Source organism: Chionomys nivalis, chromosome 22 (assembly GCF_950005125.1).
Source record: "Chionomys nivalis chromosome 22, mChiNiv1.1, whole genome shotgun sequence".
NCBI classification, from domain to species: Eukaryota; Metazoa; Chordata; class Mammalia; order Rodentia; family Cricetidae; genus Chionomys; species Chionomys nivalis.
In genome coordinates this window covers 2,106,654-2,178,742 of record NC_080107.1, presented here as the reverse complement: position 1 = coordinate 2,178,742, position 72,089 = coordinate 2,106,654, and positions in this window count along the sequence as shown.

Here is a 72,089-nt window from a genome sequence, read left to right as displayed (position 1 = left end):
GTAGAAAATAGGACTGGGCAATCTTAATGAGCCAGAAAAAAAGAGAGGGGGGCTTAAGGAATATTGAGGACATGCAAAAAAAGATCAGGAATCCATTTAGTGAAACATAAGACAACTTAGGCATCAAAATATATAAATTTACTAGCCTGAACAACTAATTGAAATATCAAATATTAGTGAAGAATGAGATCGTGACACCAGGTAAAGGCATCTCCCCACAAGATTCCGACTCCTCACAAAGGTAACGTATGTCACGGGCAGAGATGACGTCACACACACAATCCAACTGACAAACAGAAATCAAAATAAACCAAAGTCTTATGATTCCTCACGGGGACATAGACTCACTTTTGCAAGTGAGCATGACCAAAGCCATTAATGGGAAACACTGGAAAAACTCAAATGAAGAGAAAGCCTATCTATCTTCAAAAACTTCAGTATGAACTTCAGGAAAGTGGCATTTCATAACGACCCCGAAAAGAAAATAAACACTTTATTTTGTAATATGTAACGGACCATAAAATAATCCCTAAAATGAAAACATTTAAGTAGAATTTTAGTGACTTGCAATGTCTTCCATCTCACATTTTCAAGTAAGAATTTTTCTTGGCAGCCTTTAGCTGACATGTTTTATCATCCAAAATTAATATGATTATAGTATAACAATCATCAAAACTAAAGTAAAAAGCTAAGAGGCACAAATTGTTTTATGATTATATATCATAAATAAATAAAACAATTATTATATCTGCTTTTACTATTGTTGAAATAATTCAGAAAAATAAAATATTTCATTCAAATCATATTTAAATTTCAGCTATATGGTTAGGTTTTAATCTTCATTTACAGATGATTTTAATTTTTAGCAGAGTATTTTCATCCAGTGTTGGTTTATTTGTTCTTATTCATCCTTTAAAGCATGAACTTTTAAGACAAAAACATAAGACGGCAGTTGCTAGCAGCAGTGATTTAGATATATACACCACTAAGCACGTGAAGTATCTCTGTGCAGCTCAATGACAGCTAAGAATGTTGAGCCTTTGCTGCCATGGTAGCCATTATCAAGGAGCATGATTTAATTGGGAACTGTTTGCAGACTGATCGCGGACATGAGACACATGATCAATTATTTGTCATCATGGGAGATATCTGCTCAGAACCAACATCTTCACTTGTACTCTGCTGGACCAGATATAACCTCTTTAGAATGTCTTATAGAGCTCCTAAAAGCATGTTGTCCCACTGGCTCAGAGAACCTGTACGTGAAGTAAAAATAAATAAATAAATAAATAAATAAATAAATCAAACAGCCGTGCTCTGGTTTGTGCTTCCCCAGAGGAAGGAAACTGTGATGCACTTTGTCAAAAGCTGGAACGGTACTTTAACGGACAATTTGCTTTGAATGGCTGCAGTTATTGCTGAATGAAGTCCCAAAGCCTGAAATAAAGAAGTTCTCCCAATTCGTTTTACTAAGATAGACTTAATTTCCTAAGATTAACTAAGGATGCCTAATCTTTTATTCTCTCTCTGTCTCTTTCCGAAGGTAACAGTAAAATAAACATTTCTCAAATTTATCTTTAGTGTGTTAACTGTAATGAATGTGTTAAATGTAATTAATTACCGAAATTTGGCAATACATTAAAACATTTGTATTTGCCACCAGTCTTTCTATGACTTTAAAAATTAACCTAAAAGTAAGGTCCTTATTTTTTGCTCTTGGTTTCTCGGTTGCAATCCAGGGCTAGTTTATCCAGTTGCTTTAGGATGTGGTAAGACAGCAAGCATATCAGAGTTGGAGTGTGTAGCAGGTCAGAGCCGGGTAACCATGGAGCAAAAGAGAGTAAGGAGAGGTGGAACATACCACAGTCCTCAAGGACTTTCCTCCAGTTCCCATCTCTGAAAGGTTCTGCTACCTCCTCACAGAATCTATCTGCAAACCAAGCTTCCAATCAATGAACATTTGTATATTATTCAAGATTCAATCTACAGCAGCATCTGAAGTAGGAGGCAAAAACAAAATAAAACAAAGAAAAATCAGTGCCTGTAACTAATGTAACTGACTCTCAAAGTCACAGCATGCTTCAACTTTTCAAGCATCAAATGACCTTTAAAATGCATCAATGCATTAAAATGCACATTTATGCTTATGCAGGCACACATCTTGGCTTCACTATGCAACTGTCAGACCACAGATACACTTTGACATCTAGAAATTTAAGAAAATTCTTTTCTCCTTTTAACAAGCATATGTACATGTCACAACGTATTTCATTTCATGGCTTTGTTTCTGCAAATGTTTACTAAGTTCATAGTTCCTTGTTACTGTTTGTGGAAGAGTTCTTGAGTTAAACAGAACTAGTGGGGTATACACAAAATTATAAAAGGAGATTTATTAGATTAAGTTTACAGAATTGGAGGCTACATAGTCCCAGGATGGATGTTTGCTCAAGGCAGGAGCCAAAGAGATCATTAGCTGCTCAGTCTAAGAAGCTAGAAGCCTTAGCTGAAGAGGGGCAAATCAAAAAAGCCTGGAAGGTGCTCTGGGGAGTGCTGGCGGGAGACCTTGTTGAGTAGTGAAGAAGGTGGTAGCTAGAATGCATAGATCAAGAAGGAGCAGTAGATGTAACTTTCACAATCTGGCTCTTTCTCTTTCTGTTTGTCATGCGTTGAAGTCCTCAGTCTATTGGATGAAGCCATATACATTCAGGATAGATCTCCTTGTAGCTGGATGTTCTACATGCCAGTCATTTCTGAAAACACCCTCAAAAGAAGACACAACCAAAAATGTGCATAAGGAATCAAGGTGTCTCCAAATCCAACCAAGATTAAGCAACATGTTTTTAACACCATGTTAATGTTACTACTGTTTATTTCACTGAGTTGGATCATGATAATATATTTATATATATTATGGTTATAGATATTATTTATTGTGATATTATATCATATGATATATTATATGATTATCTTCTTACTCTAGATATACTAACTGCTTCAAAATTTGACCCTAAATGTCACAGGGTAAAAAGCAACAAGTATAAATTTTTATTTTTTTTATTTATTTTTTTTTTTTGGTTTTTCGAGACAAGGTTTCTCTGTAGCTTTGAGCCTGTCCTGGCACTAGCTGTTGTAGACCAGGTTGTCCTCAAACTCATAGAGATCCACCTGCCTCTGCCTCCCAGGTGCTAGGATTAAAGGCGTGCACCACCACCACCCAGCTAAGTATAGACTTCTTGTTTGCCTACAGCTGATCAGAATCACACATGCTGTTTCTGTAATATGGCTCATACTAAAAAACCTATCCATTGCCCAGAAAGAAACAGGGTTAAAAACAATTAAAGATGTTCAAAACTAGAGCCACATCTTATAGGTAAAAATAATTCAAATCTTCTGTGTTTTTTCATCCATGTCTCTATACATGATGTAAAATTCACCTCTTGTGAATTGTCCAAAAAGGAAATTCCATTTGAAACAAGTGGTCAGTACTAACATTTGCAGTCAAACTCCTGCTAATTGACCACTCTTAGAAGCAGCAGCTGAGACGAGAGCATCAAACAGTTATGTTCGGTTGATATTATTTCATACAAACACTTACGTTTTAATTGTTTTATGGTAAGTTGTATACACACTTTTCTAGCTCTGTCTAAAACCATACTAAAGTTATCTCCGAAATGGGCTAGAGAGAAGGCTTAAGTTTTTAAGAGCACTTTTGTTGCCACGAAGGACTGTTGTTGTTCAAGTCCCAACATCCACATGGCACCTCACAACTCTAGTTCCAAGAAATCTGATATCCTTTTTCTGACCTCTGTGAACCCCTACTTACAAGTGGTGGACATACACATATCCTGGCATACATTCACACATATAAAGTGAGAAAATAATCTAAATGTTAGCTAATAAACCCTAAAAGGGCAGCAATTGTATATATTGTCAACATCTGTACCCAATGTAAGAAATATGAACTTATATGTCTTGATTTTATTATTTTTTAGAGATTCTTCAGGGACAGGAATTCCTGGAAAACTTTCACTTCAAAAACAAAATCTTTATGCTCATTGAATGGAATTCCGATCTGAACAAACCACTAATGTCTCATAATACAGAAGAATCGGTAGTAATTTCACTGATGGCGAAAAAAGGTACAGAGATTGTATAATTCTATTTATATAAAATGCTACTTTGGCAAACGCATGAGACAGGAAAGCCAGGAAAAGGCATGCAATGGATTACAATGGAACACCAGAGTCTTGGGACGGCATGCTTCCTTTCTAAACAGTGTTGTGTCTACAGGTGATTCCTAAGTAATGCTGCTGCCTTTATTAGTCCATCAGATTGCCTCAGAGGCAAATAGGAATTTATTCTTTATTTTTTATTCTATTTTGGTGTTACCATTGAATCCAGGGCCTTGTACGTATTAATCAGACCTCGTCCACCAAGCTGTACACTCGGGTCCCCACCTAATAGTAAATACAATTAATTAAATCAAAGTGCATAAGCTAACAGTTTATTAAATAAATTCTTATATTTTATTTGAATTTTATTTACACAATATTCACAATGCACATGAATGTATTTGTTAAAATCTTTGCATATAAAATATTAAAAATTCTGTCAGACCTTTAAAGCACAGATTTAACCAGTGTACTGAGGTGTTCATGTTTGCCTTTGAGAACCAAGAGTCTTACTTATATAGAGTTTGAAATTCTGTTCTATTTTCCTAAAGTCTGATGTTACATAGTTTTTCCTTTAATATCAGCCCTTCAGGCATAATAAAAAAAAAAAAACCCAAAAGTTCCTATTGTAATCTTTTTTAATGTCCCCTGAAACATACTTTTCTCTTGTGTGAAAATAGGCAAAAATGACCACAAAATTGCACTACAGATCATTTTTTTTATTTTAAAAATCTCGAATATGTGTTGGTACTAAAAATACATATGTTTGCTAGAATAACAAACTAGATACTTGTTAGTTTCCCTATAAACCTCTTTCTTTGTCTTAAGTGTATTCCTTGAGAACCAAAGCTCATTTTTATGTTAAAATGGCTGTCATGGGAGGATAAATTATATGAAAAAAGATCTCCTGCTGGCCCAGTTCTGAGCATTGCACTATTCTTCTGAGCAGCTCTACTCTGTGAAAATAGGGCTGGCAATACACTTGCATGGTGGATTTTCTGGTAGATCTCTACTGAAAATTGTTTTCAAATTGTATTTTCTTCCTGATGTATTTTGAAATAACTTCTTTAGTCAAGTTCTGGTTCCCTAGTTTCAAAGGAATTTTATTAAATTTTAATTCCCTTTATATTCTTGATTACTTATTTATTTATATTGACTTTAGTTTCTTATTAACTTTTGTTTAACAATTCAAATCTCAAGTATAAGTTGATATTATCAAAGCAAGTCATTCTGTCAGTAGCATTTAATTGATGAATTTCCAGGAATTCTTCTTATATAAGCTGCATAGCAAGGAGACAAAGCACAGGAGAACGGTATTGTGCAGAAGTGAGCGTGTGCTCCCCTTTCTTGGTGATGGGAAGCAGTAGTAAAGGTATTTCATTAGAAAGCTCTATACTTTTTCTTTCAAAGCTCACCATATAACCCATCATTTGCTTATTAACCCAAGTGAGCAATAAAGTTTTGCCCACCTAGACACCTACAAACAATGTTTAACTTGCATTTATTATTTGTTTGCTTGATGTGTTTGCGTGTGTGCATGCTCACAAGTGCACAAGTGTTACAGCTTTTATGGAGGTCAAAGGACAACTTCCAGAACTTTTTTTTTCTACCATTATGTGCATGTTTCCCAGTGGTTGTTAGGACTGCTGACGAATGTCTTCATCCACCAAACCATCTCCTGGCCCTATAAATGAGTCTTTATGCACCAATATTCAGCAGACCCTCCTGTGGAGTGTTGCAATTCTGAACTCCCCATTTCTTCAGCCATGGAATTCTCTGCTGAGTAACCTGGAGTTCATTAACACAGCAGCACTGAATCACTGAGAAGTAATCATTAGGTTTAGTGACTGTGTGTGGGGGGATCAGAGATGTGAAAAAGAAGACATTGCTGATTAGTCTTTATGTCAACTTGACACAAGCTAGGGTCACCTTGGATGAAGGATTTTTATCAAGAAAATGCATCCATTAGTAGCCTGTAAGCTAGTCTGTAGGGCATTTTTGTGTGTGTGATTGATTTAGTATCAATCATCTCCATAGATTCTTGTCCTAGGCAGTATATACATATACGCATACACACACACACACACACACACACACATATATTAAAGTGGGCTGAGTGAGCCATGGAGAGCAAGCCAGTAAGCAGTGTTCCTCTATTGGCCCCTACTCAGTTTTTGCCTCCAGGTTCCTGTCTTCATTTCCTACCCTGACTTCCTTTGATGATGGACCATGACCTGATATTTGTAAGCTGGATAACCCTTTTCTCTCCAAGTTGCCTTTTATGAAGTGTGTTATTGCAACAATAGTAGCTAAGACAGAAATTCTTACCAGCTATGGGATATTGCTGTGACAAACCACCTGTTTTTGAAAGTATCCTGATGGCATTTGAATTTTGTGCTAGAAACGGGACTTACTGCTCATAACTCAACGGACAGTTCTATGAGAGCCTAGATGATATGAGTATTGAGAGAAATGTAGACAATGGTGACCAAGTTTGTGAGGTTTCATAGAGAAGTTTGAGAATTTCTCAAAGATTCTATCAGGGATACTCCTGAAGTGTTTTGAGTTCAGAACCACTGGAGTGAAAACTTTGCTTTGCTGGGACAGTTGATGCCAGCCAGCTGGGGCTAGAGAATCGGCTGTGATTAAGAAGAGACCAGTACCACTGAGGCAAAGTCTGGAAAGTGTTTCTGTGGGACAGCACACAGAACTGTGGTCCAGAAGGGACAAGACTGCTTTTCATACTGGCAACCAAATTTGTTGACTGTGTAAGAGTCATACAATGGTACCAGTTTTGAAGGTATGAAGGGGTCATGGAGAGAAATTTGGAAATTGAGGCTTGATGCCATGAGGCAGGGGCAGAGTCCCTAAAGAGAGCCTCTGAAGAGACGGTTGGTTAAGACATAGCTCAGTTAGAGACCCCAACACTTGGGAGATGCCAGTACCATGGGATGATCACCAAGAACAGCAGCATCCATAGGGGTAGAGCTGTCCTAAGTCTAGGAGACAGGCTGCATGTGTTGCAGAGGGTGGGGCTGAAGAAGAGAACCAAGACTTTTGGAAGAGCCAGAAAATCGTGAGTGAAACCCAGATATTGAACACGATGTTATCTGATGTGGGAGCTTGGTATTGCTTTGCTCAGATTGTGATTGTTCCCTGGTCCTTTCTTCTTTGAGTAAGAAAGTATTTAACTTATTTTTTTTTTAGATGAGTCTGCAGTTGAGCAACTTCGAACTTTTAGAGAGACTTTGGACTTTTACAATGATTTTGGAGTTTTAGGGAGATTATGAGGGTTTTAGAATGTTGAAATTTCTAAAAAGCTGTGGGATTTTTAAAGGTTGAGATGTTTTAGATTGTCATATTACTATAATATCTCGAGGACAACAAGAAACCAAAGGTTATTGACTGATAAATGATGTGTGTGTGTATCAAGTTGACAAGGGGTCAATAGTGCTGGCTAGGTTTTATGCCAACTTGACACAAGCTTGGCCATTTGGAAGAAGATGTTTTAATCAAGAAAAATGCCTCATAGGATTGGTAGGTAGAGTTGCAGGTAATGCCGCATAGGATTGGTAGACAGAGCTGCAGGTAATGCCGCATAGAATTGGTAGACAGAGCTGCAGGTAATGCTGCAGAACATTTGCCCACTCACTATAGGCAGTGCTGCCCCTGGGCTGCCATTCTTGGATGTTGTAAGAAAACAAGCTGAGTGAACTGTAAGGAGGAAGCCAGTAAGCAGTCTACTTCATGGCCTCAGTATTGGTTCTTGTCTCCAGTTTTGTGCCCTGACTTCCCTCAGCAATGGACTGTTTTCTGGAAGTGTAAGATGAAATAAACCTTTTTCTTCCAAGGCAGCGTTTTGGTTGGGATGCTTTATCACAGCAATAGCAACCCTATCTGAGACAACACGCTTTCATGGGGTAAAACAAATCACACTCAAAGAGTTTCCTCGGTGCTGTGTGAGCCAAAGATGGAAGAGAACAGGCTTACAGTGAAAAATCCGTGTCAGGTGACCTTGCAGTTCGTATGCTGACCTGTGTTCCCAAGGAGCAGCAGTCATAACACTAAGTCATGAAAATGTAGAAACTCTGGCACTGGCCTACGTCTGTGACTCTGTATACAAGTTTTTGCAAGATTTTCAGGTTAGTCATGAGTGTATTGAAACTGGCTATGCACTGCCTTAACACAGTCATAGTCCTCAAGAAAGGGCTAACAGGAATAATATTTATTAGCACCAAAATAACATCTGGCAGCTCCTGGTTTATTTTTTTCAGATAGCAAAGCTCATTTTTCGGCATGTCATTTCTATTCTACCAGCAAGCTAATCTGAGAAGGTAGGTGCGCAGTGAAATGCTCACACCCAATGAACATCAACCTAAAGAGACCACTGAGAACTTTTTACTTTATTGCATATTGTGTACCAGAAATTTTTTTAATTCCCATCCAGAACCACATTTTAATTTATTTAAACTCCAGTCTCAAAATCAGTTTTGTCTGACTTCAGATTAGACTTTGTCGGGAACCTTTCAGCACCGCTGTCTGTTTTGTCTGACTTCAGATTAGATTTTGTCAGGAACCTTTCAACACCGCTGTCTGCACTGGGCATTGGTAAAAACCCCAGAGTTTTTTGATGGAAACATTCAGTGCTTCTATGCAGTTCCTCATCATCTAGGCTAGCAGTGCCCTGCTTAATAGAATATAGTGCTTAACAGCATACTGAGACTTGGGTTCACCAAATTTATATTTAAGAAGATAATTAAAATGACATTTAATTAATATCATGTCCTACATTTCATAATGCTTAAATTACAAACATTTGTACATTGATTTTCTGAGTAGAGAATAATGCATTCTGTTTTCAAATGTGTATTAGAGAATAGACATCTCTGAGCTAATAGCAAACTAGGTAAAGATTCAGGAAGTTATTTTGAAACTCCAGATGACAGTCCAGGACAATGCTTTTGCATAGCATAAAGGAAAATTAACTGCTGGGGATTCTGAGACAGAAATGTATCTTGTTTTTGATGGTTTTGTTTTTGTTTCTGCTTTTGTTTTGTTTCTTTTAAATCACTTACCACTTTCAAATTTAATTTATAACTGTTGTTAAAATACTGTATTTCCCAAATAATATATATTTATTGGTGCTGATTAGACCAAGAAACACAAAGTCCCTAGAAATGATCCCCAACCCCATTGTGGACCTGGTTTTCAGCTAAATAAATGACAGAGTATGATTCTCAGGCAAGAACACAACAACATTGTCAGGAACAAAATTGCTCTTAAAACTGTAGCTAAAAGGCCTTAGCAGAAAAATTGGGGTCAGGCCCTTTAACATGTAGCAGATAAATCCAAAATCAGTTTAATATGTTTTGTGCTTGGAGAGTAAAAAATAATTGATATCTGATCAATGGCAGTGCGGGAGCACAAAGGTTTTCAGGCATTCCCAGCAGGAAATCAATAGATAATAAAGTTTCTAACTTATCAAGCATAGCAAATGGCAACAGACACAATGAAATCCACATGGTTGTGGCTGGAGTTTGGAGAGAACATGAAGTTTACTATCAAGGCATCATATGACACATTTAATGTCACTGATAACTCCATTTCTCCTTAGGTAATGGCTATGTGTGGGTACAGCACGACTGAGTAACTCATTAAAATCCAAACAAATGATTTTCTGGGTCATAACAGGCTTCCTTTACACGGTTTAATTTTGGGGATTATTTTATTATATGAACTGCAGAAAATTTCAGTAAGTGGACAACATAATGCTAAACAATCAACAGGTACCCTGCAAGCGAATGCCTGCATGAAGGAAGATGGCCATGGCACACTATACGCTCCTGGTTAATACCACAGGACTTGAGAATTTCAAGGGGTATTTTTTTGCTGGGTGTAATGGCACAAACCTCTAATCCCCAGCACCTAGGAAGCAGAGTAAGGAAGACAGAGTTCAAGGCCCATGTATATGTTTCAATACATCATGCAACATGGTATCTCTATTATTCTTTTATAAGGGACTAATACTACTCAGGAATATTTTACTACCCTGTCTAAATCAAGTCCCAAAAGAGTCCCAACCCCTTTCAAATACCATTACAAAAAGGGTTAGGGGTTCAGCATATGAAGGGCCACAAGACCTAACACTGAGTCATGGTACAAACTTCCTCCACTGATACTGGGACCTTGTAATTCACAACAATGTTGTTGGTATTCATGCAGAAACTCAACTGCATTCAATAAATAAATCTTGACAACATCAATAAAGGTAAGAATAGTTGTCCAGGGCTCAGAAACGACAAATAACATATTACATATATTTATAAAAATTAAGTCTTTAGCTAAAATGCAAGGTGATTTTGATACAATATTGATAATTTTTTATTTTTATTTCACAAATATGATTGCAGATTAGTAAATAATAAGAAAACACATATAATCAATAATTATTTTAGTTAATTAGCAAGGAACATAAGAAGAGGATATAAAATGCTGAACTGAAAATAATTTACTAAGATTAGGAGGAGCTCTTTTACTAGGTGTGACATTAATAAGTTATTTTTAATTAGAAAAAATAAAAATATAGTGGTAGAGACAACCCCTGAGGGTCACACTATGTGCAGAGCCCCGTGGAAGGATATGTAGACTTCAACATGAGGGAAGTGTGTTTTCTAATCTCCAAGAGGTGAGCTCAAACTGGCAAGAGTATTCTTCCCAGGGTAGAAAGAGAACATAAGATTTAATTTGAGGAATTGTCCTCATTTATACAAATAATCATTAATACAAAAAGAGAATGACTGCTTCCAGTTGAAGAACCGAGACTTCAGGGAGATGAACTAAATGATAAAAGAATGAAGGGTTTAACAACTGTTTTTGTCCAAACATAAGGAGAGAGCTCCACCTGACATCAAAGGATTGCGATAGAAGGAAAAGACATTTCAGTGTAGGATTCGCACTTATGTGTGTTTTTCTAACTTGGGCAAGGAGAAGGAAAAAAAAAGAAAAGTTTGAACATAAAGGAACTAAGGGTCCAACTATTTTCTCTTTTAAACCTTGGTATTCAAAAGCAGCTCAATAAAATTCTTCCCCTCAGGAGATACTTTCACTTAAGTCCAATTGAAAGTTGGCACAGTTAATAGCTTAAAATTAATAAGAACATCCATAGTCTCAAAATACTGGGTATGGGAGCTGACTGAGAAGCCACATGAAGGTCTGACCGAGCTTCCACAGACCTGGCGAAGCTTTTCAAGTGAGTGCTCCACTTCTGAAAGTTCTTGACACATTATGCCCTCAGATATGCATGTATATTTTTACTCCAAAGGTGAGAACTTTGACTCTCTGTCAGACTCCTCAGGGCTTTTACTTTCCCTCAACGTCGAGTAAAAAGTCTTTGTTTGCTTGTTTGTTTGTTTTTCTTTTCCAAGACAGAGTGCCATCCTTCTTAGCTTTATAGGCCAGGCTGGCCTCAATCTCAGAGCTTGTCTTCTGCTGTCTCCCAAAGGCTGGAATTAAAGGTGTGAATTACCACAGCCAGTCCCAGGAAGTTCATTTATCTGGTAAATACTTTCAAAGAAGGCAGTGATTTTTCCATTACTTTACAGAGAAGACATGATATTATTAAATAATATTCATCATTCATAGTCTTCAGGAAGGCAGGGACCAAATAATCGCCCTCACCATGTGTTTTTATTAACTATTTTCTTTTCAAAATAATGCAAAAAATTAATAAAAATGAAATTTCTTAAACTAAAAATAAATGAATTAAATGTTTTTATCTTCTAAACCTTTTGCCTGAGGATTCTTTGATTCCATGCTGCTCTTGACCCTCATCTCTCCCTAAACCTCACAAAGTCCATACACAATACCCAGGTCTTTACTATCCTTACAGAAAATCTAACTGTGAAGTAGGATTAAGCATTATTTCTTTGAAAACTAGACTACCCAATCCAGTTAACTGGGTCCTGCAACACTAGAAAGACATACAAATGCTGATAAGTGTCTACTCAACTAGATGGCTTCAAGCAAATCACAACTTTTTAGTCTCATTATATGAACACCATTTTTAGAAATCATATTCAGAATCTGTTGCAGCTGTATTATAGTGTCACATTCATGACATGGTGGATGCCAACCAAAACCAAACCTGAAACAGCTTAAAGGTCACTGTCTTATGAAAGTAGTCAGTTTCCATATTTAAAACAGTCTCGGAGGATAATCTGAGTTGCAACATGTAAGCTAGAAGCCAAGGACAAAAATCTACAAAGATCAAGATATGCAGAAGCCATGTTATTTATTTTTTATTAGAAATTTGAAAGCTTTTTGTTTTCTCTTGTTTGTGTGGAGGTACTAACCAATATAGCATCAAGAAGCTTAATTAACTGAACTAATTGTGGAGAGTGCTAATTGGTAATGCTCGGTACATAGCAAACACTTCAGTACCGGTTCATTTTACCAAGATATTCCATAAGCATATGCAGGCAGTGAGGATGCAAAATAAAAGGAACAAACACCTTAATAGAAAAAGAACCAGACCAAACACACAAATTTATTTTCCACTTAGCCATTGCTACATGGTCACAGTTCAGGATGAAAACAGATGTGAGGTAAAACATCGCTCACGTATATAAATAATAAAGCCCTGTATGACATCAAGAGGAATTTTATGGTGCTTAGTTTGATGAGGTAACTTAGCTACTATCATCAGGAACCTACATAAGGAAGGACACCTGTGAAGAAGAATCAGAGAAATGAACACCAGGCCTATAGTAGACTCGAGGGAGGACTCTCCAAAATGCAACAGCATGAACACAGGTGTGTAGGCAAGGTAGATACGCTGTGTAATCAGTAAGAACCCAGGCTAGCAGCCATGCACAGATTTTAATAGTTATCATGGTTAATAGGAACAAAAATAACACTAGGAGATGTCAGAGTGTAAACAAAGAGATCATTTGTAAATAGCAATCTGTATTTGCTCATTCTCAGACAAAAATAGTCATTATCCTCACTTTGTTATTTTATTCTTTGCAGTAAATGAAAACAATAACCATCATAATACAACTATACAGTAAGATAATTTTTAAAGCAGAATTCATTGTATTTTAATGTGATTATATTTGGCAAGATAAACAATAAGATTAAAAGACAAAGACAAATTATAAGAGTCAAGAAACAAAGCCTGGCCGGGCAATGGTGGCCACACACCTTTAATCCCAGCACTCTGGAGACAAGGCAGGCGGATCTCTGGGAGTTCGAGGCCAGCCTGGTCTACAGAGCTAGTTCCGGGACAGGCACCAAAGCTACAGAGAAACCCTGTCTCGAAAAACCAAAAAAAAAAAGAAAAGAAAAGAAAGAAAGAAAAGAAACAAAGAAACAAAGAAACAAAGAAACAAAGCCTGTACAGATAACTTTTAGACCTGTTGATGTCTGCCATTTACAGAGATATTAAAGAGCAGGTTAATTTTTAATGAAAGAAGACAAGATAAATACACAATGAGAAAAAGCTAAAAATATGAACTTTCAATTTTAAGGACTTTCCTACTTTCTCCTGTAGAGATGTGCTCTAGATAAAGCAGAGAGCAGTCTTTTCCTGACAACACTGCACAGCCACAAAAAAGACAAACTAAATACATTTTTAGTTTTCTTTCCACGGCAGTTATTGGTAACTATTTTGCTTTCTCTCTGACTTTTTGAAGGTGTTGTCATTTAAAATGAGGGATTTTTATGACCACAGGCAAAAAAGATGTGAAAGTCTGGATAAACATGTATAAATTTATTTTATCCTTCATGAAAACATCCATCCTATCCACTATGAACTAAGCCTGAAGAAACACAAACAGGAAAAAAAAATCACTGAATTTTATGAGTTTTTTTTTTTTTTTCTTTTCACAACCTGACTTGTTATAAGATGAAGTCAGCTCTACCCTCAGGAGAATTCCAAATGCCCCTGTTCTGTGTCCTTGTGCACAAAAGTATGATATTGTACTTTCCATCGTGAACGTCTGCTGAAGACAAAGTGGAAAGTTATGCTCTCTCCTTCAACATTGCCTCCCAACCCCCAGGGATCTTTATCAAACCACTCCCCCTATACTGACCTTCACAGTTGTCGGACAAGATTGATGGCAGGCTACAGAACACCCTATGCTGCTTTTCCTGTTCAGCCCATCGCTTGGCAGCTGTACCAAGTCAAGTTCTCTTGAATATCCATCGAGAAGTCCCACAGAGATCTGCATTTAAAGCTAGATCCTGTGGAACTGCCTATGTAATGCCTCCCTCCATCAGTGTGCCTCTCCCCACAGTGCAACAGTAGGTTGCCCTCCAAATAAGACAAACTTTCCCCCACATTAAAACACCATCAGCCTCACTCTGATAACTGCTAAAAGACTGATTCCAAGAAAACACATTTAGCTAGGGTCTATTAATCACAATTCCCCAAAGATTGATAAGACTAATTCTGATCTTAGGTATTTCAGATAACAACAGAAGCCCAAGTCTCCTTCACTACATTTTGTGGCAACTGCTGTACACCCCACCAGGCTATGCCATAGTTAACCATGTGGTGATAGCTATTCTTGGTTGTCAAATTGACTATATCTGGAATAAACTATAATCCAGAAATGGAAGGAGCAATTGTGATCCAGACCTTGAGGCAAAAAGACAACATGACTTTGATACGGATCTTGATGTTGAATGATCTTTTAATCCAAACCTTGAGGCTAGAAGGCACACCTTTAATTTGGGCCACACTTTCTGCTGGAAGGACAATGGAAGAAGGAAGGGGGTGTGTTCCCTCTTGGCCAGCTTGACTTCACCTTGTCAGGACATTCATTTTTTCACTGGCATTGGAGTCTACATCTCCAAGGGTCCAATATATACAGAAGACCAAATGAGACACTCAGCTTCATGGGACTGAGCAACTACTGGATTCTTGGAATTTTTATACATAGTAGGCTGTTGTTGGATTGCAGTCTGTGAGTGATTACAATAAATTCCCATAGATAGATGGATGGATAGATATAGATAGATAGATAGATAGATAGATAGATAGATAGTAGATAGATGATAGATAGATAGATAGATAGATAGATAGATAGATAGATAGATAGATGATAGATAGATAGATAAATAGATAGATAGATAGATAGATAGATAGATAGATAGATAGATAGATAGATATAGATAGATGATAGATAGATCGTGCATGCATGCATACATACACACATAGGTGATATAGATAGATAGAGAGATACATTCAAGTTCTCTGACTCTAGAGGATCCTGACTAATACACAAGACTTCCTGAAACATCTCTTCTCCCTTCACATGTCAACCTCCCAGATCTTCACAAGTCACATTCTGCACGTGCTCTTCACAGCTGACATCTCTTCCTGTCCAGTTCTTTAGAAATGAAATGGTTCATTTTTAGTCCTTCCTTCCTTCCTTCCTTCCTTCCTTCCTTCCTTCCTTCCTTCCTTTCTTTCTCTCTTTTTATATCTTTATATCTAACATTCACTTATAAGTGAATACATACCATGACTGTCTTTCTGTGTCTGAGTTACCTCATTCATCACTGAACCTCACAGAAGAGAAAGTAAAAAGTAGCCTTGAATGCATTAGCACAAGAGACTGGTTCCTGAATATAACACCAGTAACACAGACACTGAGATCAACAATTAATAAAGGAGACGTCCTGAAACTGAGAAACTCCTGTATGGCAAAGGACACAGTCAACTAATCAAAACAGCAGAATGGGAAAGGATCTTCATAAACCACACATTACACAGAGGACTGACCTCCAAAACATACAAAGAACTCAAAAAACTAGATATTAAAATACCAAATAATCCAATTAAAAAACGGGGTTCATGTCTAAACAGAGAACTCTCAACAGAGGAATCTCAAATAGCGGAAAGACACTTAAGGAATTCTTCAACATTCTTAGCCATCAGGGAAATGCAAATCAAAACAACTCTGAGATTCCATTTACATCTGTCAGAATGGCTAAGATAAAAAAATGTTAATTACAGCTTATGCTGGAGAGAATGTAGGGTAAGGGGAGCACTTCTCCATTGCTAGTAAGAATGCAAACTCATGTAGCGACTTTGGAAATCAGTATTGTGCTTTCTCAGAAAAATTGAGAAGCAATATACCTCAAGACCCAGCAATACCACTCTTGGGCATATACCCAAAAGATGAACACTCATACCACAAGTACATTTACTCAATTATCTTCATATAGAAGAATTTTTCATAATAGCCAGAACCTAGAAACAACCTAGATACCTTCAACCTAAGAATGGATAAAAAAAAAAAAGTGTGATACATTTACACAACGGCGTACTACTCAGTGGTAAAAAAAACAATGACATCTTGAAATTTGCAGGCAAATGGATGTAAATTGTTCTTTTTCAATGCTTGAGACTTTGTTTTGTTTATTTGGGCTCCACAATTGATCTTGCTCCATGCTGTGAATGTAAAGGTGAATGTCGACCCAGTAGGAGGAAAAGGATCCCAGGAGAAAACAAAAGCATTAGAGACACCTGAAGGCAGTTGATTTCATCTGCATAGCAGCTTTTATCCTAACCCTTGTTTCTTCTCTCAACTTCCCTTGCTCTTTTACTCTGAGAAATACCATGTCCTCCCTACTTCACCCACCACTCATTCCTCACCGAGCACTTCTCTTCTTGTCATAATTTCGTCTGCTTTCCTAACACATCAACTTAATTGAATTTCATGAGTTGAACTACCCTGTCTTGGGAAACTAAAGAGGACTTAACGTTTAGAAGGGTTTTAGGATTAGAGAGTGTGTTTAATGCGTGTCGCAGTTTTCCATTTTGTAGATATAGTTCTAATATTTTATATTTTCAAACACTGCACATTAGAAGAGTGCATATCTTTTTATCTCAATATCTGTCCTATTCTCCCTAAATGTAGTTCTGTCTCTGGAACAGGTGCTGTTAATTGGCTCCATCCATCCCTAAGGGTGGCTTCCTCCAATGCCCATTTCTAATCAGTGATTTTTCCATTTCAGCGCTTCTTACAACTTCCCATTTCTTCCCATTTCTGTCCAGGCTCTTATCGCCTCTGAACCATATTCCTTCAGCAGAATTATAATTGGTCTCTAGGTTTCAAACACTTCTCTTTATTCTTCATCTTGCTCACTATTTATAGATTAATCTTCCTAAAAGTCCTACATCATACCTTCAGTCATGTTATCTCTCTTTCAAAACTCTTTAATAGGAGAGAAAATGGAAAGATGAAAATAGATTGCTTTCTTGGGGAACAAATTTGGGAGGAAAAAGGGTTTTGTATTTAATTTTTATACTTTATTTTACAATGATTTAACAATTGTCATTTGTAATTATTATGGTAAAATTAATTACATTTACGGTAGCCTCTATAACATGATTTCAACATTTTATGTGCTACTTATTTCACTGTCCTATTAATTAAAATTCTATTTTTTCTGCATTGTCCCTAATTTTATACCTTTAAAATTATGCTCTGATATTATTTTAAAACTAAATTCCACTTTTTTACAAACTTCTTGATTATATGAACAATAGCATTATATTTTGTACAAAAATCTTGCTTGTTATAAGAACAAATGACTTTTTCTTCATCATTAATTTTCACTAAAATTTCTAACTTGTAGCAAGATTAATAGAAACCCAAAGACAGACATTAGGGTTCAACTTAAATATCAGAAAAGCAAAACAGCCAGTCACTGGCTCTTACCTCTACCTCAGTCTGAAATGGCAAACCTGCCTCAAGGAATCTCAGAATAAGAGTGTCTAAGAGCTGTCTCCTCTAATTTTATATTCCTCTCTAGTGCTGGGATTAAAGGTGTGCACCACTACTGCACAGTTTCTATGGCAAACAAGTGTGGCCACTGGGATTAAAGGTGTGTGTCACTACTGCCTGGTCTGTAAGGCTGACCAGTGGGGCTGTTTTACTCTCTGATCTTCAGGCAAGCTTTATTTATTAAAATACAATTGAAATATCACTATACTGATTTTTTTCCTTAAATTCTTAACAAGACCTTTAACCTTTGCAGTAGAAATCACAATAGTTTAGAAACACAAAATAAGCCTTGACTAGATATGTTTATGACTCCATTAGGCTTCAGGCCAACAGTAAAATAGTTCACAGCTATTTTCTTGTGGAATAATAATTTTCACTTGGCTTCAATATTAAAAGCAAAAACAGAAATGGTTGGCCAGTAGAGATCCTGTAGAAGAACCCCTACTATTGCAATGGTTTAATCTAGTACTGAGAGCTTACTTTAAATGTGGCTCACTAGCCGGGCAGTGGTGGCGCACACCTTTAATCCCAGCACTCGGGAGACAGAGGCAGGCGGATCTCTGTGAGTTCGAGGCCAGCCTGGTCTACAGAGCTAGTTCCAGGACAGGAACCAAAAAAGCTACAGAGAAACCCTGTCTCGAAAATTAAAAAAAAAAAAAATTAAAAGAAAATAAATAAATGTGGCTCACTTATTAAGGCTACTCTCGAGTTGGTGATAAACATGACTCATTTCTGATCCAGATGAACTTCTGGATCAAGTGTCCCCTTCATGACGTTTCATATCCATGTGCAACACTCGGATGTCAACATTTGCGTGAATTCCTATCATTGTGCAACCCGAATAAGAAAAATTCATGAGCAACACTACTAATAATTTTTTAATGAATGAGTATATCTCTGTGTCACAGAGTACATGAAATGAGCCAGCTTAACCACACACTAAGGAAAACAGAAATGAAAATCTTGCAAACATATACATATTGGGCATCCTTTTCTTTTCCCTTCATCACAAATCACAGAATAAAACTGGATCAAAAAAGACCAAATGAATAATCTGCTTGAGCAGATTAACTGATATTTTTACTACATGTTGAATCCACGCTTCACTACAGTAAGCAATCCAGGCAAAGATCTGATTACTCGATTTATCATTTGCTGGTCTTTACAAAAGCTGAAAATTACACTCTCCCTAAATCTTATGTGAGTTGGCAATAAGCACAGAAATGCTGGCCAAGAGCTTACTTACATAATGTTGGTAAATTGCCAAAACATACACAATAGCTCTTTTGGCCTCCGCTTTGCACCACAGCTGATGACACAGGAGAGATGCAGCAAAGCGATCTCCACTTCAGCTTCCTGCTGCTGCATCTGTGGTTTCCCTGGTGAACGACACAGGCACCCACAACTGCAGCAATCGTTCGCTAGCAGACTCCCTAGGCATGAAGCATGTGTTCAACCCGAGGAAGCTTTCAACATGGTACACAAACGACTGGTGATTGAGAAAGTTATCAGAGGAAAGGGGAAATTAGATAGGAAATTATTTTATTTTTAAAAATTAGGCACAATAAATAATGGATATGTAAAGTAAGATAGGGAAATTTCTCTTTTTATGTCCATCTTGACACTTCCAGCTGTGTGTTCAACTATATACATATATTGTTATGGCAATTAGTGAAAAGGGGGGCTATGAATTTGGAGGAGAGAAGAGAGGGGTATGCAAGAATGTTTTAGGAACAAAAGGGACAAGGGAAATGTCACTTTAATCTAAAAATAAAATAAAACAACTTTTACCTTCTATACTCCCTCTCCACTTTCTGGGTATGATCTTGCCATAAAAATTTTCTCGCATCAAAAAATTCTATTGCAAAATATCTCTTCCCTCAAATTCAAGAAGAAAGAAGATTCTACACAAGGTCCCCAGGAAGAATGTGACAAAGACCCTTGTTATGTTTTTCTTTCGGTCCCTTGTCAAGAAGTCATGTCCTCTGTCTGAGCACAGTTCTAAAGCGGCATCCATTCTTCATCAAAGATAAAATAATAGACATCTCTTTCCTAGGTCTTCCAGTTTTCACTACTGAATATATCAACGTCATATAAAACGTGGATGAAATGTATTATTCATGCCTTTCTTTTAGGCATGACCGTTGTGATAGGAAGGCAAAGCCTTATAACTTTCTGCCCCCCACTGCCATCCCGGATCCTTATACAAACCAATATTGATGTTACCTGTATCCAGATCTATATAAACCCCAAGAATAATTTATTCCAGATACTCTTTAATCTTTCCAGTGTTCACATAGTCAGAAATTGATCAGAAGAGCCCTGAGATCCCATTAATTGTACTCAGATAATTTTTGCCAGTATTTTGTTTTGCTCTGTAATTTCTAATGTTCAACATGTTAAAATGGTAGGTTCCATGTTTTGTTAGAATTTCAGGTCTCATGGACAAAATAAAGGATAACAAATCAAATTTAAAATCTGTTATCTGAAAAGTGTATGTAGAATCTATTGTTATGTTCATAATAGTTTATTTTACAAAACATTTAACTTATTTTAAACCAATAAAATTTGCATACATCAACAAGTAGATTAAATCTATCAACAGCGTTGGTCTTGTTGATATTTGGGAGCTCTGCAACTCCAGTTGCTCGCTGTATGCATACATAGCTTCTGAAATTTCAGGATTACAGATTTCCAGATGCTGTAATTACCTCAAGATTAAGCTCTGAATCCAGTTCATTAAAGTCACGCTGACCTCATAGCCTCCCTTCCCTTCCAAACTCTGTGAGGCTGCTCTTTATTCCAGCAGGACCCTCCTCCTCAAATACAGAGAAAAATGCCTTTTTAAATTTCATCTGTCAATGCAGGAAGTGGGCTATGATTAAGGTTCATGCCACATGTACATCCACAGTGCTTCTAAGTGCCTTTAGCAGCCTCATTTCAAACCCTAATCGCTTTTGATCTGTACTGCCTCAAAAATCTTCTGTCTAAACCTGACCCCGTCTCCCTTTTCTCTTACTCCAATTGATCAAATTCATTTTGGTCCCACTGAAGCATATCAATTATTAAGAACTGAGGGGTGAGCGCTCGGACTGCTTCTTCCTGGAGACCGTGCTTCTTCTGTGGTGACCCCACCTAAACTCCCTGGGGTGTGCCCACCTCAGGAAGCTTATGGACAGTGAAAGCAAGAGAGAAATATTTCTCACATTCTAGCTGCACATTTCTCACTTGAATAACTGTATGGAACTTATCTAATTCATATTTTCTTTTAAAAAATCCTCTGGTTTGCTAGCTGATAGTCATAAATTTCAAGTATCAGCTCATCGTTTCGTTTATGATTTATCCCATCAACTGTCCTTACTCATCATTTTGCATTTTATAAAATTCTGCGTATGCTTCCTCGACCTGTATGAGACCGATTACAGATGAATTAAATGTTGTTAATCCAAGGCTTCGACTGGCTACTGTCTGCTGCTGTTTAGTGACTTAATTATGTTAGACAAACTAAATTGTTTCAAATGAACCTTCACAAAGGTTCTTAATAAAATAAAGCAGCGATTTTATTTTGTGTTATCTGCTTTCTGCCAGAAAGCTCTCTCGGGGTTTCTGCAGTTTGCCTTTCTTTCCTATTAACGCGCAAGCACAATCTACTGAGCCTGTGAACCTTGCAGGAGCTTAGGCTGAATATTTCTTTCTTTGACAGGCACTGTGGTAAGATTTGGAGCTGCTGTGTAAGCAGCAAGATTTAGTGGTTTTCTCTTAAGGGAGCTGGTTACAGAAGTGACTTAGAATGCCGCAGGAAAGAAAGAAGAACTTTCATATTGATAGTGTGTGAAGGGGATAACTTTATATACAATTCTTGGTTGAGTGGATATTTGAAACAGAGAGGCAGTTTTCACAGTAGAATTTAAAATGTCAGCAAATTCATAGAGGGTCTGCCTTAGACAGCAGGCAGTAAAAGGTATTAAATTTTAAAATAAGAGGTTCCATTATTTCTTCAGTTTGCTCTGTGCATGCCAGAAGTTCAGCAGGAGGGGAGACTTGGTTTGTTATCTCTAAGATGGCCCATATTAGCCGAGATTTCCCCAAAATGAGGACCTTCACCCCGTGCCCGTGATAAAAGGTTGATGTGCACAAAATAGTTCTCATGCCCACAGCAGTCTGACAAAAAGGTCAAATAAGTAAAAAATACGATGGGAAAACAGTTACTACACTTCTGAGCAAAATATGCACTGTGTAGCAGCTAGCATGAGGCCTTCATGGAAGGGGGTCAGACAAAAGGGGTTCTCTGCGGGAAGAACTGTGGGACAGGGGAAGCTTTTCCAACTTCTTGTTGCTATTCTTAGCGTTCCCTCGACACGAAGCCTGAGCTCAGCAGAACTGGTCTATTGTATAGAATGGATTCTTTCTCTTCCCGTGCACATTCCCACAAGGAAACATCAGAACACCTCAGAACACCAGCAATACAGAACTCCTGTCTTCCAAAACCGCTCCACCTCCAAAACTCTTCCTGCTTATAAAACACCAAACCACGGTGGGGCTTCTTAGTGTTTAGAGTTCTTTTGTTTTGCTGGAGCACGATGCAGCAGACACAACAAAAATGGAGGAGGAAAAAGCAGCATCTCAATTACTCTTGCTAGAATGCTTTATCTTTGCGACATGCACCTTAGCTTCTAACTGGTACGCATCTATCAAAAATATATCTCTAGATCTGTCTTTACATATTTTAAAGGAACAATATCTGAAAACATAAAAAATACACTTCAAATAAAAATTACTAAAAATCTGATTTGGGACTGACAAGGAGGTATGCAAAGACACTTGCTACATAAGCCTGATGACCTTACCCAACTCCCCAGAGCCAAATAAAGGTTGAAGCAAAGAATGGTACCCAGAAAATCCTGTGCCCTCCACACAGATGCCATGGCACACACTTTGACACACAAACATCACACACACACACACACACACATACACAAACAAATGTTACATATACACCTCACATGTCCTACACACATATACAAAAATGTCAAGTACACACATTTTTAACCATACAAATAAGCAGTTTTATTATATTCTTCATTAGGAAAAGGAAAGCACCGTGTAAACGTCCTTTATTCCACGCAAGTAAAGTGGAGCACAACGGGAGAACAAACAGCTTCTTTCGAGCAAGCTTGGGGAAATATTAATAAAGAACTCCCAGAAATTTAAACCTTAATAGCACTCAGAAGAGGTCTACGAGGAATTCATAATTAGGCCCTTGGGGAAACATAAGAAAGAAATATAAAGCCGAAGAGGTATAAAGTAAAGTCTGTTTTAAAAAAATACTTTGGAAAGTAATGGGACCTAGTTTCATTTTTAAAATATGAACTCTCCAAAAACCATGCCTCATGCAGAATCTTTGAATACTTAAAATAAAATGCAGCAGACTTAGCAGGAAAACCAATAACAACAGCAATGAAAAAGAACTCTCAGAGCCACCTCCATACCAGGACTGAGAGCCAGCTTACAGTCACGCAGAGGTGCGTGCACTAATGTGAGTTAAAGCATACTAGCAGCCAATCACGCTCCTCAGGCACATTGGGAATGGATGGCTTTGGTTCTCTAGTTTTTCTGGGGAGATAAATACAAAACTCTGTACATTATAAAATGGTCATCTTGCTTTTCTTCCAAGCAACTTGGGAACTTGTTTTCTGCCTCCTTTGTAGTTATTTTCATTCTCTTATAAGTTTTTTCCCCCTTGACACCAACATTCCTAGAAAAGGATGATTAGAAAAGTCACAAGGAAGGGGGTGGTGTAAGCAGGCCATCTTGTTAACATAACCCATCTTTAAAATGTTAATTAAACTTGTTTTTAACCACTTCAAATATGCACATAACACTTAGCAATCACTTTTGCCCCAACTGTCACCCATTTCCCTACTATTCTTATCTACCCCTGTCTTCCTTAAAAGTCTCTTTATTTTTATCCATGCTTCCTCATGTTGTTTTGTGACACTGACTTTAACCAGAGCCATGGTGTGAACATGAGTAAAGAGCTTTCCTTTGAACCTGATAGACCAGCAGTAGATGCAAACTGGAAACAGTGATTTGTCTTCCCCAAGAAATAAACAGTCAATTGTTAAATAATAAGGATAAGTAGAAACTCAATAAACTCAATATATTTTGATGACTGTAATTTTTATGTACCTTTGCCCATGTGAATGCCTTAAGACCAATCAAGAGACTTGATAGTCTATACATCTAACCACACTAGTTATACAATTCTTAGGCTGGACTAAAGCAATGCTTATTACCTTATATTCTCCTTTGTTTGGTTTGGTTTTTCTTTCTTTGTTTGTTTTGTTGTTTTGGACTATCATTCAAGAGGATCTGATCTCACTCAGGTCAACAATAACATGATTAAACATTCAGTATTTCTTCCATGTTTCATTAGCAGATCTGTACCTTTTGAGTATGAGAATGAATGACAGAAAATATAAATATCAATGAAATAGTAAAAATTTTGAATACACAATAAAAGTTAGAGAAATTTTGGTTTTCTAAAGTTTGGTTTCTGAATATCAAAACTACATATATGGTACAAAAATGAAACAAGTAAACATTTTGCATGGAAAATTCTTGATGACTGGTGTTGACTCGTTCACTGCAAACACTACCATGATGCAGGTATCAGATTTCAATATTTCAATAAGCATATAGAGAAATATAGTGTATTTGTTTACATTAATATTAGCTAGTCCAAAATATGATTTATTAACTATCTCCCATACAAATAGCTTAATAGAAAGGCCATTGTAATTATAACTTCTTAGCTCTAACTGGTTTACTCTATATAATATAGAGGCTTAAAAAATATCACCCTACAACCAACAACCCTTCATCCTCAGTGAATATAAAGTCACATGTAAGGTAAACATACATACACACATATACGCATCTGTAGCAAGAAATGTATTACAGCAAAGAGTTTGAGACTTTTGTCTCAAGGCTTATGGGACATGGTGAAACAATTGAAACCTTGGAGAAAAAGTCAATAGTGCCCACTGATGTCTCCCGGGTCCCAGTTCTCTTTCTCTCTCTTTTTGCTTTCATTTTTCAGCCCAATCAATTTCTCAGCTCTGTTGAGAATTCTCTGTTTAGATATGTACCCCATTTATAAATTGGATTATTTGGTTTGTTTTAGCCTGGTTTCTTGAATTCTTTATATATGTTGAATATTAGCCCTCTTTCAGACACGAAGTTGATAACAATCTTCTTCCATTTTGCATACTGCCATTTTGTCCTATTACAATGTCCTTTGCTTTCCAGAAGCTTTTCAGTTTCTTGAGGCCCATGTCTTGTTTGTTGATCTTAGTGCCTGTACAATTAGTGTTCTGTTCAGCAAGTTGACTCCTGTGCCAATGAACTGAAGGCTATTCCCCACTTCCTCTTCTATCCACTTCAGTTTTTCTGATTTTATGTTGAGGTCTTTGGTCCACTTGAATTCGAGTTTTGTTCATGCTGATAGCTATGGATCTATTTGCATTCTTCTACATGCTGAAATCCAGTTAGACCAGTATCATTTTTTGGATATTCTTTTTTTCCTCACTTTGTAATTCTTGCTTCTTTGTCGAAATTAGGTGTCCATAGTGTATGGATTTATGTCTGGGTCTCCAATACCATTCCATTGATCAACTTCTCTGTTTTTATGCCAATACCATGTTGGTTTTATTACTATAGTTTTGCAGTAGAACTTAATGTCAGGGATGGTGATACCTCCAGAAGCACAGGATGTTACAGCCATCATTTTTCTTTTTTTCCACATGAAGTTGAGTACTGTTCTTTCAAGTTTTATAAAGAATTGTGTTGGAATTTTACTAGGGATTGCACTGAATCTGTAGATTTTTTTTAAGATGGTCATTTTTACAATGTTAATCATACCAATCCATGAGCATGGGAGATCTTTCCATATTCTGATATCTTCAATTTTTTTCCTCAAAGACTTGAAAATTCTTGCTATACAGATTTTTCATTTGTTTGGTTAGAGTTACCCCAAAATATTTTGTATTATTTGTGGCTATTGTGAAAGGGTGCGTTTTCCCTAATTCCTTTCTCAACCCTTTTATCATTTGTATATAGGAGGATTACTGACTTCTTTTTAGATTATTTTGTATCCAGTCACATCACTGGAAGTCTTGTCAGTTGTAGAAGTTCCCTGGTAGAATTTTTAAGGTCTCTTATGTATACCATCATATCATCTGGAAATAATAATATCTTAACTTCTTCCTTTCCAATTTATATCCCTTTGATTTCCTTTAGTTGTCTTATTGCTCTAGCTAAAACTTCGACCACTATATTGAATTGATATGGAGAGAGTGAACAGCCTCATCATGTCTCTGATTTTAGTGGTATTGCTTCGAGTTCCTTTCCTTATAATTTATGTTGGCTATTGCTTGCTGCATATTGACTTTATTATTTTTAGATATGTTTCTTATATCTATGATCTCTCCAAGACTTTTATCATGAAGAAGTATTGGATTTTGTCAAACACTTTTTCAGCATCTAATTAGATGATCTTTTTTTTTTCAGTTTGTTTATATGATGGATTAATTGACAGATTTTCATATGTTGAACCATCCCTGCACCTCTGAAATGAAGCCTACTTAATCTTGGTGGATGATATTTTTGATACATCCTTAGATTCAGTTTGTGAGTATTTTTTTGAGTATTTTGCATCAATAGTCATCAGGGAAATTGGTCTGTAATTTTCTTTCTTTGTTGAATATTTGTGTAGTGTGGGTATCAGGGTGATTGATCATAAAATGAATTTGACAATGATCCTTCTGTTTATATTTTTTGAAATAATCTAAGTATTAGTATTAGATCTGCTTTGAAAGTCTGGTAGAATTCTTCATTTTTCCATAGTGTGAAGAATGGGGGCTTACACTAGGATTCTGAAAATTAATATACTTCTAGGGCAAGTATTTTTCAAAAATATTTTGACTCCATAAAGAGAAAATGCTCTAAATCAGTGTTCTTATTAATTAGACACATAAATATCATAAAGATGAGTTTTATACAAAATAAGTTATCAACTCAATGAGTCTCTGATTGACATATCAACAATGGTTTTTGTGAGAATATGACAAGTTTGACATAAAATGTTTACACAAGATGAAAGTCACAGACAATTTTGAAAAGTATTTATGGGTCACTCTACAGATATTAGGAATCAGAATGTGAGTAATGGTGCCAAGGAAAACAAACATATTAAGTAATAGAACAGAGCTTAAAATATGAACCCATAAAGCCTACACATCTTCCATCCATGAGATAAAATTATCTGAGCAGGTGAATGAGCTAAGCAACTGCCTCTTCTTGTTAACTGGAAGTTACAGAAAGACCATTGTGTCAGGCACTGTTGCAGATATGTTACTCCTTTTATTCAGTTTTCACAATGACTTGGAAAGAGAAATGACCCATTTCCTTAATGGAAAAACTGTACTTCAGGAAGGGTAAGTATCTGTGAGACAATATACTACCAAGAAGGAGCAGGGTCACCATATAGAAAGAAATTAAGTAAATCCCTACCTCATGCCATAAAGAAAGAGCGCACACTTAAAAGAAGACTTTATGACATCAGTGAGAGGCAACACTAACCACCAAGCCTGGCAATCTGAGGTCGATCACCAGGATACACATGGCAAAAAGAGAACTAGTTCTCCCCTGTTGTCATCTGACCTGCACAAGAGCACTGTGGCCCACCTACATCTGTGCTCTGTGCACACATGCATACACATGTACACATGCACACACACATACACACACACACACACACACACAGAGAGACAGAGACAGAGACAGAGACAGAGACAGAGACAGAGAGAGAGAGAGAGAGAGAGAGAGAGAGAGACTGTTTTAAAAAGTTAAAGGGATAAAATGTCTAAGGGCCTGGAGCATGACTCAGCCAGCAGTAGAATCCTCACTGAGAGGCTAAGTTTGAGAACATTCTGACTCATGTGTGACTTTGTCCAAGAAAGGGGAAAAGAAGAAAGAAAACTTGAAAAGAAAAAATCCTTCTTCAAATTAAGCATCACTGTCTATTTTGAAAGGAAATGCTTTGTTAGCAAAAGACTTCTTACTTGAGATAATGAAAACGGATTCATCTTATTGTCATTAAACAAAAGTTTGTGTTCTCCAAATTGTTTAAATGTACAAAACTTGTTACTTAACAAACAAAAAAGAGCAACTATTGACTTAGAAAGAATATTTTAAATTAAGACTAAACTTCAAACTGCATACAAGGAAGGTCTTGGTCACCTTTAAAACAGGCCTGACCAGTTATAATTAATGACAGTGGCTCCATGCCTTGCTCCTTGCCCTTTGAACACTGTCAAGAGGCCCACACTCATCATGATGCAGGCAGAAGACCTCTAGTACCCTTACCCAGCCCATGCCAATTGATTGGGACTTTCAACCTTGCTTGTAACTCACATGAGCGACAAAAGGCATAAGGGGCATTACATAGTGCTATTAAGGATATAATAATCAATTATTTTAATACACAGAAACAACTGATATGAAAACAACAAAATATTTACATGATAGCCTTATTGGTGTGTTTTTCAACTGTGTGTGTTTGAAATATTAGTTAAAAATAAATGAGTATAACATATCTCCCATAAAAACAGTAAATGTCTAGATTTTGATCCTTTAATCTTATTGCCATAAAAAGCAACAAGCCACAATCACTTGATATTTTATGCTTCTACAAAACAAAGCTGGAAATGACCACTGTCTTCATTTCCATCTTACAGCATGTGGCAGATCTAAAATCTCCATGCCAAATTCTGTATTCCCTGACTTCTGAGTGGATTCACAAACCTTTGGCTTTGTATGTAGCTAAGGTTCTCTGTCTCTAGAGAACCTGGGATTCCATCATTTCACTCATTTTGGTAGACAAGAGGTCAGGTGATTGTCTGCGTCACTAGCCTTTCTCATTCCCCAAATAGAAAGATATTCACAATCATCTGTAAGTCTGTAACTGTGTGCCAGCAATTTGTCTCATGTTTCTCTAGTTCTTCTGTGACCTGTGATGAAATCACTACAGCACCTACACTGTCCTGCTGAGTGAGCATTGTGTCTGAGATACTCTCACCCACAGTACCCAGAGACTGCCATTGGCTATTTGAAAACTGTATGTCTCTATCACCATAGTCTGGACGGCTCCACAGAGTAGCTACTAAACAAGATGTCAAAGCTGACATTCAGGCCCTTTTTAGGTCTCTGGTTCTATCGGAGACATGGAATTCCATTTGTCAAGTAATTATACAAAGAAAGAACAGATGAAAAGCAACTACTTGAAGATTTACTTGAATGGTATTATTTATACTTATGTCCGTTGGTTATGGGATTCAAATGAAATGTAATATTAAGAGAGTTACTATACCAGGTATTAAACTATTAGTTTATAATTTTCATGCTGTCTTCAATAATGAAAATTACAAGTCTGTAGAGCAACAGGAAATACAACTTAAAGAATCTCAATGAAATGATTCTTTGAAGCTGAATGTTAGTATAAAAACCCATTTTTGAAAATAGGAATAAAAGAGAAATGGTAATAATTGCTTATTTAATTTAACTTGTTCTACGATTCTTAAAAAAATTCTCTGATGTTGTTATATAGATCACACTGTAAAAGTGAACTTAAATGTCTGATAGCAGGTATTGGTGAGTCACATCTACATCCAGATTGGAGACTCATCTTTTTTCTCAGTAAATTTGGTTTAAATCAAGCTAGTAAGGGATTGTTTTTAATTATCCAGTGCGAACTAAATGTATTGACCTTTTCAAAGACAGCTGATGACAGGTTTGTATAAGTTAATTTCCTTTTCTGTTCTTCTTTGTTGGCAGCTAATATTAAGAGTGAAGATGAAAGTGGGTATGTGAATACTTCGGATGGAATCTTTGGTTGATCTTTCATTTCATGGGATGCTTATTTAACACCAGTCAAGAACAAAGCAAATTTGAACAGCTCACCACGGCAATTAGCTAGAACATTCAGCTCCTTTAAAATCCTCGTACACTTGCAAAGGTATCAGACCCTCAACATAAATGTCAGCATATCAATGTACTTTAAATATAGTTATATTTTACTGAAACTTAGAGAATCTGTTTTTTATTTCATCCCTATATAATAAATTAGTGTGATGTCAATCATTAACATTTTTAATCTACAGAACAGTTTTCATCTGTACTTATTTTATTAATGTATTAATGACAGATACCATTGTCTCTAGTTTTAGATTTTGAACATTTCACTTTAGTTAGAAGTTTAACACTACTCTACTGTGAATGAAGCTGGAGAGATCATTTTTTTGTTTGTGTGAGGCCCAAAATCCAGTCCCAGTCACAGATAAGAACAAAACAAAACTATAACAATCTCCCTTTAAAAATCATGGGTTACGTATATGAAATAGTGGGTTGATCATTTTCTATAGATGTTAAAGATTTATGCCATTCTTTATTGTAAATTCCTCATATGGAATCACACTTTCAAAATCTGAACTTGTCGCTGTCTTTCAAATCTTTATTACTTTCATTGTGAAGTCTTATTCCTAACTTTAACAAAATCTATTTTGATGACAGATTATGTAAAATTTAATTGTCAACTATCTAAATAGATATCCACATCCAACTAGAGCAGAATTGATTTTTCCATGCTTTTTGTTGCTTTTATGATATATAGTGTCCTTACCTAGTCAGCACTCAATTCTGTGACCTGACCAGCTTGTTATCCAACCACACATAAAGAGAAAGCAAAATGTTAAAATCAAACTGCTCATATTTCCGAGGAATACAGACAGATTACCTCCTTCTAGATGCGCATGCACACACAAAGAATCTTAGCACAATAGAGTAATATTGTATCCCACCTGCCATACAATCTATAAGTTAGCCAGTTTATGAACTAACTGGCCCAGGGATGCTAAGGATTCTGGTCGATATGCTACACAACAGGAGCCATGAGAGACTGTTTGCAAGATATAGGCACATTCTTGTGATGGCTGAAGATATTATTTTCTCTACAAACAAGACACATACATATACAATGTAAATGTAAGAAATAATATGTTGTAAATATAATAGCTGACTCTCATTTTTATCATCCAAGAGAGAAAGGAAGAAATGTCCACTCACATAACATTTAAATACCAATCATACTTAACTCTGAAGTTCACAAATATCCATATGCAGTAAATGTACATTCTTATGCCCCTGTGTGAGCTAATCTAAGCAAGATCGTTGCATTTCAAAATACATCAAATGGCAGAGGGAAAGGCATTCTAGACACCACCTTGGCAGGAGACTGCCATCTTGTGTATAAAATTCTGTGCAAGGGCAGTTGAAAATTAATTCTATCTGTATAATTTACTATAAAGAATTTAGATTAAGGTAAATGAGAATGCAGTCTATTCTAAACAGCAAATTAACTGCAAGAGTGTGAAGATTGTGTCTATGGGAAATAACAGCATTCTTCAGTACCCCCCCCTTTTTTTTACCAGACTATGTAGCATGCTTGCAGTGGTACAATAAAACAACATGCAGATGGAAGAGAATGGCCAGGATGGTGAAAGAAACACACATGCACACTATGAGAAGCAGCAAATATTTGACCTGACAAGTAGATGGCATGCCTGTTGCACCAGAGTACATAAAGTAGGAAGCCGCAGACATGAGAGAACACGGGACAGACCAAGCCAGAAGGGTTAATAAGACTTTAATACAGAGCACTTATAAAGTAGCTGCTGGTCTTCCAGCAAAAACTATGTCAAAAGTTGAAGGATTGTCTTTTTCCCTGGGGACTTTAGGCTGTAGAAGTCTTCTCTTTATATATATATATGCATATATATATAATATTTTAAAATATATATTCTAATTCAGGTAAAATTATTTCACTTCCCCTCTTTTTCCTTTTTCCATTCCCTTCCAGCTACCCTTCCTTGACGTCTCCCATACTCCCTCTCTCAAGTTGATAGCCTCTTTTTTATTTGCTTATTTTTGTTACATGGGCACATGTATATTGTAATATATATTTAGTATGTATATACATGCACCTTTCCTGAATACGTATTGATCCAAACCCATATCAAAGAAACCTCTCTTTACAACAAATGGAAACCATCACAGAAGACATAATTTGAAGAATGCAAAGCCACAAGTCGTGGAGAGCTCAGCCCCAAGGGATATATCTACATTGCAGTGCTCGCATGCATAGCTTAGGGGGCATCACAGAATGGGGTAGGGGGGGAAGAATGTACAAACCAGAACATCAGAGACTGCTGTGAGTCTGTCCTAGAAACAGTCATAAACAAGACTGGAACAAGGGCAGCATCGGTGGACATGTTTATATGAAAGATGAAATTTTTACCGACTTTTCTTTATTCTTGCATCTAACTCAAATTTGATAAGATTATGCCATTCACTTTTTAAATATAATGATACACTCAATAAGATTATCATAAAATCTACCAGGAGGGAGAAACATTTCATCTTTACACTAATGTTTAACTATTGATTTTAACACTTAATTTTGAAAGGACTAATTGACTTATAACTCTTACATGAAGTTTCTCACTGAAGATCCTAGTTGCTTACTGGAGGCTATTTTGGCCTATAAAGTTCTAAAGACATTTTTAAAAAAAGAGTATCTTTTATCAGGATGGGGAGATAGTTGCGGACTGGGGAATGGGCCCTGAATGATAGCAAAGAAAGCGAAAAGTTAATGAGGTAGGCTGATTTTGAAAAGTGTAAAACAAAAAATCAATGCACAAAATATGCTTGATGAATTACAAGTTTAATAAGATAGATGTTATAAAGTTTAGACATCAGATATAGAATTGAAAAGCCTTACAGAAGACTTCAAACAAAGAATACGCTTCATTTAGTCAATGACAAAACATTATAGAAGGGATAGTGACTTGCAAGTTTGTTCCCTTTATATTGGATCTGTGCACCCTTGTTAGTCAGTGGACCCCCAAACTACTTACGATGCTAGAAGATGCATTTTCAGAAGCCAGCATCATTCCTGCATCGGGTCCTCACAATGTCCCTTCAGCTCTGAAAGCATGCTTCCTTACTTTGACAAAGAAGGTGTCTTTCTTCCTCTTGCTATGCAGCTCCTGATCTGGAACTTTGGCATTATCGGTTTGCATGGAGGAGAACCCCCATGCAGCTGCTTTTTGAAAAACATGCTGATTCCTCATGGCGAGGCTACATTGTCAACCCTCATTACCAGAAGTATTACCACCAGATTAGAATTGAAATGTGGGACACAGGTGTCCACATGCATAATGTTCCAAGTTATGGCCAAAACGTTGTATTCAGTTTATTACTGCCTCCATGAGAAACTCATTTGCGCAATTATTTGTCTTTGTGAGTCTTGTTTATTTTTCATCATAATATTCTGTAGTTTCATCCATTTTCCTAAACAACATAAATTTGATCTTCTTTCATAAATGGAATAAAACTCCTTTAGGTAACTATGTGCCACATTTTCTTTAACCACTCCCTGAATAATAGTCATCTAAGTGGATTCTACATGTTTTTTAATTTCTTTTAAAAAAATTTTTTTTGGTTTTTCGAGACAGGGTTTCTCTGTGGCTTTGGAGCCTGTCCTGGAACTAGCTCTTGTAGACCAGGCTGGTCTCCAACTCACAGAGATCTGCCTGCCTCTGCCTCCCGAGTGCTGGGATTAAAGGTGTGCACCACCACCGCCCAGCAGAGGAAAACCCATTTTAAAATCTATTGCAGTTATTCCTCTAAAGACTCACTCAGCAATGCAACCTCTCTAGAAACTTTCTCAGTTCTCTCTGTTTAAAATACTTTGTGTTTTACCTCCAGCTAATCCACTATCTTCCCCATATTACCAAATTACGCTGGCTCCCCCAGTAGAGAAATAGCTTTAGTCTTTTAGAGTAGAACAAATAAAACATCTTTTGAGAAGGATTCTAGCCAATTGATAAAGAAAAGTTTGAACCATGTCAATAACGCTTGCTATGTAAACTTTTTTGTCTTTCTTGGATCTTTTATATAAAAGAAATAAGGAACGAATAAATGCGGATGAAACAGAACTTCAAATGGTTTCTTAACTCACTGAGAATGTGTCAAAAAAGAAGAATAAGCATTGTTAGAATGAAATATTTATGTCACTTCATGGTTTTGAAACTCTGCCCTTTCTTTTAGAGGTCTAAGTAATTAGAATTCCAATATCTTTATTTAATTTTGCTTTGCTGAGGAGCTACTAGGAACATAGCTATGACATGTCATGTAATTACTTTTTCATTTGATGTGCCATTTTAATTAATTTGGAGTTAAGTTCCCTCAGTATAAGATAAGATGGTAGAGTTTATATTATCCTTTCAGCTTTCCTATCACTCTAGGGAGGAGAAGAAAGAATACTAAATCATTTAATACAAAACCCTATGAGCTGATAAAAATGTAAGATTAGCACAGATTCTTTTGCTGCTCAGGGAGACATGCACTATCTGAGAAATGCCTAGGCATCAAATACACTTCTAGACCATCACAAAGATTTTTTTATTCTTGAAAAATGAATAGTTTCTTAGTGAACCACTGTCAGATTAGTTTTAAACAGTTTCATTATTATCTTTGCCACTCAATTGGTATTTATTCTTTGCTAAAGTATTTCTCTGTTCAAAAGATTCGTGCTAGCCGGGCGGTGGTGGCGCACGCCTTTAATCCCAGCACTCGGGAGGCAGAGGCAGGCGGATCTCTGTGAGTTCGAGGCCAGCCTGGTCTACAAGAGCTAGTTCCAGGACAGGCTCCAAAGCCACAGAGAAACCCTGTCTCAAAAAAAAAAAAAAAGATTCGTGCTTCAGACTCACTATCAAAATCAAAATCAAAGTCACTACTATTCCTATCATTTTATCGAGTGGCTGACATGTTATTTCCCCACTACTTTTAGTTAATACTTTCTTCTTAGCCAAGTACTGCATGAGGCTGTTTGGCAACAGTTGACATGCATACTGTGATTTTGTTCATGAAGTTACATATATCATTACTGAATTAATGCAGTTCTTTCCTCTACTGCTCTGGATCATTCCAGAACACCTACCTTTTCATAACAAAAAATGCTACCCAATGATCTATGTTGGACCTTTATCACAGAAATCTCCAGTAAGATACTCACAGTTTTTCTTTCCAAAATAACTTCTTTTTATAATGCATATACTATTTGCCATGTATTAATAGATTCAGCATCTAACCCTTAAGAGTCAGCAAAGCAGACAGCATAGAAGAAAGAATATAGTTACTGAAGTCAGAACCAACTAATGTATTGAGACTCTGGTGCTGGTAACTCATATAAATTTCACAGTAAGATAAAGTTTGTTTTTTAGCTTATTTTGCCATTTGCTAAAAGGAGATTATATCATTGTGGAGACTATTACAGAGACCCATAACTATCAAAATGTCAAGAATAAATGTTCATGTTATGTCCAACTATAACTAGTATATCTACAATGAAACCCCTACAACCAAGGCTCAGGGAGCATCCTGGAAGAGAGGGCAAAGAAAGATCCAGAAGACTAGATGCTTACTGGGAAATAGTAGGGAAAATCCACCAATAAAATCTCAATAATCTGCCTTCCAAAACAAGACCTGTATAATGACAATACTAGTCTATACACCAACATGGATGGAAGAAATCTGGAAATCTCACAAACCACACATACAGATGAACAGTTACAGCAATTGAGGGTTGGGGAGAAACTCGTGTGTGTGTGTGTGTGTGTGTGTGTGTGTGTGTGTGTAAGGTGTAGAGGGGGGGTTGCTTTGACCCTTGATAGGTTACCCAACTCCAAGTGATCATCCCTAAATGCATAAGAGCAACACTGAACGGACTCATTGGTTTGGTGTGTGTGTATGAAGCAATAATAATCAAAGAGAAAGAGGTCGTGAATTTGTGAGGGAGTTTGGGGGAATGGGGAAGTTAGATGAAAGGAAGGCATAAAAATGACATAAATACAGTATATATTAATAAAATTTCAACCATAAACAATTTAAATTTTTGAAAACTAAAATAATGTAAAGGATATTAGATCTTCCATATCTTCTCTGAGTATTAAATGTCAAAGAATGCATAGACATAGTTTGAACATAATTTTTATAATGAGGAAAGCAGCATTGCTATTTTTGTAACTAGCACCCATTATTATTTCTAATTCTATGAAACTCGGAACTCAGTTTGTCTGTTTTAAGCTGTGTGCCATAGTTTGAATATTTGAGGTTTTTTTTCTCCAAGGTATCATCTTTGTAACCTAGGCCCAAGAATGGCAGTATTGAGAGACGGTGATGAACTAAGTGAGTTCTCTTGGAAGTTGGTTATGAAATCTTGAGTCCAGTTCAACCTAGATCTCTTTGGATTCGTGCAGCATCATGATGCGATCTCCTGCTGTTGCCCACACACCTGCAGGTGTTACTGACCGTCATGTGACATAGTTGAGACTGCCCTCATCAGAACTGAGCCAATGTAGATGCTATAATCTTGAACTACCAAAACTGGCAGCTAAATAAACTTCCTTTCTGAATAGTTATAATGTCCCAAACATTCCATTATCATGATGAGAAGTGGACTAAGACATGAGTCAGAAAACAAGAAATATAAGACTTCATTTTCTCAAATGTGTATTAAAAGTTTTTATTTACAATCTGTTATACATCTTATACTCCAAACCAAAGCTAGCTTGCTTTGTGGTGTTCGCTAAAAAATACAATAGATGCCATATAAGAGAATTTGACCAAATTTCTACTTTTTCAATCTGGCTACTCTTGACATAATCCATTTTTTTCAGGGCTCAGAAGCAAATTCTGATACATGTGCACATAAGGAAAGCATTCTACCACTAAGATACACCCAAGCATGAATTAGTCTACACAGAGAAACATTTTATTGTAAAATTAGCTTCATTTACATCTATGTATAACAATTTTCATTATTTTATTTGTCCGTTTGTGTGCATATCTGTACATAATGTATTCAGGTGCCAAAGAAAGCCATAAGTCACTGAAAAAGTGGAAATTTTGTATGTCTGTGAGCAGCCAGCACCCTAATTCCTGAGTTAAAACCTACCCGAAGAAAAAGAGCCTGTGTCAAAGACACCTTCCACTTCCTGTACCACTGGGATATACAGACATGGCACAGAGAATTCACACAACCGTGTGCAAGGCTCCAAACTGCAGGACCCAAGGTTTTTGCACAGAAGGGAGCTAGGATGCCACCTAAGACTCAAGGCTTGTCAAAATTTAAAAATAGAAGCGATATAAGAAGAGATAGACAAATTCCAGTCAAGATAGTGGTGAGCTCATGCTTTAAGACACTCATCCTACATCACGAAAACAAAACAGTCGAGGAAGAGTTAGAGGAATTCATAGGTAGACAGGAAAAAGCAAGTCTGAGTTCCGTGAGTTGATAGCCTCTTCCCAGAAGGCTTTGCAAGAAGAGTCAAAGGAAAGGCGCTGGAGCGGCCATCTAAACAGACGAAAAGTGTAACTGCAGAAGCCTGAATGCAGTGTTAGAAGCTAGATTCTTAAGATTTGTAATGGATCTGGGCCTAATGACGCAAAATCCCAGCTTCCGAGGAGGCCGAGGCAAAAAGACTTTAAGTCAAGTTCTGCCTGGACCACAGAGTCAAGGCGGTTGGCCAGTTCCATAGACTGGCGATTGATAGGTCAGTGGTAAAAGACTCACGGAGCCTGGAGAGGCTACTGAGTAGTGAGTGCTTAGTCCGCTGTGAAGAAGTGGCATAACCCCTGGTGGGGAGCAGCATCCAGACCCCTGTTGCCTTTAGAACCTTCCACACTAGAGGCAAGGCTCATGTTGAACTGCCCATTGGTGCCTGTGATTAATGCACACCTGAAATAAGTCTAATACCACCGAAAAACTAAAACGTTGTTTCGAATAATTATTTAGGCTCGGATTTTGTGCCGTACAGATCTAGATAATATCCAATTCAGCGCTCACTAAATCTAGTGAGAAATGAACAAAGACAAGAGGGAAATGGAAAACGGAGCTGTTAGAAGTTAAATACTTGGTATTAGGAAGACAATTATACTTCCATTTACTCTTGATCCTTATTTAACTGACCGAACGGCCGTTGACCGAATTTTGTCTGAACTACCCTTATTAATCGTCATGTCCGTGTCTGTGAGATTGAAAGTTTGAAATGATACTTGTTAATACAAAGTGCCTAGTGAGGAATGGTGAAGCTGGCCTCCCTAATACGGTCGTTTGCACCTGTCAATATGAAAACCGTGTGTGGTGACTAAGAAAAGCAAACCCTTTGCCAGACAGGTCTGTTTTAGCTGGGGGCAGGAATAAGGTGCACAAAGCAGTGGGAAGATTCCTGTTCGCTGGCCCCCTACACATCACACACTTCCTCTCAGCCGTTCAACATTTGCTCACTACTCCCTTTCCCCCTGGAACCAACTTCTTGGCTGGACTTAAATTCATAACTCCTTTACATTATTTTAAAGCCTTACCTTGCAAGAGTAAAAAGTTAAAACTGAAAACAAAGTACAAAATTCAAATTAAGGAATCCGATTAATCCTGGTAGATTTATTTATCTCTGTTGAAGCTTTGTGGGTTGTTTCCTTTGAATGTAAAACTTCTCAAGCATCTATAACTTTAATATTCCACCTTCCAAATGCCAAATTCCATATCTGGGTAGAAGCAACTCTCCTAACAGATCTGTGTGGCACTGGAAACCCTGTTTTGTGAAAGCAGATGAAATAGTAACTTGATATACTGTGGCTTTAGCTCAGCTTGAATTTCTGTAGTTGTTATCACTATGAATTGTGTGATTTTCCCATTAAAATGCAAATAGTATTCGATATTATCCTAGATTCATCTCTGTTGCTGTATTAGATGCCATGATAAAAAGAGGAAAGAAGGATTATTTGGCTCAATCCATCACAAGAGAGTCAGTCTGGCAGGAGCTTGAAGCAGCTGATCACATCCTGTCCATGGTTAAGAGTACAGAGAAATGCATGTGCCCGTGTGCACTGTCCATGGTGAAGAGTAGAGAGAAATGAGTGTGCCCGGGTGTACTGTCCATGGTTAAGAGCAGAGAGAAATGTGTGTGCCCGTGTGCGTTTGCTTCCTTGCTTGCTTACATTCCACTCTAATGCAGTTCAAAGCTTCTGCCTAGGGATTGGTGCCACCCACACTGGACTGTGTCTCTCGACATCAGTTAATTAAGACATTCCCTCACCAATATACCCACAAGAGAACCGATGTCCTTCATTGAGACTCTTTTTCCAAGACTTTCTAGATTATGACAAGGTGACAATTAAAGTTAATCATGCCAGCTTTATTATTTTATTTAGTTAAAAAACCTTAGTATATTTATTTAGTTGTTTGAATAGAAATATACAACCTAAGTACTCACTAATGTTATCAATGGTAATGGAAAAATTTAACATCTATGACAACTAGAGAAACAAAGACTTTTATATAAGATCTAGTTTCACTTAAACCTTGCTCTTATAATTGAGCATTTTTTCTCTAAATTCTTTTATAGAAATAGTTTTATTTTAGTTCATACAGAGGATGAAAATAATCAGAGCAATGTTCAGTTTAAGGTCTTGACAACAAGTCTAAAAATTTTGTTTTATGCTTGAGGGAACTGAGCACAGACCATCTGCTGCCTCCGTGATCCCCGGGATGCCTGTCAAAACTTGTGTGCATGCATGAAGAAGCAGAGAATACAGAGAGGGGCACTCGCAGCCTTTGGAACAGGAACCTGGAAAACCACAGCAGCCACTTTGGACATCATTCAGATAAATAATGAGGGCCATGTGGTGTATGCTAGGTCTACCTACTGTACCAAGCTTCACAAGAAAAATGGCGTGTAGGATTTTCACTATCACAGGATTATTATGCGTCTCCTTCAGCTCCGGTTGTGGAGCTAGCTGGACAGAACCTCACGCTGCATTAGTGGTGTTCTAGGGGGACACAATGGCACCAACACGGGAGCAGTTCACAAAAAGTAACTTATTCTTTTTGATAAAGTGTTCACGGCATGATGCGTTCACACAATCACCAATTTATTCCTCAAATAATAAGTTTCTCTTTGCCTACCATTCAAAGAAAAACTTGTGTTTAGTAATACCCACCAGCTGCTGGTGCTTGATACTTGAGCAAGGCAAGTAGATATGACAGAATCATATAGAATATATCCATAGAATTGGAAAAGTCCTAGTCATGACCTCCTACATAATCAAAATTCTGAATTCCCAATCCCATCTCTCCCTAGGAGCATTAGTAAGAGATTTCAGGCTTGCAACTACGCATGCTGGCCATGTGGTAAGTTAGACATAAGAACATAAGTTAGGCAGAAGGACATAAATTTTTTACAAATGCCCTTAAATGTATTAACTGATATTCTGGTTTGCTGCTTAGTTGTTATAACAAATTCCATGACTGAAAGCAACTTAGGGGGAAAAAGTTTATTTCATCTACTAGGTTTCAGTGCAGATGGAGGAAAGCCAAGACAGGCTCTCAAGGCAGGCGCTTGAGTCAGAAACCCAAAAGGATGCTTCTTTCTCTCTGGCTTGCTGAGCTACCTTTATTATACAGCACAGACCTACTTATGTAAGGATAGCACTGCTCACAATGAGCTGGAGTCCTCTATGTCAATCAGCAATTTGAAACGCACTCCCCGAGACATGGCCGTGGGTCAATCGGACAGAGGCTGTTTTAAGGTTCCATCTACAAGCGAATCTAGATTTGACAGCTTAAAGTAATTGATATTTGCCAATAAAGAATACCACATTTAAAAATTCACATTTTATTCCAGATGACAATTATCATAACCATTGATAGGACTGTATTCAGCAAGCCTAAATATCAAATGACTGGAAATTGCCTGTCATAAGCCCATGAGGGGAAGAGATCCAATAGGGAAAGCATAGCTCTACTCTGGACACAGGGGAGGGACCACTGTTACAGCTAGTAAGCCAGTAGGAAAGTGTGCTCTTCTTACTAACTGCACATGAATGTATGTCACTCTTGCTAGTGATATTAATTTATCTTTAAGTCATAACCCAGAATATAGAGTTTTGTAGTACTTACCCTTGAGTTCAGCTGAGCATTCAATGCAGTTCAATATTTGCAACAGCTTATTGAAAAACCTGATATTTAACAGAAAGAACAATTTAATTAATAGATCAGTTAGAATGACAGAAAACACCAAATTGCCATATAAGTAGGCAGAATGTATGGCTAACACTATTGCAAAATAATTTTATCTCATGTGATGACATTGAACAGTTGCACAAATACACTGAATGGTATAGCTCTATACTGTGTGTGAGAGAGAAACACACACAGAGAGAGAGAGAGAGAGAGAGAGAGAGAGAGAGAGAGAGAGAGAGAGAGAGAGAGGAGGGTGAGAATTTGTTATACAAAGTTAGTGAAGAATGGAAGAATGACATGTACCCGTAATCTGAGCATGCAGGAGGCTGAGGGAGAAGATTTACAGTTCTGGGTCAACCATAACTACATGGTAAAACCTTGTCTGAAAAAGATAAAAAGAGAAAGAAAGAGAGGGGAGGGGGTAAAGCCAGAAGGAGATGAATAGGGAGGGAGAGGGTAAGACAGAGGAAGAGAGAGAGTCCAGAAAGAATATGCCTATCTGAGATTTCAATAGGTTCAACCAGAGGTTTAGGTTCTCTTGCTGTCTTCTGCTAGACAAAAATCAAATTCCTAACATCCTTCCAGGAATGTGGAGCTAATGACTAATTTCCAGCCAGAGGGATATCTGATAGAAGTGAGGCACAGCACTTCCAGCACTGGAGATTAAAGACATCTTGAGCAATCTTACACTTTCTTCCTCTCCTACTATGCTGATGTCAGAAGACAAGTGGGCAGGTGGCTCACAGGAGAGACAGAGGAGCATCTTTGATCTTATGGGAGTGAGAGAAAATGCTGTCTTATAACCATTAACTCTAGATGTTTTTCTCACTTCTTTTCTTCTCATCCTTCCTCTCATCTATCCCTCTGGCGTGGAATATTGATTCTCAAGCCTGAAGCAAACTCTGTACGTACTGAATCATTTTTCCAGCACCTTGTGATGATTTTGATTCCTTATCAAGCTGATACAGAGAATGAGTCAAAGAATTTTTCTAGTTGCTCTAATTTCCTTTTCAAAGAAAAACAATGGAAGTCACAGCTGCAGGTGGCTTTGCAGATGGGTAGTAACCTTTGTTTACGATTTACTGAGAACATAAGCACTGGCAATGAACATCTATGTGTAATTGTCACTTGCTCATTTGTGTGGCGTGGTTCATATTACTCAGGATTTATGGAATTGTTTCAAGTTAGGTGGGCTTTTTTGTGTTTGTTTGTAGCATAGTTAAGTAACCATCAACATGTAACATTAATGGTGCATATGAGTCCATGATATTCTCATGTAAATCACTTTTAAAATCATCTGAAATTATTATTATAAAACCAATAATTATTACAAGATTTTATTTAAGACAATGTATCTTACCTTATTAGATATACATTTTGTTCCAGTGATTGTTTAAAAACTATTCTTTATAGTAATGCTTACATATAAGTGTTAATATATAGTTATCATTATTTATATTAATAGTTCTGCAAATAAAAAATAGTTATAAAAGACCATTTAACATATAATTTCCCACTAGAGCACCCAAAACAGCTTGTATGAATGTCCCTACTTGATGTGGGACTCCCCTCTGTATGCTGTCAATATGTTTTATTATCATTGGTTAATAAAGAAGCTGCGTTGGACCTATGGCAGTGCAAAATGGAGCAAGGTGGGAATTCCAAGCAGAGATAAAGGAGGAAAGAAGGCAAAGTCAGGGAAACACCATGTAGCCCCCAAAGGAGAAACATTCCTGCCTGCCAGATCTTTACCGGTAAAAAACGAGCCTTGTGGTAAAATAATTGTAAATGGCAATATAAATGTCTTAAATATTTCTAAATCCCCACCTTTCACTTTAAATATTGCTCTGATGTAAGAGGTTAAGAAAATACTTCCCTTAAATGTTGCAATGGTCATGTGACTAATAGATTGCATTTTAAATTAATGTTTGGCTTCTAATCCTCACAAGTAAGAAATAATGAATGCTACAAGGAAGTAGCCCATAACAAGCCTTTCCATCAACAGTCACCTCCCAATTTCAGTGTGACGTAACGTAACGATATGCCTTCCTTACCTCACAAAGAAAGCTGTCCCTGAGCAAGAAACCACTTTTGTGATTCCTAACAAGGACTATGGGGCTTTCCTCCATGACTAATCAGTTCAGAAACCATACCATATGACTTAGCAATGGGGTCATGTGCAATCCACAGTGGAAGATGCCATGCGGAGAGAACTCACCACAGTGTTTGTGAAAGTCCCCCAAAGGGCAGTTTCAGCTGCCAGGAATTTGCACTGCAGTTATGTAACTGCTATAAGGTTCATGCCCATGCCAAAGGGCCGAAGCTGCTGGAAGAGCATCTGGGCAAAATGCCAGGCCTTCCTAAGCCTATGTGTCCTCCTGGAGTGCCAATGATAGGCGAGTTTATCAGGGACTGTGTGAGAGGAAATAGAAAGTTAGCCCAGAGCTCCCAGCTTATCTATCCCCTTGCTTTTCAGCAACAAAAATGGAAGGGAAACAGGCACTCCCATGTCTAGGGAGGAAGGAATCCTCAAGTCCTCAAAAGAGTTCCCCTTGAAGTTAACAAGAGATTTACATTTTCAAACTGCATCAGCTGTCATGTAATTTTCACTTATTTTTTGTTTGTGGTGAATCACAATCTGAAAGTAAGCATGACCCTGGCCACAGCAGAATTGAAAATAATTAAAGAAAATAAGCATCAACTGTATGAGATAACAGGACAAATCAGTGGTAGAGCACTGGTCTAGTGTATTAAATCCCCAGTCCATAAAAAAAAATAATAAAATGAAATAAGAAGATGCTGTGGTGAGAAGCTTACATTAATTACTGTGGTGGTTTGAATGAGAATGGCCCCATAGTCTCATGAGTTTAAATTTTTGGTTCAAAGTTGATGGAGCTGTTTGGGAAGGATTGGCTTTGTTAGAAAATGTGTGTCACTAAGGCTGGGCTTTGAGGTTTCAAAAGACATCTGTGTGTATGTGTCTATGTCTCTTTGTCAATCTCTCTCACCTCGTGTTGTGGATCAACATGTGATCACTCAGCTCTTCCTGCTGCCATGCCTTTCCTCTGCCATCATGAACTCTAACTCTCTGAAGCTGTAAACCCAACTGAACACTTTCTTTGTTAATGTGCTTTGGTCACAGTATTTTGTCAGAGCAAGAGAAAGGTAACTAAGACATCTTTTTTAGTCTTAATGTTCAGACTGCTTGATGATGGAGGTGGGTCTTGTATTTATCTGTTGCTTTCATTGGTTAATTAATAAAGAAAACTGTTTGGCCCTGATAGGACAGAAAATTGGATGGGCGGAGTAAACAGAGCAGAATGCTGGGAGAAAGAAGCTGAGTCAGGGAGTCGCCATGATTCTCCCACTCCAGACAGACGCAGGTTAAGATCTTTCCTGGTAAGCCAGCTCATGGTGCTACACAGAATATTAGAAATGGGTTAGATCAATATGTAAGAGCTAGCCAATAAGAGGCTGGAGCTAATGGGTCAAGCAGTGTTTAAAAGAATACAGTTTCCATGTAATTATTTCGGGGCATAAGCTAGCCATGCAGGCAGCTGGGTGCCAGGGACGCAGCCCTGCCGCTCCACATTACAACAGCTTGAGGAGATGGAAACCTGTTTTAGACTGTGAAAGTACTCTTTTATGATAAGCAAACTTTACCACTTGGTGTAGCCTAGCTTTGTAGAAGGGCTGACTCCTAGTTAACATGTAAGGGCAGACTTTGATGTTAGGTCTTCTAGTTTGTATTGGCCATTTGGGGTGTTCTAATGTGCACTAAACAGCTAGTCATATGCAAGTTTGAAAAGGACTATTGGAATAGCTTCTAAATTGCCTTTCCAGGATAAACGATGGTGTAACTAGTTAAGTTGGACTGAGTACTGGGCTTCAAGGTTATGGGAGATCTCTGGGATCGTTCCTTGGTCACATAAGACAGACAGGAATAGAGTAACTCTACAAACAGGTGTAGGATCAGACTTGCCTCATGGCATATATACAGTAGGTCCTTTGCATACAAAGGAATATGCTTTGTTAATTTCCACTGAGCTCTGGGTTTAACTAGATCAAAGATTTCATCCACAGGTAATCATTGGCCTTCAGTAACTTTTCCCAGAAGGCTTTTCAAAGTCACTAAACTATCTTGCAATGAAGGCTAGTGAGTAGATCCCAGAAAGCTCATGGACTATATTTCCTCTAGTAGAATGTAACTATTGCATCTTTATGATTAATTACTTCTATTAACTTGGCTGCAGAGTCAGTATCAATATCCAAATGCCATTTATTATGACTGCTGCTGTCAGTCTTTGTTACTGACTCGGGACTGTCTAGCACATCTGTTACTTTAATAGTTTCAAAGGGACTGGGCAGAAAAACTTTTCAAAAGGTTCCAAAATGTCAGGAAACATAAATACATACCTCTAACTAAGCCTCCCATTATAGAAACCCCAGATCTAGAATTCTGTATGGTCCAGTGCCAGCCTGAAGAAGGGAGAGAAATAGAACTAATCATCTTATGGGTGATGACTTCTCTCAAGTCTGCAGTCTAAGAGGGTTACACGACCTTGTTCCCAAATTCTAAGATACTTAGAATGTTATTTTTCCCTATAGAAAAATTTGCTAGCTAATTTTCTGTGGGTCAGAGAGAAAACTGAAGAGCTCCCACATCACGACCTCGCTGGTGTTACGTTAAGATAAATTACTAAATTGTGTCTAATAATGGCTTAAATTAGAAAATACTTTTTGTATACTATAAATGAATTATTTCTATTATAACAAAAATAATGGTAAATTACAGAAAAAACAGTAAATCTTTCAAGGCTCAAGTGTTCAGTAAAATATTTCATAAGAATTGTGCTGTAGATAAGAACAGGTGGCAATAGTCAAATTTCCCATCTGCAGATAGTAAAATCACCTACAGGTTGGCTTTTGCAAATATTATAGTCAATATGTGGAAATCTATTCATTCGCATTTCATGCCAGATGGACCCTGACCAAATTCGGGGAGCCACGTAGGACCAATGTTCTTTTGGATGCTTTTTTAAAAGTTTAAAGCAGATGACCATGCCATTTGCACAGCAAAATAGGAACTGTGAGCTGTACGTGGGAAGAATTTACTTGGTGACTGGAAAAGAGGAACAGTTAATGGCATCAGAGCTCCTCTAAGTCCCACATTCTACTAGTCAAAATCCTCTGCAGATGTAGCCCAGTCAGAGGTAAAGATAAGATTGGCAATTATGTGCTTATAGCTGGAATTTCTGCTCTCCCCCAGAAAACAAATCAAGCAATTCCAGACATGCATAATTAAGCATTATTATTCTCTCATTGTGACTTGAATTGTTTTATATTATTATCGCTCACTGTTTAGAGCTGTAGAATAAGCTAGCTAGATGATTTACATTTTGTTTTTGTATCTTTATGTCTTTGGGCTGCTTCAAATAAGAGTCTCTATGTTCACACACAAAATATAATAATGATAAACCCATCAATATTGTGTGCCTGTAGCACTGTGCATTGATAATAATGTTGGCATCCACATTTACGGTACATTTTTTATAATCACAAGAGTACTGTAGTATTTATCTACTTCTTCCTAGATGATTACAATAGAAGTGTAATTTTCTATTCAAATAATGAAAAAGAAATGAGATTAACTTAAGAAGAAAGAGAAGGATTTTGAAGAGTGAAAGGAAAGAAAGATAAACAGTTGTTAAAAGACATAGTCTGTAAACTTAAATAAATCCCCTCAAAATCCATATGCTGAGGCCCCAGTGCTGGCGACCTCAGAGTGTGATTACATTTAGAGACAGGACTTTTAAAGAAGTAATTAAGGACCCCACTGATAGGACCCTGCAAGTTTCAAGTCCCACAATAAGTCCATTCTCAAACCCTTTTATCCCCTGCTACCTCAGAGGAACTCTGAAGCACAGGCTGTGGTTGCACAGAGCGGACCAAGAGAGCAGACCAAGAGAGATATTAGCAGCTCCCAGTGACATATACAGCAGACCAAAAACAATTCCCAAAGACACAGACAGCAACTACAAGGATTGGACCAAGAGACAAAAACACTGACAGCACCAATTGGAGGAAGAGATGGGTAGGCGCCAATGCAAGAATTCATTCAACAACCTAAAAAGCAACATGGTAACCCCAGAACCTAGTGGTCATATAACAGGAAGACTTGATCATCCTAACCCAGAAGAAACAGAAGAAAACTATTTTAAATGTAACTTTATTAGAATGATGGAGATCTTTAAAGAGGAAATAAAAACTTCCCTTAAAGAAATGTAGAAAAAGACAAAAAAACAATAAATCTCTTAAAGAAAACCAAGAAGAAAACAATCAAACAGGTGAAGCAAACAGTTCAAACAGTTCAAGACTTGAAGACTGAAATAGCGGCAATAAATAAAACAAACTGAGGGAATTCTGAAAATGGAAAATCTGCATAAATGGACAGGAACTACAGAGACAAGCCTAATCAACAGAATACAGAAAATGGTAGAGAGAATCTCAGATGTTGAAGATGGGGAAGCCTTGTTAACATTTAAGAGGTGGGACCAAGTTAGCACGTAGATTTCTGGGACTCAGAGAAAAATGTGTACATGGTCCCGGCACTCTCTCTCTCTTCTCTCTCTCCTCTCTCTCTCTCTCTCTCTCTCTCTCTCTCTCTCTCTCTCTCTCTCTCTCTTCCTCTCCTCTCCTCTCCTCTCCTCTCCTCTCTCTCTGTGGTTCCCCTGCCATATACATTCTGGTTTTGTGAGTTTTCCCCTTATAATAAATAAAAATATAATTGTTTATCTTTAATGCAGCCTGATTATTTTCCAAGTCTAGTTAACTTCTACAATACTATAGAGGAAATAGATTCATGGGTCAAAGAAAACATTAAATAAAACAAATCCTTAAGACAAAACATCCAGGAAATCTGGAATATCATGAAAAGACAAAATCTAAGAATAATAGGGACAGAAGGAGAAGAAATCCAGCTCAAAGGAACAGAAAATGTATTTAACAAAGTCATAGAAAAAAACTTTCCCAATCCAAAGAAGGATATCCCTGTTAAGGTATAAAAGATTACAGAACACCAAAGGTACTGGAACAAAAAAAAGTTCTCTCGCCATATAATAATCAAAATGCAAAACATACAGAATAAATAGAGAATATTAAGAGCTTCAAAGGAAAGAGGTCAAGTAACGTATAAAGGCAGACCTACCTGACTTCTCAATAAAAACCATGAAAGCCAGAATTTCCTGAAGAGATGTGCTGCAGACACAAAGAGACCACAGTTGCAAGCCCAGACTACTATACCCAGCAAAGCTTTCAATCACCATCGATGGAGAAAACAAGATATTCCATGACAAAACCAGATTCAAACAATACCTATCCACAAATCTAGCCCTACAGAAAGTACTAGAAGTAAAACTCCCATCCAAGAAAGCTAATTGCACACACAAAAACACAGGCAACAGATAATCTAATACCAGCAAACCCCAAAGAAGGGAAACCCACAAACACTATCACTGAAAAATAACACGAATTAACAATCACTGATCACTAATATCTCTCAGTATCAATGGACTCAATTCACCTATAAAAAGACACAGGCTATGAGAATGGATATGACAGCAGGATCCATTCTTCTGCTGTATATAAGTAACATACCTCAACCTCAAAGAAAGACATTACCTCAGAGTAAAGTGTTGGGAAAAGATTTTCCAGTCAAATGGACCTAAGAAACAATCGGGTGTAGCTATCCTATTATCCAACAAAATAGACTTCAAACTAAAATCAGTCAGAAGAGATGGAGAAGTACACATTATATTCATAAAAAGAACAATCCATCAAGACGAAGTCTCAATCCTGAAGACTTATGCCCCAAATACAAGAGCACCCTCATATGTAAAAGGAACATTACTAAAGCATAAATCACACAACAAACCCCATACACTAATATTAGGAAACTTTAACACCCACTCTCCCCAATGGACAGGTCAGCCAGACAGAAACTTAACAGAAGAGTAAGAGAATGTACAGATGTTATGACTGAAATGGACTTAGCAGACATCTAGAGAACATTTCACCCAAACACAAAGGAGTATACCTTCTCAGTACCTCATGGAACCTTCTCTAAAACTGACCACATACTTGGTAACAAATCAAAGCTCACAGACACCAAAAAAAAAAAAAAAAAAAAGGAATAACCGGAATAACCACCTGTATCTTATCAGGTCACTATGGTTTAAAGTTAGAAATTAACAGCCGAAAAACCTACAAACTCATGGAAATTGAACAGTGCTCAAGTGAACCACCACTGGGTCAAGGAAGAAATAAATAAAAAGTTAAAGACATCCTAGGATCCAATGAAAATGAAGGCACAACATACCCAAACCTATAGGACATGAGGAAAGTTCGTAGCACTAAGTGCCCACATAAAGTCTCCCATTAGAGACTTAACAACACACCTGAAAGCTCTAGAACAAAAAGAAGCAGACTCACCCAGGAGGAACAGATGACAGGAAATCATCAAATTGAGGGATGAAATAAATAAAATAGAAACAAAGAAAACAACACAACAAATAAATAAAATAAAGAGCTGATTCTTTGAGAAAATCAACAAAATAGACAATGCCTTATCCAAACTAATCAAAAGTCAGAGAGAAAACATCCAAATTATCGAAATCAAAAACAAAATGGGAGACATAACAACAGACACCAAGGAAATCCAGAGAATCATTAGGTCATACTACCAACACCTGTACTACACAAAATTGGAAAATGTTAAAGAAACGGACAATTTTCTAGGTAGATACCGAATACTAAAATTAAATCAAGACCAGGTAAACAATTTAAATAGACCTATAACCTGCAAGGAAATAGAGGCAGTCATCAAAAGCCTCCAAAAAAAAAAAAAAAAAAGCCCAGGACAAGACGAATTCAGTGCAGAATTCTACTAGAACTTCAAAGAAGAGCTAATACCTATACTCCTCAGAGTGTTCCACATAATAGAAACAAAAGAAACAGTGTCAAAATTTTTATGAGGCTACAGTTATTCTGATACCAGAACCACACAAAGACTCAACCAAGAAAAAGAATTACCGACCAACCTCCATCATGAACACTGATGCAAAAATACTCAATATCTTCTGGAGGAAGTGCATCACTGAGGGCAGACTATGGCAGTTCATAGCCTTACCCCACTTCTAGTTTGTACTCTGATCTGGTGTGTGAAGAGAAGTGGGTTCCAACAGCTTCCTATTCTGACCAATTTATGGACTCTCCCTCTAGAAGCAAAAGACAAAAAAAATTCCTTCTGCAAGCTGTTTCTGGTCATGTTGTTTTGTCATAGCAACCAAAGAAGACACTAATATGGAAATTACTGCCAGAGAACAAGATACAGAATCTGGCTGTGATTTTTACAGGAGTGTGGAAGACTGTGGAGCAGATAGGTAGCCTACCTGTGGATCTTATCCACTCTCTCAGTGTAAGCCACACACTAGCCCCAGTGCCTACTACCTTCCTCTTCACTGCATCCCATTCCTCAACCTGGGCAGAGATTCCCCACTGGACTAGAAGTCATACAGACATCTAGAAATCTAGGCCAAAAAGATGAAAGAGGAAACAGAAACCAAACCAAAGGAAAAAAAAAGCATCCATCCAACAAAGACAAACTCAGAAATCACCTCCTAGACCCACTCACCCCAAACCCAGATGCCTAAATGCCAGTGTAAGAGCACAGTCAGCAACACCAAGGGCAAATGTCACCATGAGAGCCCAATTACCCTGCTACAGCAAGCTCTGAATATCCCAACACAACCATAGCCCAAGGAAACAACCTTAAAACCAGCTTTATAAAGATGATAAAGGTCCTTAAAGAAAAAATTAATAAATCTCTTTTTTAAATCCAGAAAGACACTAACAATAGAAAGGAATAAATAAATCCCTCAAAGAAACCCAAGAAATTCAATAAAAACAGTCAAACAAGTGAAAGAAATTATTAAAACTGTTCAAGAACTCAAAATGGAAACAGGAGCAATAAAGAAAACACAAACTGGGGAATTCTAAAAATGGAAAATAATTATTTAGATGTTAGTTGGTTACAAACTACAAGTAAACTGGAAGGGATATATCAGTCATTTTATTTCGATAAAGCAAAAACTAAATTCATAGTTGAATAGCCATATTATAATGCTTAATTTTTAAATTATACATACTAACTATCATAGTATAAAATGATGAATTTAGCCACCAATACTCTTTCAAGAAACTTGGCTTGTGTTTGAGTAGTGTTTGTGGGTTTCTGTTACATTTTTGCTTTACATTCACCACAAAATAAATCAAGACCCAGAAACAAAACTACAAAAGAGAAAAAGCACAAAGATTTTCTTTAACTCTTGAATTCTAGATAAGTCTTAGGAACTCTAGCATGAGGTCAAGGGTGGATTAAAGAAAAGCGAAATCCCTATCCCAACAGTACTCAGGGAATTGAGAGTGGAGGGGAGATGATCTTTACAGGCATTTTGCAAGGTGTTAGTTCTTTTGAGATGTATGGGCTTTCAGCCAGATTTTTTTATGAGTTTTTATACGCATAAAATTTTGTAAAAGGAGAAATGTATATGTGTGTGCATGCGTCAAAAGTGTTAAAAGAAAAATCATTCTTCCAATAAATGAATGACAAATTTTAGAGTGAATCAACCTCATGAAAAAACATCAGTTCATTTAGGGGTCTTTGAGCTTCAATTATTTTTGCAGAACAAAGCAATTGGATCAATCCTCAAAGAGGAAGACTAAAAAAGAACAGATCTGGCAATCTTCCAGTAATGTCTAGTGAAGGAAAAGCAATAGAGGAATATATGCAGTACTACCTATGGGAAAAAGGCAACCTTGTCTCACACAGTTTAGTGAGTAATACGCAGATTCTCTTGACCATGAATGAAATTAGTCTGATAGGTCTAAGCATAGCTAGAATCTACATATGACGGTTACAATCTTTAGAGATTAAGGAACCGAGTGATCATGTCTACAAATGTAAAACACTATATCTTAGTTATTTTTATCTAAGACGTATGAAAACCTTTCAGGTCAATATAGTAGCATAAGGAAGAAGTCTAAGTGCATAATCCTCAGTATGAAGGTTTTACAATTTGGGGAAATATGTGCTACTGAATAGGATCTCCAGAAGCAGCTACTTAAATGGAATGTGGCATAAAAGATCATTTATTAAGAATCAGCAGACATAAAAGTATATAAAAAACACTGAGAGAAGAAATTAAAAATAATATATGTTCCATAAAGCCTTGAAAAATCCAGCTGCAGTTCCAGAGCATATATAGCTGTCAAAGAATCATCTACCAGGCAGAAGTGGCTGTGCTTTGGTACTCTGTCTCTGTCAAGGGAGACGAGTTGTCTAGAGAGTGTGTACTGACAGCCATGTCCTGCACTAGAGCAGCAAGTTTCATTTTGACAAAGCATCTGATCACTCTATTCTGAGGTCCACTACAGTTGGAAATCATATCTCCATGGGAATCCTTGTCCTCAAATGTACCAGTCCTGTGAGTGTGAAGATAATTGAGTCTTATTTTTTTCACCCTGAAAATAAAAAGAAAAACATTTCATGTGATTTTTCTTTCCAAACTGTTGATAAATGAATCGAACCAAATGAGCTGTATAAAGATGAAGCAATTGAGAAATGAAATCATATATAGAAAAGATAGCTATAAACACTAAGAAGCAATCGTTTTTGCATCTATGATGCAAAATCCTCAAAAAGCAGTGCAAAGAAAATCATTAAAGAAGCAAAACATTATTCCAAGTATTTTATAATATATTACCAATGTGAAATATCTATATTAACAGCAACAGATGCTTTTAATGTTCCAGAATTTTATTCTTTGTAAGAGCATAGGGAAGGAAAAACAGATGACAAAAGATTGATAATAGATTGCCCTTGTCATGACCAAGAGTTCATAAGCTAGGGCAGCAAAAAGACATGCTAACCAATTATGGCAATAAAATGTCTCATGCTCATCTGGAAATACTCGCAATGAGGAATCACCTCGGCCACCCCAGGGCAGAGGCAAGAACAGGAAAGGCCCGTCAGGGAAGGCTCTCCCATCTCCCAGAATTTTATCTATCATCTGTTGACAGATAAGCAAGGGGGTCTAATGTTTTGTTAAAAAAAAAAAGAAGAAGAAGAAAGGAAGGAAGGAAGGAAGGAAGGAAGGAAGGAAGGAAGGAAGGAAGGAAAGAAAGAAAGAAAGAAAGAAAGAAAGAAAGAAAGAAAGAAAGAAAGGAAGGAAGGAAGGAAGAAAGAAAGAAAAAAAGAAAAGAAAATCATCCAAAAAATCTAATGCTTCCAATGTAAATATTGGCAGTGTAAAAATAAGATTCTTCTCATCCTCACAGGTAGAAGCCCACATCTGGCCATCATTCCAAAGTTCCCATCATACACATGCAAGTCAGAGTTAAATGGAAGTGTAGCCAACAACACTAACAAGACATTGTGCATGCAAGTGAGTAAGAGTATGTATACTCCTTCACAAATATTTGGAGGAGAATGGAAGAAGGGAAAGAATTGGAGGAGAGAGAGTCCTCTAAACAAGATTGGGAGGCTTTCTCTTTTCTGAAAGGAAGCAACAGAGCAGTATGGCTCTAGGGTAGAGGGCAAGTGGGGTGAGATTGGGAGGAGGGGAGGAAGGGGAGACTGTAGTTGAGATGTATTGTATGAGAGAATTAACACGATAAAAAGAAAGAAAATAAAATATTAATTATTCAGTTGTACATGTGCATTCAAGACAATGACCAAGGACAAACAGAAAACCAACTACCAGAGAAACAGAAAAAAAATGGGGTAAAATTAATATGCTTCAGAAAGATTTGAGAAAATATTGCTTTCATAAATCAAAAATAGAATCCTAAGGAGAGGTTAAAATCATATTATAAAATCTGAGGAGAATGAAAGAATAACACCTATAATTTAAAACGTCTAAGATGGCAAGAGCAAAAGTAAGGCAATCTCCTAGAACATAGATCAAAAAGACAGAGACAGACAATGGAAGAAACATGCATGTAGGATTAATCCAGGGAGTTCAGCATTTATCTTAAAGAAATTCCATGGGAAGAAGACGGATATAATAAATTTTCATAGAATAAAGGATATTTCCCAGCAGTCACAAAAGACAAGGCTTCAGAAGAAAACGGACAGCAAGAAGGAGAGCAAACTCCGACTCTTCCTTATAAAATTTCAGGCAGCATCAGGGATGAAGAGTGCGTTTTTAATAACGTCTTCAAAGGAAGGGGAATGAGGCTGGTGTCTGATATCATTTCAAAAAATACTATACTTTAAAAGAAAGAAATCAGCTTTCTAATATAAAGAAAATTGAGAATGTATCGATCAAGAGGAAAGGCATTTTCAGGTACACAAGCAGCATGTGGGGTGAGTAGACTTGACGCCTGCCCAGAGGATGCTGAAAGGATCAACAAAAATGAAGAGGCACCAGACCGTGACCTGCACACACCTCCTCTCTATGGCAAAGGAGACAGAATTTAGAGAGAAGTGTCCACACAGTGAAGCTGCAGCTTGTGGCTTTTTGTTTTGTTTTGTTTTGTTTTGTTTTTTCTGGAGACTTTATCCCCATGTGACTTGTAGCCACAGAGGAAACTGAAAATCCCTGCTCCACCGCTGTTCTTTTAGACTATGATCTTATTTTCATTTCCACAGAACCTCCACTCACTAGCCATGAACTTCTGCTCTAAAACATCTTGAAACTATTTAAGCTTTCATAGATTTTGAACCAAACTTTCCTTGAGAAATACCTCCTTTCCATAAAGTTGGGATGCAGGTATCTCGGAAAAATGTTCCTCCCTGTAATTTTCCAGTCTCAGGAAACCTTTCTCCTCACCACCATGGCCAATCAAAACAAAACAAAAGATACCATGAATTATCTAAGAGTTGGGATGACCAAGAAAACCTGTGGATATGAAGTCCTGGTGAGATCTTGTACACAGGGCTGGGCAGGCACTGAGACCACTTCTGCACTTAAGGTGGAATCCAGGGTCATTCCAGAGAAAAGGAATTATGTGTGTGGTTGAGGGGCACTTTTTCAGCCGCCCCTTTTCCACTTTCACTTGCTATAGTTGTCTTATCAAGCTTTAAGTGTGGGTGAAATTAGAAGACTATTTTTTCATCCTACAAAAGAATAGACACGTGGATTTCAGTACAGTTTGGGTTTTTTTTTGTTTTGTTTTGTTTTTATATATGCTGGCCTCTAACTATGGCTAAGAATGACCTTGAACTCCTCATCCTCCTGCTTCCCATTCCCAGGGCTAGAATTACAGAACAACACCATCATGTCTAGCTAAGCTTTGAACTGTTATAATTCCTATTACTTTGCTTTGTGAAATTACTCATTTTTGCAATGTACAATGCTTCTGTCATAGTCCTAGCAATATGCGTATCCCACACAAAATGAGGTCATGGGAAGAATTTACTGACAATAGGAACTAAGTATCAAAGTTGGGTTGGGAATAGAAAGTTCCAGAGAACAGCAGGAACATGGGGCTATTAAGAGAATGCCATAGTCACTTTTCCACTGCTATGAAGAGATACCATGAACATGACAACATACAGAACAGAGAGTGTAATGGAAGCTTACGGCTCCAGAGGGCAAGTCTATGACAACCTTGGTGGAGAGCATGGGGGCAACGGGCAGTCGTGACACTGGAGAAAGCTGAGAGCTTGCATTCTTATCGGCAAGTAGGAGGCAGAGAGAAGCTCACCAGGAATGCTGAGAGGTTTGGAAGCCTCAAAACTAGTCCTGGGTTATACATGTCCTTTGACAAGGCCACACCTCCTGACCCTTGTCAAACAGTTTCGTCAACAGGGAACCAAGCATTCAAATATGTGAGCCCATGGGAACCGTTCTCATCAAAACTACTGCAGAGATGGAGGCTAGAACTGCTTAACAAAACCAGGAAAATGAGAAACCCATGCAGAAGAGCCCATCTTAAAAAAACCTTTAGCTATGTGTAAGAGACATGAGCAGGCCTAATAAAAGACTTAGGAAGACTAACCAAACCTCCCACTTCAACTTCTGCTTTCCCGGAGACTTCTGCCAATACAAAACCTAGCTGGAAGTCATCGGACAGTGAGATGCGGGGAAAGCTTCCCAAGGAAAGAACAGAACTCGAAACTGCAGGAGAAAAGTTTAGCCCCCCTCTTTTCCTCTATTTCCCTTGCTTTTCTACACATTCCAGGACCTGTGCATGTCTTATGTTAGAATGTGGTAAGGCATGATGCTAATCCTAGCACTCAGAAGGCTAAGGCAAGATCACTAGTTCTAGGCTAGCCTTTGACATCGCAGAGCCCAGAGACAAAACAACAAATGGGCAGGGAGATGACCCAGGAGTTAAAAGACACGCACCACCAAAACAAGAGAACGACAGTTATGTAAACATTACAGCCTACCAGTAATTTCAACCTGGGAAGGACTGAAAACATGGCATCCCGACACAAGCTGGCTAGTGAGACTAGGCTACCCACTCTCCATGAGCTCTGAGTTTGACTGTGAGACCTTGCTTTAATGAGTATTGTGGAAAAGCCATACAGGAAGATTCCTGACATCATTCAACTTTAGACTACCACATGCTTTCTCATACATATGCCATATGAACCCATATGAACACACATACACACACTTACACACACACATACACACAGAAAAAATTCATAACAAAAAATAAAAAATAAATTTTTTTTTTTTTTTTTTTTATTCTTTTTTAATTAAAATTTCCACCTGCTCCCCGTTTCCCATTTCCCTCCCCTCCTCCCAAATTTTGCCCCCTCCCCCCACTCCCCTCCCCCTATCCCCACTCCTCTTCTCCTCCCCCCACACCATTCCCCCTCCCTCTCGATACTGAAGAGCAGTCCAAATTCTCTGCCCTGCGGGAAGACGAAGGTCTTCTATCTACGTCCAGGAAGGTGAGCTTCTAAACAGGCTAAGCTCCCACAAAGCCAGTTCATGTATTAGGATTGAAACCTAGTGCCATTGTCCTTGGCTTCTCATCAGTCTTCGTTGACCGCCATGCTCAGAGAGTCCGGAATCAACCCATGCTTATTCAGTCCCAGACCAGCTGGCCTTGGTGGGCTCCTAATAAATCAGTTCCACTGTCACAGTGGGTGGGTGCATCCCTCGTGGTCCTGATTTTTTGCTCTTGTTCTCCCTCCTTCTGCTCCTCATTTGGACCTTAAGAGCTCAGACCGTTGCTCCAAATTGAGACTCTGTCTCTACCTTGATCCATCGCCAGATGAAGGTTCTAAGGTGATATGCAAGATATTCATCAGTATAGGATAGGGTCATTTCAGGTTCCCTCTCCTTAGTTGCCCAAGGTACCAGCTGGGGACATATTCCTGGACACCTGCGAACCCCTCTAGAGTCAAGTCTCTTGCCAACCCTAAGATGGCTCCCTTAGATAGGATATATACTTCGCTGCTCCCGTATCCATCCTTCCTATATCCCAACCATCCCAATCCCCCGAGCTCCTCCCATCCTCCCCTTCTCATATTTCTCATCCCATTTCCCCTTTGCCCCATGCCACCTCACCCGCAAGTTCCCATTTTTTGCCCTGCAATCTTGTCTACTTCCCCCTCTCCATGCGGATGACTATATGATTTTCTTTGGGTTCACTTTCTTATTTAACTTCTATAGGATCGCACATTATATGCTTAATGTCTTTTACTTATGGCTAGAAACCGATTATGAGTGAGTACATCCCATGTTCCTCTTTTTGGGTCTGGGATACCTCACTCAGGATAGTGTTTTCTATTTCCATCCATTTGCACGCAAAATTCGAGAAGTCATTGTTTTTTACTGCTGAGTAGTACTCTAATATGTATATATTCCACACTTTCTTCATCCATTCCTCCATTGAAGGGCATCTAGGTTGTTTCCAGGTTTTGGCTATTACAAACAATGCTGCTATGAACATAGTTGAACAGTAAAAAAATAAATTTTAAAAACTCTGTTTTGATTGGGGTATATAGCCAAATGGTAAAGTACTTAACTCGCTTGGGCAAAGCCCTAAGTTCATGTTTATCCCTCAAATAAAATAAACTATTCCATAACTTCTAAGTAGAATTTTAAAAATCAGGCACTACTATAATCCACTGATTGTCAATATGAAGGAAAGTTCAAGAGACGTCTTTGGATCTCCAGCCAACAGCTGGAACATGATTTTCAGCACTTATTGGTGGACATCTCCAGTCAAAAGAAACCGGAAGTCTGAGAATCTGAATGGTGAGCTGAGTTCATGTCGTAAATACCCAGTGCTGCCTTGGAATCGGAAGGCAAACAAATGAAGGAGAAATTAAAAGTGAAGCATCTCTGGCTATTTCTCATCTTTTATTGAATGCTTCTAAAAAATGAACTGTGAGAGATACCCACTGAGGCCCCTTAGGCTATTGAAGAAAGTAAATGAATGCTATCACTACTGTCTGCAAAGCAAAGAATGTAAGAAAGAACATGGGCCCCTTGTTCTGGATGCCACCAAAACCAAATATCAACTGGAAATGAATCTGACGCTCTGAAAGATTTTGTTCCAAATTGTTCATCAGCAATTGAAAATGCTGATGTTTTATGCTAATTTTTCTAGTTAATAAAAAAAACAGGTTCAGCTTGTTTGATAGATTATGTAAAGTACATCATTTGTGACTGTTAGCAGATTTAAAAATCAAACAAGACAGTTCTCAATGCCTTGGCTACTTCACTGCAGTTGAAATCTGAGCTTCATTAGGTGGAAACGCGTGTGCCCAGGGATTCTTGTTGCCAATGTTCTGCCTCACTGTTCACTACCTGCCCTTTGCAATGAAGTAAACTAAGCATTAATTTTGTATATTTGCTTTGTGACATTTTCCGTTCTCAAAATCCTTGTGATAAATTGCACGGCACAGGGGAAACAACTATAGAACAAAACAAACACACCACATGTGATCTGCTAACCAGGTTCCTGTCAAACAAGATTGGATGCTGTGTTCCCATGGTTTCCTTAGAGTAGTGGGAGAGAAAATGTAGGCTCAGAAGCACCATGGCTTAAATTGCTGAAAAATCTTCATATTATTGTAGCCAGGTAAGTATTTTAGCGGTGAAAAAAAATACACAAGAAAACCAAGTTGTACATGTTACTTCTCTGCTAGCACAGAGGAAAAAAGCATTCTTTACAAGAACACAGAGCAGAAATAATGAGAGACATTTTCCTGCTCAGTAATAAATGCCATCAAGGAGAAAGCATGTTAACAAAGAAGTGCTTTATATTATGTTGTTAAAGAAGAATTTTTGAGCATCAGATACAGTGAGGAAAGAGACAAAGTGCACCAAAAGGAAAAGCCCAGAGGTCTGCATTTGAGAATGCACTTTCTAAAACCAGTACCTAATGGTTAAGATTAATCATCTTCAGGAGCCTCCGAGCAAGAGCGACGCTGCTTAGGACAGTGCAGAAGACCCAGTCTGACAAACGATCTTGGCTCTTCAGACTCTCACAGTGTAATCAGTGGGAGACTGATTACCAGAGGGAAAAGAAGGGGGAGGTCAGACAAGGCAAGGCCTCAGAAAGCAGATCCAAGGGTCTCTGTCTAGCACTCTCCAAGGCAGTGACATGTTGTATCTGGAAACTGAAGCTTGGGGGTTTAGGGAGGCTTCACGGGGACTTGAGAAACAGGAGGGGAAGGGCTTGCTGCTTACCTGGGAGAGCCAGCATGGTAAAAGGAGTGGAAACAGAATCTGAGACTGCCCCCAACTCTGACAGTAAATTTGAGGGTTCTCAAAGTAACCTTTGATTTCTGTTTCAACAAATTTTTGGACTCATAGACCACACTGAAGGCTCACAGCCTCATCAGTGTGGCTTTGTACAAGAATGAAGATTAACCAGAGGAGTGAAGAAATGAGCCGTTGAGAACTCACAAGAAGGCACCAAACCCACAACCCTGCTATTTTCTCCTTTCAGAGTTAGGACAACAATGTTCCTTGAACATTGGTTTCCACATGGAAAATTGCTGTTAGTTATGGAGGCATCTCTACACCTTGGTGTCAAGATAAGTTATCAGAGCACCACCACATTAGGATATTTGACTGTCTGCAGGGCTAATATTTCAGCTCTGCACTAACTGAGCCTCATGACCACATGCCCTCATCCTGAATCCCACTCATACTGGGGCCCACAGTCCTCACTATCAGCACACTCTGGCTAGTCAAAGTAGCTGTGGGCACCACTTCAGATAGCACCCAGTGTAAACAAGATCCCACAGGTAGGCACAACTCTCTGGTGTGACATCCTGGGGATCAGGGGTTATCTCCCAAGAACTAAGGATGAAATCAGGCCATATTTAGAACAGGGGTGACGTCTTTATCAAAACCCTGATTATGACCAAGGTGTAGTACCTCTTCATGTATTTTGTACTTGATTTTCCTCTTTTATGCAGCAACTTTCAAGTCTTCCACACATTTTTCTGTTGAGTCGTGACTTTTAAATTTAGTTTTAGGAGCCTTACTATATAGTACACTGTAATTTTTCCATGCTTGGATCTCAGATATTGTTAGTTACTTTGTTGAGTCCATTTTTCTTTATATTTGTCTGCATATCATCCAATCAGCTGTTCAGTCATCCCAGGAGCTCAGATTTTCTGTCAGGTATGACTCAAGCTGTCTGATGATGATCCGCACTTCAGAGTTTGGACTAGTGAAAATCTTGTCATAACAAAAATTGGTCTTTATTTCAGAAAAATGGTTTTTGTTGCCCTCATTCTGAAGTACATAGTTTCTATTAGTACATAAGTCTAACCACCATAGGCTTTCATTTATGAAATATTTCTTTAAAGGACTTGCTTTTTGTTAAAAGTAAAAAACACAAGAAGGCCCAGAGAGATGTCTCAGTGAGTAAAGGTAATGACTAGGTTTGATCAGAACCAACTCCAAAAGTTGACCTCTACATGTGTGTGACCGCACACACAGGGTGGACATTAAAAACTGTTCCCCAAAATTCACTTCCATACCAATTTCTTAACCTTGGGCTTATTACTTAGCCGGTCTGTCTGGATTCTTTGTACACAATCCAGCTGAGTTTCTGTCATCTAGGGCCACAATTCTAACCACCATACAGTCTTAGACAACTCCCAAATACTGTAGGCCAGGGTTTCTGCTTCGGTATAATAAAAACTAACACAACACAAGCACTGAAGAAATATTAAAAGTTGTATGCACTGCGTGACTTTCTTTCCCTAATCTCTAATTTGTCAATTCAGTACTAAACACTGGTTCATGCCCATTATCTATATAAACCTCATCAACATGTCCCTATTCTCCTCTTTCCTCTAGACAGAGAGATTCTTTTTCCCACAAACAACAAGCTCCCCTATGCCAACATTTGTGTGAGAATTACATGACAAGCATCAGGTAATTAGCTAAGATGGTAGATGTGTGCTTGTTTCAAGAGTAGGACTTCTTAAAATATTTCTCCCTTCAAACCCTTTAGTCATAAGTATATTGTATATTAAAAGCAACACAAATCAAACATTTGTTATATATCTGACATTATTTTATTAAAACGGAGTGTACATAATTTTACCATTTACAAAAGATGGAAGCAAAGTTGTCTATCAGTGAGATGAACGTGCAGATACTCATAAAGACTTGAATTTTTGCTGAATATTGGATACTGGAAATTATCTTCAACACATTTCAAAGTGAGTTGATGCTTTGATTTTATAACAAACACTCAGGATGCCACTGTGCAGAATGTAAATATTCAGGGAAAATGACAGAAGTACGTTTAGAGTCATTTCAGAAATTGATGAACATTATATTCTAACCCCAAGACAAAATTCAATTTAATTATTTTTTTATGAAATTCAAGTCAGTAACCCAAACAGTAATTTCTAAAATTGGGCACTCCCAAACTCTAAGTAAAAGAATATACTAATTTTATACATACTGAGGAATAAAAATAGGGAAATATTAAGACTTTGCTTTCCCATAGTTGCTATTATTTTCTGTAAGAGTAGAAGACTTCTTATGTATTGAAAGAAACAGTTTGTGACAGATGGTATCCTCAACACAAGGCATGAGGTTTCAAACAATGTGTGTTGGTACAGTGTGCCACAATAGTGTTGTAGGTTCGGAACCATAGCTGCAGTAAAAATTGTGCGATACAATATGGAACATCACTGCCAAAAGCAACTCAGAATCCTATCTGTGGTTGCAAATTGATCTCTGCTCACGACGCATTCAGAAATTCTTTACTGTTGCCAACTTTTTTTTTTTACAGTCCCCACACTTAGAGCAACAACAAGCCCTTGTGCAATTTTTAAAATCCCCATACCTTCAAGGGGGAACCATGGGCTACTCTGTTGAAATAGAAGAGCCATAAAAAGGGGCTGAGTTGAAGCAGCGGCTCCATGGAAGAAGCTTCCCCAGGTATAAATTAGTGGATGAGATGCCTAGACCTCACAGCAGCCCCTCTCCATGTGGGGAAATCACCTGAGCAGTGTTAATGGGCAACAAGACTTAACTGAAAATAAAGTGACTTTTAAGAAAAAGACAATACACTATATGTACTTGTATATTATGTGGAATAATTTTGTTAGATAGAACCATATGAAATTAAATAGTGCATTATTTCTGACAAAGACAATATCACTTTGGGGAGATGGTTCAGTAGGCATAAAGCTTATTCTTGAGCATGAATAACTTGAGCTCAGATGCCTAGCATCTACATCAAAAATTGGTTGCAGCAGTATGTTCCTAAAATACCAGCAGTAGTGATGTAGAAACGGGAGGACCCAGAGGGTTTGCAGGTCAGCTGTTATAACCAAATTAAGAATCTCCAAGCTGAGTTAGAAACTGTAAACGTTATAAATAGATAAATAAAAAACGTGGAGAGTGACAGTGAATGGCACTTGACATTGACCTGTGACCCACACACTCACACATGCACAATATATAGGCAATCCTTTAGAAAAGATTAATTTGCATTGCATTAGCATCTGTTGAGTGTCTGTGTGTGTGTGTGCAGTGTGTGTGTATGTGTGTGTGTGCATGAGTGTGTGTGTGTGTGTGTGTGTGTGTGAGTGAGTGTGATGACACCTGGTACATGTAGGGAGGAGTGGCAGAAGAGGAAATTGGAGCCTTTGAAACTGGAGTTACAGGTGGTTATCAGCCACCCCACAGGTGGAACTGAACTCAAGTCTTCTGAAAGGGCAGCAAGCACTCTTAACCACTGGGCTGTCCATCCATCCAAACAAGCTGTCTATCCATCCAAACAAGCTGTCCATCCATCCAAACAAGCCATTTTGTCTTGAATCAGTCTAGAACTTGAATTCCCAAGCTAGTAAATAGCCACATTTAATTGCTATGGCTCTTCAAACGTGCAATTGATTTAAACCATATGTTTGTGTGCCACTTTATAAAAGATGTTTCAAAAGAGCTTTAAAATAAAAACATTGTAATTAGTTCAAAATCACTAGTTTTGCTATTTTATTTGTTTAATATTTTGTTTTGTTTTATTTTGTTTGTTTTTTTGTTTTTGTTTTTGTTTTTCTGTTTTTTCAAAGGAGGGTTTCTCTGTAGCTTTGGAGCCTGTCGTGGAACTAGTTCTTGTAGACCAGGTTGGCTGTTTTGATACTTGCATTGTACCCCCTTTTTAAAGTATTCAAAAGTCCTTTTGACATATTTAAATGCGGCTTCTCAGTTTTATCCACAATTGACTGATCATGACAAGAACTCTGAAATAAGTAACATTTGTTTGAATTGTTTACACTTTCCACATAGGCCCAAATTCTAATGGTTGGTTATATTTCATTCTAAGGTAATGGAATTTTGACATCGTTGCCAGTCAAAGAAAGTCTAGACAATCTGCTGTTGCTTGTAGTCTCAGTATCTCTATTTAAACTGGAGTGTGTTCACTCTTATCAGTGATGTAGATTGACATTTTTTGAAATCCACTACCCACCATTAGTCACTAAGACCCACTCACCTGCAAAGGGCACCATGTACCATAAATCTGAAAAAGGTAGGAACCTGAAAGATCTGTCAAAATCATGGAGCCCTTCTAGAAGCAAATTAATCTACAAAGCAAGGAATCAAATCCAATGAGGTTGATTTACCCACAATTGAATAGCTAATCCCTGACCTGAGACTACTCCTTCTCTCTTTTACCCTCAAGCAACATTCTCCCTTGCTCCAGGCAGCTTGGGAACTTGCTATGGTCAGACTCTGACGCTGTCTAAGCAAGGCTGGGTCTCAGAGTTTGTCCTTGGATTTCCTCTGGCTCACCTGCTTCAAGACAAGGAACTGGTATAACTAAAAGATACTTATTTTTAAAAAAGAATAAAAATAAAATGATGCTATCAAGGAGATTATATATGACAAATGCAGACATATTTTAAATCTTCTTTTACGCTTGAAGAATTTTTGACATTGATATTGTTTAGTAGTAAAAAAAAATCAAAACTAAAAGAGAATGCAGGCTACTTGTTCGTTTCCCAGCAGCACAGACACCGGAAATAATCACACAGAAATCTGCATCAATTGTAGTTCTGTTTGGCCAATAACTTAAGTATATTGCTAGCTAACTCTCATATAATAAACTAACCAATCTCCATTAGTCTCTGCATCACCACAAGATCACGGCTTACCAGCAAAATTTCAGTGGGCTCCAAAGAAGGCATCTGTCCCTGGCAGTGGCTCCTTGACTCATCCCTGACTCCACCTACTCTCTCTCTCTCTCTCTCTCTCTCTCTCTCTCTCTCTCTCTCTCTCTCATATATATATATATATATATATATATATATATATATATATATTCCAGGCTCTCTATATTCTGTTAAGCCATTGGCCAAAAGCATTTTCTTTATTAACCAATAAAAGCAACACATATACAGAAGGACTTCCCACACCATTATTTCCCCTTTTCTTATTAAATAAAAAGAAGGTTTTATTAAGACAGAAGAGGAGAGGTGATGTGGGAGGTGATGTAGGCTGTGAATATGTTTTATTGCCATTGATTAATAAAAAAGCTGCTTTAGACAGGCGGTGGTGGCGCATACCTTTAATCCCAGCACTTGGGAGGCAGAAGCAGGCGGATCTCTTTGAGTTTGAGGCCAGCCTGGTCTACAAGAGCTAGTTCCAGGACAGGAACCAAAAGCGACAGAGAAACCCGGTCTTGAAAATCCAAAAAAGAAAAAAGAAAAAAAAAAGCTGCTTTTAGACAATGGCTTAACAGAGCAAAGCCAGGCTGAAAGACATATATAGAGAGAGTAGGCAGAGTCAGGGAGATGCCATATAGCTGCCCACAGGCGACAGATGTGCTGGAACCTTGACAGTAAGCCACCGCCACGTGGCAATATACAAATTAATAGAAATGAGTTAATTTAAGATGTAAGAGCTAGCCAGTAAGAAGTTAAAGCTAATAGGTCAAGCAGTGATTTAATTAATACAGTTTCTGTGTGATTATTTTGAGTCTGGGCAGTCAGAAATGTAGGAACCGCCTCTGACTACACACATATACAAGTGCAATTATATACACATAATCCAAAATAAAATATTTTTTTAAAAAAAAAATGTATTGACCTGAATGAACAAGAACTGCAAAGGGCCTCTGTTTTATATACTTCCCCAAAGTAAACATGAAAAAAATTCTCATAAGTGAAGGAGTAAAACTAACAGACTTTTAGGTATCTTTCCAGTATCATACATCTTGTAAGACACACAAAAAGCAAAGATGTGTATAATATACCTGTGCATGTCCAAGACTAATATTGCAACTGAGATACAAACTTCAACACAAATAAGCACATGAATTTCTGACATTAAATAAATAACAGTCTTCAGGTCTAGGGAAATGGTTCCGTGGGAGATAGTAAAGTGCTTATAACATAAGAGTGAGGCTCTAAGGTCAGTTCTCAGTATCCACACAAAAAAGTGTTGATACTATATGCCTATGACCTCCATTCATGGGATGTAGTCAGTGGATCCCTAGAGCTTGCTCACCAGGAACTCTAGCCTACTCAAGGCTTAGTGAGTGGGAAATTCTGCCTCCAAAAATGAGGTATAGAGTGACTAAGAAAGACACCCGAAGTCAACTTCTGGTCTTCACATTTGCACGCACAAACATGAGCACTCACCTGCATGTGCACATATACAAACATAGACACACGAAATGGGTGTCTTTATCTCGTTGTTGCCTTTGCTCTGATTTGCTCTTTCAGACAGTGATAACGTGTTGATAGCACCTGGAAGGATATGTCTAGTAATGTTTGCCTACACGGCAGTGTTCCTCTGTATGTCTTCTTGGTCTTTGCTACGCCTAGGCAGATAACTCTAGTTTCTTCACCAACTTCTCAAGAGAAGGACCCATTCTCTGTTCCTCCCACACTGGTTGTTACTTTATAGCCATTTTATTTTGTTTACATCCCACCTAAAGTGCACCACTCTTCACTGCCCACAGTACTTGAAGTATTTTAAAATGGTGGCTCTGGGGGAGAAACACATAAAATGTATTTATTAGAAGGTCAATCCTAAACACATGAAAGTAAAACAAACCGTAGCAGTCAATGTTTGCTGGGAGCAAAGATCTGAGTGTTGTGGGGAAAGGGAAGAAAACACAATCTGTCATTTAAAAATGCTGAATAGTTACATACTACATAAATAAGAGAAAATAAAACATAAAGGGAGTGATTGGCTATTGATTAGAAGGTCTTGTATAGGACAGGGAGCTGTTGGGATGGAGAAGAAACTTAGACCCTCCCACAACAAAGCTCTGATCAGTAAGAACAATTTAAGGCATTTAGAACTAACTTAATATTAACCAATGGTTTCCAATAGTAGATAAAATGTCTCTGATAAAAACATTGACTTTCTCTCCAGGCCTTTTATGGCCTTCCAATAAGAATAGGTATTCATCTTCTCTGTAGAACTGGGATTGTTTTCATATCACGGTATGAACATAATCCCCGTGATGGGCTGCCTACGATCTATTGTTTTAAGGAAAGAGTCCTTTAGTTTTATATGTCTTGGTATTTATTATTGCTGGTGCCTAATAGATTACTCAACACACGGTGGGCCCTCTGTGACACTCTGTTGAACTGATGAGTAAATTAATGCTGTAGAAATATTTGTGATTTGAACAAAAGCACTAAGTGAATCACCTCTCAGCTTTTTTGCAGCTACAAGAAGGTGGGTTCTCATAAAGCCTTGGGTGTCTTTTAAAGCAACTAGTAGTCTGGAAAGGGCCTACGAAGTTACTCTTTTCAAATACTAGCCAAGAATATAGGACCATTAGTGACACACAGTCACCTGAAAGTAATTTAGAGGTGTGAAGAAAAAGTCATTGCCAGTATAACAGATTTATTAAAATCACACATTTTTTTTGGTAAAAATACCTTTGTGAAACAGAATCATGACCTATTCTTTGTTCCCATGTGTAAGTTAAATCTAAGGAAACATGATGTAATTATTAACTATAGATTAGATATTTTCAATTTTCTCTTGTAAAATATACTTAATTATATATAATATATAATTCTGAAAATGTAGATAAAATGGTATGCGTTATATGGGTATATAAATTCATTGGGTCTAACAAAATTTTCTTGAGAAAAAACTTAATTCTACAATGTAAACATGTATTTGATCAAATGTGATTAATTATAAATAATTTCAAACTCATTTCATATATATGTATACCTGTAAATTTTTAATTTCTATTTAACGGTCCTACATGTGTGTAATTCTTTCTAGTTACTTCCATCCCCCAGTTTCTCATCTCTCCCTCCACTGTCACCTGTCAGTACCATCCCTACAAGTCCTTTCTCACATTCATGTCAATAACCGTCCTTCCCATGAATCCACAATCAGCCAATAGTTAGCAGGCTGTGTTAGGGTCTCCATGAGCCCCTCCCCAATTTATATTTGATGGATGAGAGGCCCGGTCTTGTACAGGCCCCATGATTATGATAGCTGTGTGGCTCCTAGAATGTAGCATTTCCCAGCCCTTCCTCCATCTCCTGGTTCTTCTCTCTTATTTTGTTGTTGTTGGTTTGCTTGTTTGTTTTTCTGTTTTTTCTTCTTCATTGTTCCCGAGGCCTTAGAGTGGTGATATAAATAGCTTATTTAGTGCTCAGTACTCAGTCATTACTTATATGTCTACACCGTCAGCAGCCATGAGTCCCGGCATTCAGTAGTACTAATAACAAAGAGAAGCATCTCTGATTAAGTAGCATTTGTCTATGCTTATCAGCAAATAGAAGGCAGTTTGGGATCATCTCTATTTATATAAAACACTTATGAGTCCCCCATAAGACCTATGACTTCTTAAGCTGTGGATTTTTGACAGAGTTTACAGTACCAGGCATAAATATTCATCAATGGAGCAGGTTCTAATACAATGAGAGAGTAGCTGGTTATCCCCATTAACAATGGTATCACTATGGCACTAGTTAGCACATCTAGCCCGGTAGGTCGACAGTGTAGTTGATAAATTACCATCTGGTAAAGCATATTTATTTCTTCTTGTTCTCAGCAGCCTCCTGGAACTATGAAAACTAACCAGCAGGAAGGAAAATTTTAGGCTAGTTCAAGCTTGATTTCTTTATATCTTATAATCAGGGTGTGTGATGCCTTCAGTGGTAGCGATTATTGTCTACTTCTGGTGAACAAAAAGAAAAACAGTAAGATTCTGTGTAATGTGGGAACTCCTAGGACTTCCTTGACCATCTCTGTGTGTGTGTGTGTGTGTGTGTAATCCTCCGATTCCCCCACCTTCTCCCTCTTTCTAACCCATCTCTGCTTAAATCTTTTTACCCAAGTATTCTCTACTTTCATATCAGATATGTTTTACCACTCCCTCCCTTAAAGCATCCCACCCTTTCTAATTTCTTGACTTCTACAGATACTTCAAACTAAATACACTCATCTAAAGATTCAAAGCTAGGATCTACATATTAAAAAAACATGTGGTGGGTATTTTTTATTTTTTTCTGTGCCTATATTACCATTCTCAATATAATTTTTATAGATCAATTTAATTAGTCGCAAATTTTATTTGCTTTAAAAGATTTATTGCCACATTTTCATTATTCATTCATCTGATAGGTAGATTCCATATACTGGCTTTGTGAATAGTGCAGACCCACCAGATTCTCCCTGGGGTGAAGCAAGATGGTGAGTGTCGAACGACCCAGTCCTCCCCCATGACCACTGGCGAGAAACACACCCACTGAATCAGGAGTCCCTCGAAGCAGGATCTTGTTTAATTGCATCAGGCAGGAACTTATATAGGCTGAAATAGGGGATGGAAAGCCTAGGATGGGTTGAGGCAGAGCAAGGAGCAAGGACCAATAATATTCTGCCACGTTAGCAGTGGCTGGGCAGAGATGGGCCTAGGTCAAGTAGCCAGAGACAGGTCTCCAAACTCAAACTGAGCTCAGGAAGTTGCACTAGGTCTCACCAAATCCACTAGGCTTAGGAAGTTATACTGGACCTCATGCCCAAACCTCATATGACCAACATCAATAAAAATATTGAAATCAAGTAAATATATATGTATATGTATGAAACAAAATATATACATGAAATTCAATTAAATATAGAAAACTAAACAGATATGTACAGAATAATACATCGCTTAAGTTGAAGAAAACATTCTGGAACAAGCATCATTAGTCATCACCGGATAAGCGTCATGAGAACATAAGATACACAAAGCAGCCCCCTGTTAGGCACATAGGTCATCTGCTTGAGCCTATGACTCATATACTACAAAGTAACAAGTAAGTTGCTATAGTGAATACTGTAAAAAGCTGTAATACAATAATGTTTGTGTTTCTAAATATATCTAAATAAAGAAGAATGTGGGGGGCACACAAATGTGCATGTATGCTATACACTTAGTATAGGAAAGCATAGCTATATTCCCTAACTAGAAATTAATGAAGTACCTATTCTTTGCTTTAGAAATTTTTCCTAAGTATACGAAGACAAATAAAAGTAGTTCCCTTTCTCTCATCACAGACTGAAATAAATTTCATGGCAATAAAAGGCAAAGTGCAAAAGGTACAAAGATAAAAGTCAATAAATTATATTACAGAACCATACATGAGTAAAAGATCAATTCAAAAATGTAAGAGAGAACAGTAGTTTTAATGAAACCAAGTAAAATACAGTCATTAATATGGTTTTGCATTCCTCATCACAAATGACCTTTAAGAAATGACATCATTAAAAGTGGGTATGTAATCAAAAGTAATCATCTCCTTATGCTCCTTATAAGTGACTAGGCTGACTCAAGATGCACCTGTGTTAACTTTCCCTGCACATCCTGGGTTTACTCTTTACTATGGTAAATTAGCAATAATGAGATATAGCCATGAATATATATATGGCAATAAAAGGCAAATATATATATATATATATATATATTCATAGTGATTTAAGAATTATTCTGCCATTATTGTTCAACTGTCAAGGTAATCATAGACATGCTATAAACTGTATAATGTCTAATAAATACAAAATCTGTGAAATTATGGTATCTTAGTTGTGAAGAGACACCATGATCACAGTAACTCTTATAAAGGAAAAATATTTATTGGGGTCACTTGTATTTTCAGAGATTCAATCCACTATAATCATGGTGAAACATGAGGACATTCAGGCAGACATGGTGCTGGAGCTGAGAGTCCTTACATCTTGACTCAGAGGCAACAGGAAGTGGTCTGCCTTGCTGGGTGTGGCTTGAGTGTGTATGATTCCTCAAAGTCCACCTCTACAGTGACACACTTCCTCCAAGAAGACCATACCTACTTTAACAAGGTCACATCTCCTAAAGTGCCTCTAACTTTGAGGACCATTTTCTTTCAAACCACCTCAAATCCCTCCTCCACAGTGACACACTTCCTCCAACAAAACCATACCTCCTCTTAGTGCCACTCCCTCTGGAGATCATTTTCTTTTAAGCTACCATAGATGATGATAACTGAAAATCATGGTACAATCAGAAAAGCCATTCAAGGTGTAATGAGAAATGACAAAATATTAATAATTTGTGTAACAAAAAAAAGGAAAATAAGAAAAGTGGGTATATAAGAAAGGCAATAATAAGAAATAAGAGTAACAAGGTGAGGAAACCCTTCATTTATGGAAACATATTTAAAGAATTGAAATCAGTAATGAAGATTAGAAAGCTGGATCCCTCGGCATTTAGAGCTGTTGTTGTTTTTAGTTATTTATATTTATTTCTGCTTATTCCTTTGAGTAAAGAAAGTAGACAAAGATTGCTCAGTGGCCCTTTTTTTATATATAGACTAAGTTTTCAGAAAGATTTCAAGTTCTCTTCAATAATCTCTGCCCCAAAACAATCACACCTACAAAAATATCTGAAATTTGTGCTATGTGTCTACAATAGAATACACTAGAAATTCTACATCTTCCAAATGAACATAGTCTAATATTACTTTCCAAGACAAGTATGTTGAAAGGTAAACTATTGGTGATGTGTGACTTATCTAGGGGCCTTACTAAGACATGGTCAAGTATCTGCATGTGTTTTGAGGCATCATAGCAATATAATTGGAAATTGTGTACACCTCTTCTTCTCTAAGAGGTTAAAGGGATTAGAAGGTAACCAGTTAGAAGTGCAGCAGACTCACAAGACTTGAGATGAGCAGCTTTATTCATAATACTAGAAACTGGAAACAACCTAGATAGCCCTCGACTGAAGAATGGATAATCATGCCACAATCCACAGATCCAGAGAAGCTAAGTAAGAAAGAGGGCTCACAGTGGGAGTGGGGAGGAGGATGCATGGATCTCTCTGGGAAGGGGAAATAGAACAGATGCTGTGGGTCAACTGGGGGCAGGTGGGGATGAGAACAGAGAGATCATG